The sequence below is a fragment of the Salvelinus namaycush genome, chromosome 31 (assembly GCF_016432855.1).
Source record: "Salvelinus namaycush isolate Seneca chromosome 31, SaNama_1.0, whole genome shotgun sequence".
NCBI classification, from domain to species: domain Eukaryota; kingdom Metazoa; phylum Chordata; class Actinopteri; order Salmoniformes; family Salmonidae; genus Salvelinus; species Salvelinus namaycush.
Window position 1 is genome coordinate 45,693,525 of NC_052337.1, and position 72,089 is coordinate 45,765,613.

A 72,089-nucleotide genomic window follows, 5' to 3' on the forward strand; every position below is an offset into this window, starting at 1 on the left:
CGCTAACTAGCTAGCCATTTCACATCCGTTACACCTGTTTGATGGTTCGTCGGAGGGCATAGTGGGATTTCTTATAAGATTCCGTGTTAGAGTCCTGCTCCTTGAAAGCGGAAGCTCTACCCTTTAGCTCTGTGCGGATGTTGCCTGTAATCCATGGCTTCTGGTTGGGTATATACGTATAGTCACTGTGGGGACGACGTCATTGATCCACGTATTGATGAAGCCAGTGATTGATGTGGTGTACTCCTCAATGCCATCGGAACAATCCCAGGAACATATTCCAGTCTGTGCAAGCAAAACAGTTCTGTAGTTTAGCATCTGCTTCATCTGACCACTTTTTTATAGACTGAGTCACTGATGCTTCCTGCTTAAATTTTTTCTTGTAAGCAGGAATCAGGAGGATAGAATTATGGTCAGATTTGCCAAATGGAGGGCGAGGGAGAGCTTTGTACGCATCTCTGTGTGTGGAGTGAAGGTGGTCTAGAGTTCGTTTTTTTCCCGCTCTGGTTGCACATTTAACATGCTGGTTGAAATTAGGTCAAACTGATTTAAGTTTCCCTCCATTAATGTCCCCGGCCACTAGGAGCGCCGCCTCTGGATGAGTGTTTTCCTGTTTGCTTATGGCGGTATACAGCTCATTGAGTACGGTCTTAGTGCCAGCAACGGTCTGTGGTGGTGTGTAGACAGCTATGAAAAATATAGATGAAAACTTTCTAGGTAGATAGTGTGGTCTGCAGCTTATCATGAGATACTCTAGCTCAGGCGAGCAAAACCTTGAGACTTCCTTGGATATCGTGCACCAGCTGATGTTCTATCCTGCCAATAGTGTATAACCCGTATGTTATTAATGACGTCGTTCAGCCACGACTCTGTGAAGCATAAGATATTACAATTTAAGGTCCTGTTGGTAGGATATATGTGCTTTTAGTTCGTCCCATTTATTTTCCAGCTATTGTATGTTGGCTAACAGTACGGATGGCAAAGGCAGATTAGCCACTCGTCGCCTGATCCTCACAAGGCACCCCGATCTCCTTCTGCGAAATCTACATATTTTTTTCCTACGAATGACAAGGATGAGGGCCTGTTCAGGTGTCTGGAGTAAATCCCTCTCGTCTGACTCATTACAGAAAAATTCTTTGTCCAATTCAAGGTGGGTAATCGCTGTTCTGATGTCCAGAAGCTCTTTTCGGTCATAAGAGACGGTAGCAGCAACATTATGTACAGAATAAGTTTCAAACAATGTGAAAAAACTAACAAAATAGCATGGTTGGTTAAGAGCCAATAAAACGTCAGCCATCCTCTCTGGCGCCAGTACAACTTTATAAGTCCATGTTACGGGGAACAAAGGGAATTTGTTTTTCTGAAGGGTTTGGTCACAGATCTGCCAGTTCAGATCAAATCCCACGTTTTGTTGCCTGACTCAGGACTCAAACCAGTGACCTTTCAGTTACTGGACTAATTCTCTATCTTCCACCTTCTAACACAATTTAATATTTTTATTTCACCTTTATTTAACCAGGTAGACAACAAGTTCTCATTTACAACTGCGACCTGGCATGGGCGTCCTAGGCGAAGTTCCCTTTACACTATCCCATGTGCGTGTCTCATGATCTGGTAATGAGGTAGTCCTGCCTGTAAGTTTAAAATCAGTGTCACCCGCAGCTCAAGAGGGCATTACATCTTGGTCTAATGGTCAAGACACTGGTTTTTCCCATGGGAGGCCCGGGTACAGATCCTGCCCATGAAATATGCACACCTCTCCCAAAGCACAATTCCACTACCACCAATGTAGTGTTTTTTTTGCAAACAGCAATGGTGTAATGTCCCTTTTGTCTCAAACCCGGGTCTCCCTGCCCGTAGGCAAACAAATATATTTTAGTGAATTTAGTGAACACTGTGCACAATCCAGGTGTGGAAAGCTCTTAGAGACTTAACCAGAAAGACTCACAGCTGTAATCGCTGCCAAAGGTGCTTGTACAAAGTATTGGCTCAAGGGTGTGAATACTTATGTAAATGAGATATTTCTGTATTAAATGTCCAATACATTTGCAAACATTTCTTAATATGTTTTCACTTTTTCATTATGGTGTACTGTGTGTAGCTGGGTGAGAGAAAAACATATATTTAATCCATTTTGAATTCAGGCTGGAACACAACGAAATGTGGAATTAGTCAAGGTGTATGAATACTTTCTGAAGGCACTGTAGACAAGGATTGGGGCTTGGGGTTTTGATGGGAAAGGTCTAGACTTTACAGGGCAGGACTATGGTTAGCAGGGTTGGCCTTCATTCCATTTCAACTCAATTAACTCTGAAAATGAAGTTCAAATGCAGTTCACTCAGTTCAGGAAACAACAATATCAATGAATTGGATTTTTCAAATGACCAATTACTACATTTGCTGAGCTGAGCCAGACTGGAAAGGAATCAGAGTTTTGCAGGCAGATCACCCGTGATACAAGTCAGTATTTGACATCCATCCATGGCTGAGGATGTCAGGATATGACGTGGAAACCGGCCACTAGGGGCAACAGTGAGCGCTGTTACCTTTAAGTAAGTTTTGGTTTTTCTAGGACATTGTGGATGTGGATAAGCATCTGCCTCTGATTCCAAAGGTTTCATGGTTGAATCCAGCGATAGAAGGTCATTTTTGATAGTTTGGTATTAAGCCTATCCCAAACCTTAACCATTTGGAGTTAATGCCTAAACTTAACCCTAACCTTAAAATCTGGAGTTAATCCCTAAATGTAACCTTAAACACTTTGAGATTTTACATTTGGAACAACTTTGAAATTTGAGAAACATGGACGAACGTCTAATTCTGATGTGAGACTGTGAGACCTTGCAGGAAATTTGACTCTCGCTGATAGATTTGTGGATCCAGGACCACATTTTGGGATGTGGCTCCCTCTAGTGGTGCTTTTCCATATAGACTTACCTACACTCCAGGGTTTCGCTAGTGTTTTATGTTAATGTCAGCTCGAAAGACTTATGGCGAGGGCATCAACAATCTCCGCATCATTCAAGTCTGTTGCTTTGTGAGAAGGTGTTAAAGTTCAGTTAGCCATTATGTAAAAGACAGCTGAAAAGAAAACGAGCATTGCCTTGGCCCCACTTGAATGAGAGCAGGTCTACCAGATCCATGGGTAAAATACTGGGGTAAATCCTGTATGTAAATGCACCATTAGAAGCTGTATGTAGAAACCAATGGTTTAAACTCTGGGTGGTCGAGTTTGTGAGGCACCATCTCTTACTTGAGCATTATTTAGGTCACTGTAAACAAGGGCAACAAAGCCAGTGATAATCAAACAGAACAGAAAATACAACCACTGTTGTAATGTGTGATGGAAAGAAGCAAAGATTATTTTTGTCCCCACCAGTGACTACGCTTCTCCACTTGTGCTCTAACTAGCTATCATCCTTTCCTTTTCTTTACATTTTCTCATGAATTATTGGTTAGTCCCATCTCTGCAAATGGTATGTCCGGCATCTAGTGGTGTTTTGCAGTATGACATGACTGGAGTCCTGTCTATCTCTGTAACATGCTGACCAGACCAGATGGGTCGCGTGCGCGAGCGTTGCAAAATAAATGTACACGTTATTCAATCATTGCACCCACACTGAGCATCTGCTTAGCCAGGTGCTAATATAGAACTTGGTTCTATTTGTGACACTGGACACGCTGCAAGTCCTGCATCTTCCATCTCCTCATTGGTTTTAAGGAGCATATATCAAATCAAATTTCAAATCAAATTTATTTATATAGCCCTTCTTACATCAGCTGATATCTCAAAGTGCTGTACAGAAACCCAGCCTAAAACCCCAAACAGCAAGCAATGCAGGTGTAGAAGCACGGTGGCTCGGAAAAACTCCCTAGAAAGGCCAAAACCTAGGAAGAAACCTAGAGAGGAACCAGGCTATGAGGGGTGGCCAGTCCTCTTCTGGCTGTGCCGGGTGGAGATTATAATAGAACATGGCCAAGATGTTCAAATGTTCATAAATGACCAGCATGGTCAAGTAATAATAATCACAGTAGTTGTCGAGGGTGCAGCAAGTCAGCCCCTCAGGAGTAAATGTCAGTTGGCTTTTCATAGCCGATCATTAAGAGTATCTCTACCGCTCCTGCTGTCTCTAGAGAGTTGAAAACAGCAGGTCTGGGACAGGGAGCACGTCCGGTGAACAGGTCAGGGTTCCATAGCCGCAGGCAGAACAGTTGAAACTGGAGCAGGAGCACGGCCAGGTGGACTGGGGACAGCAAGGAGTCATCATGCCAGGTAGTCCTGAGGCATGGTCCTAGGGCTCAGGTCCTCCGAGAGAGAAAGAGCGAATTAGAGAGAGCATACTTAAATTCACACAGGACACCGGATAAGACAGGAGAAGTACTCCAGATATAACAAACTGACCCTAGCCCCCCGACACATAAACTACTGCAGCATAAATACTCGAGGCTGAGACAGGAGGGGTCAGGAGACACTGTGGCCCCATCCGATGATACCCCCGGACAGGGCCAAACAGGCAGGATATAACCCCACCCACTTTGCCAAAGCACAGCCCCCACACCACTAGAGGGATATCTTCAACCACCAACTTACCATCCTGAGACAAGGCCGAGTATAGCCCACAAAGATCTCCGCCACGGCACAACCCAAGGGGGGGTGCCAACCCATACAGGAAGACCACGTCAGTGACTCAACCCACTCAAGTGACGCATCCCTCCTAGGGACGGCATGAAAGAGCACCAGTAAGCCAGTGACTCAGCCCCTGTAATAGGGTTAGAGGCAGAGAATCCCAGTGGAGAGAGGGGAACCGGCCAGGCAGAGACGGCAAGGGCGGTTCGTTGCTCCAGAGCCTGTCCGTTCACCTTCACACTCCTGGGCCAGACTACACTCAATCATATGATCCACTGAAGAGATGAGTCTTCAGTAAAGACTTAAAAGTTGAGACCGAGTCTGCGTCTCTCACATGGGTAGGCAGACCATTCCATAAAAATGGAGCTCTATAGGAGAAAGCCCTGCCTCCAGCTGTTTGCTTAGAAATTCTAGGGACAATTAGGAGGCCTGCGTCTTGTGACCGTAGCGTATGTGTAGGTATGTACGGCAGGACCAAATCAGAAAGATAGGTAGGAGCAAGCCCATGTAATGCTTTGTAGGTTAGCAGTAAAACCTTGAAATCAGCCCTTGCCTTAACAGGAAGACAGTGTAGGGAGGATAGCACTGGAGTAATATGATCACATTTTTGGGTTCTAGTCAGGATTCTAGCAGCCGTATTTAGCACTAACTGAAGTTTATTTAGTGCTTTATCCAGGTAGCCGGAAAGTAGAGCATTGCAGTAGTCTAACCTGAAGTAACAAAAGCATGGCTAAATTTTTCTGCATCATTTTTGGACAGAAAGTTTCTGATTTTTGCAATGTTACGTAGATGGAAAAAAAGCTGTCCTTGAAACAGTCTTGATATGTTCGTCAAAAGAGAGATCAGGGTCCAGAGTAACGCCGAGGTCCTTCACAGTTTTATTTGAGACGACTTTACAACCATCAAGATTAATTGTGAGATTCAATAGAAGATCTCTTTGTTTCTTGGGACCTAGAACAAGCATCTCTGTTTTGTCCAAGTTTAAAAGTAGAAAGTTTGCAGCCATCCACTTCCTTATGTCTGAAACACAGGCTTCTAGCGAGGGCAATTTTGGGGCTTCACCATGTTTCATTGAAATGTACAGCTGTGTGTCATCCGCATAGCAGTGAAAGTTAACATTATGTTTTCGAATGACATCCCCAAGAGGTAAAATATATAGTGAAAACAATAGTGGTCCTAAAACGGAACCTTGAGGAACACCGAAATGTACAGTTGATTTGTCAGAGGACAAACCATTCACAGAGACAAACTGATATCTTTCCGACAGATAAGATCTAAACCAGGCCAGAACTTGTCCGTGTAGACCAATTTGGGTTTCCAATCTCTCCAAAAGAATGTGGTGATCGATGGTATCAAAGGCAGCACTAGGGTCTAGTAGTACGAGGACAGATGCAGAGCCTCGGTCTGACGCCATTAAAAGGTAATTTACCACCTTCACAAGTGCAGTCTCAGAGCTATGATGGGGTCTAAAACCAGACTGAAGCATTTCGTATACATTGTTTGTCTTCAGGAAGGCAGTGAGTTGCTGCGCAACAGCTTTTTCCAAAAATGTTGAGAGGAATGGAAGATTCGATATAGGCCGATAGTTTTTTATATTTTCTGGGTCAAGGTTTGGCTTTTTCAAGAGAGGCTTTATTACTGCCACTTTTAGTGAGTTTGGTACACATCCGGTGGATAGAGAGCCGTTTATTATGTTCAACATAGGAGGGCCAAGCACAGGAAACAGCTCTTTCAGTAGTTTAGTTGGAATAGGGTCCAGTATGCAGCTTGAAGGTTTAGAAGCCATGATTATTTTCATCATTGTGTCAAGAGATATAGTACTAAAACACTTGAGTGTCTCTCTTGATCCTAGGTCCTGGCAGAGTTGTGCAGACTCAGGACAGCTGAGCTTTGGAGGAATACGCAGATTTAAAGAGGAGTCCGTAATTTGCTTTCTAATGATCATGATCTTTTCCTCAAAGAATGTCATGAATTTACTACTGCTGAAGTGAAAGCCATTATCACTTGGGGAATGCTGCTTTTTAGTTAGCTTTGCGACAGTATCAAAAATACATTTCGGATTGTTCTTATTTTCCTCAATTAAGTTGGAAAAATAGGATGATCGAGCAGCAGTGAGGGCTCTTCGATACTGCACAGTACTGTCTTTCCAAGCTAGTCGGAAGACTTCCAGTTTGGTGTGTCGCCATTTCCGTTCCAATTTTCTGGAAGCTTGCTTCAGAGCGTAGGTATTTTCTGTATACCAGGGAGCTAGTTTCTTATGACAAATGTTTTTAGTTTTTAGGGGTGCAACTGCATCTAGGGTATTGCGCAAGGTTAAATTGAGTTTCTCAGTTAGGTGGTTAACCTATTTTTGTCCTCTGACGTCCTTGGGTAGGCAGAAGGAGTCTGGAAGGGCATCAAGGAATCTTTGTGTTGTCTGAGAATTTATAGCACGACTTTTGATGCTCCTTGGTTGGGGTCTGAGCAGATTATTTGTTGCGATTGCAAACGTAATAAAATGGTGGTCCGATAGTCCAGGATTATGAGGAAAAACATTAAGATCTACAACATTTATTCCATGGGACAAAACTAGGTCCAGAATATGACTGTGACAGTGAGTAGGTCCAGAGACATGTTGGACAAAACCCACTGAGTCGATGATGGCTCCGAAAGCCTTTTGGAGTGGGTCTGTGGACTTTTCCATGTCAATATTAAAATCACCAAAAATTAGAATATTATCTGCTATGACTACAAGGTCCGATAGGAATTCAGGGAACTCAGTGAGGAACGCTGTATATGGCCCAGGAGGCCTGTAAACAGTAGCTATAAAAAGTGATTGAGTAGGCTGCATAGATTTCATGACCAGAAGCTCAAAAGACGAAAAAGTCATTTTTTGGGGGGTAAATTGAAATTTGCTATCGTAAATGTTAGCAACACCTCCGCCTTTGCGGGATGCACGGGGTATATGGTCACTAGTGTAATCAGGAGGTGAGGCCTCATTTAACACAGTAAATTCATCAGGCTTAAGCCATGTTTCAGTCAGGCCAATCACATCAAGATTATGATCAGTGATTAGTTCATTGACTATAACTGCCTTTGAAGTGAGGGATCTAACATTAAGTAGCTCTATTTTGAGATGTGAGGTATCACGATCTCTTTCAATAATGGCAGGAATGGAGGAGGTCTTTGAGATTGCTAAGGCGAACACCGCCATGTTTAGTTTTGCCCAACCTAGGTCGAGGCACAGACACGGTCTCAATGGGGATAGCTGAGCTGACTACACTGACTGTGCTAGTGGCAGACTCCACTAAGCTGGCAGGCTGGCTAACAGCCTGCTGCCTGGCCTGCACCCTATTTCATTGTGGAGCTAGAGGAGTTAGAGCCCTGTCTATGTTGGTAGATAAGATGAGAGCACCCCTCCAGCTAGGATGGAGTCCGTCACTCCTCAGCAGGCCAGGCTTGGTCCTGTTTGTGGGCGAGTCCCAGAAAGAGGGCCAATTATCTACAAATTCTATCTTTTGGGAGGGGCAGAAAACAGTTTTCAACCAGCGATTGAGTTGTGAGACTCTGCTGTAGAGCTCATCACTCCCCCTAACTGGGAGGGGGCCAGAGAGAATTAAGCGATGCCGACATCTTTCTAGCTGATTTACACGCTGAAGCTATGTTACGCTTGGTGACCTCTGACTGTTTCATCCTAACATCGTTGGTGCCGACGTGGATAACAATATCTCTATACTCTCTACACTCGCCAGTTTTAGCTTTAGCCAGCACCATCTTCAGATTAGCCTTAACGTCGGTAGCCCTGCCCCCTGGTAAACAGTGTATGATCGCTGGATGATTCGTTTCAAGTCTAATACTGCGGGTAATGGAGTCGCCAATGACTAGGGTTTTCAATTTGTCAGAGCTAATGGTGGGAAGCTTCGGCGTCTCAGACCCCGTAACGGGAGGAGTAGAGACAAGAGAAGGCTGGGCCTCAGACTCCGACTCGCTGCTTAATGGGGAAAACCGGTTGAAAGTTTCTGTCCGCTGAATGAGCGACACCGGTTGAGCATTCCTACAGCATTTCCCTCCAGAAGCCATGAGAAAGTTGTCCGGCTGCGGGGACTGTGCGAGGGGATTTATACTACTATCTGTACTTACTGGTGGCACAGACACTGTTTTATGCTTTCCTACACTGAAATTACCCTTGCCTAACGATTGCGCCTGAAGCTGGGCTTGCAGCACAGCTATCCTCGCCGTAAGGCGATCATTCTCCTGTATATTATGAGTACAGCGACTGCAATTAGAAGGCATCATGTTAATGTTACTACTTAGCTTCGGCTGTTGGAGGTCCTGACGAACCATGTCCAGATAAAGCGTCCGGAGTGAAAAAGTTGAATGAAAAAAAAGTTGAGGGAAAAACTAAAAATATTAACGGTAATTAAAAAGTAAAAACCGTAGTTATCTGGTAGCAAAGTAAGGTTGGCAACAAAACGCACAGCAACACGTAAACAAGTCTGCAAGTTGAGACAGGAGAAATACTCCAGATATAACAGACTGACCCTAGCCCCCCGACTGTCATGGCCGTCGTCGGAAGGAGACCAAGGTGCAGCGTGGTGAGTGTACATTTTCTATTATTATTGTAAATGTCGCCAACAAAACAAGAAACGAAGAAACAACCGTGAAGCTTAACAGGGCAATAGTGCCACTAACAAAGATAACTACCTACAAATGCGAAAGGAAAAAAGGCTGCCTAAGTATGATTCCCAATCAGAGACAACGATAGACAGCTGCCTCTGATTGAGAACCACACCCGGCCAAACACAAAGAAATAGAAAACATAGAAATAAAGAAACTAGAATGCCCACCCAAATCACACCCTGACCAAACCAAATAGAGACATAAATATCTCTAAGGTCAGGGCGTGACACCGACACATAAACTACTGCAACATAAATACTGGAGGCTGAGACACTGTGGCCCCATCCGACGATACGCCCGGACAGGGCCAAACAGGCAGGATATAACCCTACCCACTTTGCCAAAGCACAGCCCCCACACCACTAGAGGGATATCTTCAACCACCAACTTACCATCCTGAGACAAGGCCGAGTATAGCCCACAAAGATCTCCGCCACGGCACAACCCAAGGGGGGGTGCCAACCCATACAGGAAGACCACGTCAGTGACTCAACCCACTCAAGTGACGCACCCCTCCTAGGGACGGCATGGAAGAGCACCAGTAAGAAAATGTATATAAAACATCCCCACTACATTTTTTTAAATGCTCACAAATTTCTACAAAATGAGCACAAATTTATATTAAACATGGCTACAAATTATGAAACGAGCTCACGAATTGTAAAATGTCCACGTACTGTAATATACATCCACTATACTTTTAGTTTTGGATGTTATGATGATATTCCCTGGAGGTCGGGGCCCACAGGGCAGGTGCCCTGCGTGACCATTCGGTAATCTGGCCCTGATCATCAAGTTAAACCACAGGTATTGTTGTTACACATCCTCACACTGTCTTGTAAGATAAAACTGAGACTGGAGCCAGCTTCCATTTTACCAAATTTTATTGTCCAAAGTCATTGTCATAGTCCAGAAGTATTGGATGAAAATCCACAATGTTGGTGCCATACAGGAGCACTGACCAATCTGCCTCCAAAAGAGGACTGCTGGTTTTGAGGATGGTGTGGAGGTCAGTGGTTGATGATCTGAGCACCCCCTGAGATGGTGAGTATGGTTTCAGTAGACCACTATTGAGCTCGTAGATCAGATAGGAGCTTTGAGGAAAGGTAATTTAGTGCTTTGAATGTGGTTCATATAGCCTTATAGTGGATTCAGGACTTGGACAAGGATTCAATGCAGTTTAAAGATGTATTTACATGGGGGTTTGGATGATAGTGTCAAATTTCTTAAAATGAGCGAAAATATTGGAGTTTGGGGACTGGAGGGGAAAATAGTCAGGTTGGGAAATGTGCAAATATTTAGATACAAATATATAGTCAAATTGGGGATTATTCAGATATTCCTGTTGAAAAAGAGAAAAGACAGAAAGATATAATCTTACAGTATATTAAATTCATCCCATTGGGCCAAAACTGGTTGAATAAACGTTGTTTCCACCTCATTTCAACAACAATAAAATCTATGTGATGACGGTAAATCAACGTGGGAAACACAATTGGATTTTTTTCACCCAACCTTTAACCAACATTTTTGGTTGATTTCACATTTTGGTTGATTTCCCAAATTTAAATCAAAACTAGACATTGAACTGATGTCTGTGCCCAGTGGGATTGGATTTCTGTAATCATATCAGCTCATTTGTCACACTTCTTCAAATCATCCAGAGAGAATGTACCTTTCTTTGAGGTTAACCTTTGAGATGACCTCCCTCAAGGATTCTCGCTCTTTCCTCGGAGCGAATTTGTCCCACATTTTAGCAAAGTCGCCATTGGTGGCCACGTTTCTCAAGATATTGCGACCATGATGCCTGTGGACAAATATATTAATATCATCTTAAACTTGCAACATATCAAAAAAATTCTGCTGTCTGTGATTAAAAACAGTACTCAATTGATGGCAACCTGAGAACAAATATCCCATCAAAATAAGACATACATTAGGTAGAATTTGCAAGAGGGTCGATTTGAGTAATGCACCGCATTACCTGATCTACAAATCATCTCAACTATCTAACAACTGGGTATTAACCGTTCGTTATTATGAAAATCTTAGCGAATCTGCACAGCGCTTGGCTCAGGCCGACCATTGTGATCAACTAGGGTTGTCTTCATTAGGCACCAAACCAAACAGAAGGAAGGAAACTGAATCAGGTACTGACTATTTGGACTCATTTACATTTGACATTTTTACCCCAATTTCGTGGTATCCAACTGGTAGTTACAATCTTGTCCCATCGCTGCAACTCCCGTAAGGACTCTGGAGAGGCGAAGGTCGAGAGTCGTGCGTCCTCCGAAACACAACCCACACAATGCCCGCTTAACCTGGAAGCCAGCTGCACCAATGTGTCGGAGGAAACCCCATACACCTGGCGACCATGTCAGCGTGCACTGCACCCCGCCCACCACAGGAGGTCGCTCGTTGGCGATGGGAGAAGAACATCCCTGCCGGCCTTTGGCTTTGGCTTCGGCTAAGCTTTTGGCTTTTTAACTTTCAAACCCACATGAGTGCCTGGACTTGGATTTTTCTATGCCACGTAGCACTTATTTGTGTTTATAATTTTTCCTTTTTGTTTTCAATTACTATTCCCCTCCAAGAGAACCTGTGGTTGTTTTGGAATACCTCAAATCTGCAATTCAATCCATGACACCCTTTAGCATAGATGCTGTAGACAATGTGGCTTTTAAAGGCAATTTCAATTTGTATTCGTGGTAAACGCTGCAGATGTTGACTCAAGAGTAAATTACCTTTAAAAGCTGCATTGTCGGCGATCTAGTGCTATAGCGAGCCATGGATTGAATCCCGGCCTTAACTGTTATGTTGAAGCAAGCTACTTTACAGGAGGAACTTCCCACCTGGCTTCCTGTGCAGGGTCCACAGCCAGTTTACTGACGGCAATCAAGAAGCGGTCAGTAAGGTCTTTCTTCCCCGACAGGAGACGAGCCATCCCCATGACCTCAGCCAGTCTCTCCAGGTGCTGAGCAGTGCAGCTCCTCACCGCAGCGTTACGGTGGCTGAGGAAGGAAAAACAGAGCACATCAGTTACATGTCATAGAGATACATGAGTTAGGAGACAAATGATAATGGATTGTATTGATGAAGTCTCATCGATGGATCAAAATGTTCGGTAAGACTTTATATTAAGGTCCCTTAATATACCATTTATAAACTGTTTGTAAAGAGTTTACTTACCATTCATTATTCCTACATTTGTAAATGTCAATTAGAAATCTATAAATAGTTATTTACACATTTATAAACGCTATTTTAAATGATTTGTTCATGATTTATCAGATAATTAATAAGGTGTTTGATCATAGTATGTTCACAATTTGTAAATGATTAATAATGTACTACTAATGTACTATAAACCAGTTATAAAGGAGGTGTTGTCAAGGCATTTGTTAATGGTTGATTAATGGTTTGACTCACCATTTATATACATTTTTAAATGTATTTATAAATGTCACGAATGGTGTATTTATTAATGAGTGCATTTATGAATGTGAGTACATGCACTTACTAATACCTCAGTGCCTCACTAATAGCCCCTAATCTAAAGTGTTCACTATATATACTTTATAAATGTTTATAAATGACTTGTTACTCCCCAAAGGCTAGCACACATCAGTAGACAGTACCTCTCCACCAATGGCTAAAAATAATCTAAATAACGCATTGGTAAAATAAGAAGTACACAACACAAGGAGGTATAAGACATAACAAAAAAATGTGATTCCATTAAAATGTGACATCTAACGTTGGGGTGAGTTGCTGCCGGAAGTGTTGTGGAATAACCTAGCATGCTGATGAAAAAGGCAGTTAATTAAAAACTAGCAGTATTTCAATCTTCTCGATTTCGAGGCTTGGATAATGGGATAATTTGTGGAAGTCCGGATCTACCCCTTAGTGAGTGTTAATTGACCCCTCTCCCTCTTTACTTCAGCCCACCGACCAGCAGGGCATTCATGACACGGGTAGGGGTGCAGCTCTGCACCATGTGACCCAGGGCAAAGTTGGCGCCCTGCCGGATGAAGGTGTTGGCCTCGCTGGCTTTGTGCAGCAGCACGCGTGCCGTCCCCTCCACCTCACTGTCCATGGCCCTCTGGAGGTGAACGTACATGTCACCCAGTGTGGCCATGGCAGCACAGGACACTGCAGAGCGCAGGTTCTTCACCTGAATCATAATAACACGCACAGGACCAGCTATTAATGTTGAGCAGTACAACCTGTTACGTTCCCCAGTTTCTGTGTTCTGTTTTGTATTTGAGTGTGTGTTTCAGGAGATGGCTTCCTGAAGTACTCCCCAACCAGCTGATTGGTCAACCCCAGGCTAATTGGTGATTGGAGCTGACCCCGCCCCCTCGTCAAGAAGCAGCTGACTCTAATTAACATTGCCACCTGAAGATATAAAAACCAGTGTTCTGTTCAGTAGAGAGGAGATTGGAGAGAGAGGAGAGATGAGAGTAGAGATTTGGAGATAAAAGATAGAATTGAATATTTTGGAGAGATCAAGAGAAATTAGAGATTGAGGGAGGGGAGAGGGGAGAGATGAGAGTAGAGATTTGGAGATAAAAGATAGAATTGAATATTTTGGAGAGATCAAGAGAAATTAGAGATTGAGGGAGGGGAGAGGAGAGAGATGAGATAAGGAGTAGAGATTTGGAGATTGAGAGAGAGAAAATTTAGATTGTGATATAGTGTGGGTTGTGTATCAGAAAGTGTGGCATGTACTGTTGTTGTTGGTAGCAGTTTTTCTATGTCCTGTGTTTGTGAGTGTTTGTGAAATCAGTAATATTTACTCTGTTTCATTTGTTCCCAGGGGGGAAGGAGAAGGCACCTAGGGAGTGCTTAGGCAAGAGGCCCGAGGGCATACATATACCCGTAGTATATTTACTGTCTAGGCACACTAGGTAAGACCTGGGCGGACCACCCCCTGTATTTTGGTTAGGGCACCAGACGGTGCTAAGTTAGGTAAGTTAAGTGGGTAGGCAGGTTAGATAGGAGAGGGGGAACTTTGATATTTACTTTCTTTGCTTTGGTTCCGTCCAGCCCCTTTTCCCCATATTACCGTGTAAGAAAATAAATCCAAGTAAACGGTAAAATCTGCTTTTGTGTCATCCTTGCTCGCACCTACAGTCCATACCTCTTGCACTTCAGAGAGTTGAGTTATAGCAGGGAGTTGCGTTCCCTCTTCGCAGAGGCGTGCGTAACATAATGGGGGCTCATCCGGGATTCCATTAAACCCACCGGACCCTGCTGCACTGAGCTCTCTGTGGTTAGTGATTGAGGTGTGATGGTAGGTTGTGAGTTTGGATGACTTGTTTAGTTTGTGTTTTCAGTAGATTGTTGTGTACAAGATGGCTGCCTCAGCCATCTCCAAGTTCATTGAAGCGCCCTCTATTGATTGTTTGGTGAGGTTTCGAAAAGTAGACCTTATAACTATAGCTGACCATTATGGATTTGTTATCCCTGAGAAAGCCCTAAAGGCTGAGCTTTTGGTGCTAGTCAGGGAGGGTTTAGTGAGAGAAAGAATTCTCTCATTGCAAGGAGAGGAGACGTGTAGACCTTCCGATGTCAAGTCGGAGGACAGGGCGGAGGAAGGGGTTGCTCGTACCCCCTTTACATTGCCTCGATTCGATCCTTTATCTTCTGCTTCAGGTCGTTCAGACGGGACCGCTAGGCTAAAGGTGAGGCTGGCCCGGTTAGAAATGGAGCAAAAAAGATAAAGAGAGACAAATGCATTTTGATCTTGAAATTAGGAAAATAGAAGCCGACAAGGAGGTGAGGATCCGACAACTGGAGCTGGATGCTGGCTCCGGTACGACTCCAAAAGCTGCTCAGCATCAAGCCCACTTTGATGTAAGTAAAAATATAGCTTTAGTCCCTCCATTCCGAGAGTCGGAAGTTGATTCCTATTTCTCTGCGTTTGAGCGTGTGGCCGCTGCGCTACATTGGCCACTCGAGGTTTGGCCTCTCCTGTTACAATGTAAATTGTCTGGGAAAGCCCAGGAAGTAGTAGCTGCTCTCTCCCTGGAAGACAGTTTACACTATGATACAGTTAAAACTACTGTGTTGCGGGCTTATGAGTTGGTGCCTGAAGCTTATAGACAGCGCTTCAGGAACCACAAGAAACCCTCTCAGCGTACTTTTGTTGAGTTTGCTAGGGACAAAGAGTCTCTGTTTCATCGATGGTGTTCAGCCAGCAAAGCTAACACCTTTGCTGATATTCGGGAGTTGATGCTGTTGGAGGATTTTAAAAGCAACCTCCCTGATAGAATTGTAGTTCATTTAAATGAACAGAAAGTGGTGACATTGGCCCAGGCAGCAGTGTTGGCAGATGAGTATGCTTTGACACACAAGACTGTCTTTGGTGCACCTCGTTTTGAAGGTAGACTGATTACGTCATCAGTGCCTCGTTCAGGTCGCTTTTCCTCTGACAAGCCTTTTCATGAGATCCGTGAATGTTTTTACTGTCACCAAAAGGGTCACGTGATTGCGGACTGCCCAGTTTTGAAAAATAAACCGAAACAGTCCCAGTCACCGTCCCCAAAAAGGAAAAGTTTGGGTTTAGTCAAGTCTTTGGCTCGTCCGTTGGTCCGAGGTATTGATTCAGCATTTGAGAAACCGGATCCTGTTTATGCTCCGTTTATCTCTACCGGTTGTGTTTCCTTAACTGGAGAACAAGCTGATCAAAAGCCAATTAAAATCTTACGAGACACCGGGGCGGCGCAGTCAGTTATCATTACTGATGCTTTACCCTGGTCTCCTGAAACGTATTGTGGCTCACATGTTATATTACAGGGGATAGAGACAAAAACAGTACCTGTACCATTACACTGGGTCCACTTAGTGTCAGACTTGGTATCAGGACGTTTCCGTGTTGGTGTAGTGTCTACACTGCCAGTAAAAGGAGTCACATTGCTATTAGGGAATGATATTGCTGGTGGTAACGTTACTCCTGTGTTAGAGGTAGTAGACAACCCAGAAATCAAAATTGCAGATGAGAAATTGGTTCAAGCATTTCCACATGTTTTTCCTGCTTGTGTCTTACCGAGGGCATACATATACCCGTAGTATATTTACTGTCTAGGCACACTAGGTAAGACCTGGGCGGACCACCCCCTGTATTTTGGTTAGGGCACCAGACGGTGCTAAGTTAGGTAAGTTAAGTGGGTAGGCAGGTTAGATAGGAGAGGGGGAACTTTGATATTTACTTTCTTTGCTTTGGTTCCGTCCAGCCCCTTTTCCCCATATTACCGTGTAAGAAAATAAATTCTAGTAAACGGTAAATTCTGCTTTTGTGTCATCCTTACTCGCACCTACAGTCCATACCTCTTGCACTTCAGAGAGTTGAGTTGTAGCAGGGAGTTGCGTTCCCTCTTCTCAGAGGCGTGCGTAACATAATGGGGGCTCATCCGAATCCACCACATCTCCAAGCTTGCGAGATTGTGTCTTAACGAGGGCACAATCTCGCAAGCTTGGAGATGTGGTGGATTTGGCTAGTTCCATTTTTGAGAATGTTGAAGTAGAAGACAATGCACCGAGTATTCCTTCTGCAAGTCCGACAGTTTTTACTCCTGTAAAAACTAAGGAAGGGGACTGCGAAATCGCACCCCAATTACATGACATTCTTTTGTCTGTCACCCCTGAGAAGGTGATTGAATGTCAAAAAGGAGACACCAGTCTTCGTAAGTGTTTTGCTTCGGTAATTTCCATTGAGGAAGCTAAAACTAGAGAGACTGCCTACTTTATGGAAGCAGGAGTTTTGATGCGTAAATGGGCAGCTCATGACACTGTTAATGACTGGAGTGAAGTGTGTCAAGTGGTTGTTCCTACACCGTTCCGACAGCAGGTGCTGTCACTCGCCCATGACCAGGCGTGGTCTGGACATTTGGGGATCACAAAGACTTATAACCGGGTCCTTCGTCATTTTTTTTGGCCAGGTTTGAAGTCTGACGTGGTCCAATTTTGTAAAACATGTCACGTATGTCAACTCACTGGGAAAGCGAATCAAACAGTTCCTAGAGCACCGCTCTACCCGATTCCTGTGGTGGGGGAACCGTTTGAAAGAGTGATAGTTGATTGTGTAGGTCCGTTGCCGAAAACCAGGTCAGGTAACCAGTTCTTACTAACAATAATGTGCAGTGCTACTCGATACCCAGAGGCTATTCCTCTCCGTACTATTACGGCTAAGACTGTGGTGAAGGCACTGGTGAAGTTCTTCTCTACGTTTGGACTCCCTAAAGTAATCCAAACAGATCAGGGATCCAACTTTATGTCCAAAATGTTTTCAAATGTGTTAAAGACATTGTGTATTTCCCATCAGGTCTCAAGTCCGTATCATCCAGAGAGTCAAGGGGCTCTCGAACGCTGGCATCAGACGCTGAAGGCAATGCTACGCAAGTATTGTATGGATACCAGTACCGATTGGGATGAGGGGGTGCCCTTTGTCCTATTTGCTATTAGGGAAACGATACAAGAGTCCTTAGGGTTTAGCCCTGCTGACCTTGTGTTTGGACATACCCCAAGGGGTCCGCTGAAAGTGTTGAAGGAGCATATCTTATCTCCTACACCCAGTAGCGCCCCTAAAAATGTGTTGGATTATGTCAGTAAGATGCGGGAGAGACTGCACGCCGCATGTGCGTTGGCCCAAAAGTCTCTTTCCTCTTCGCAAAAACGCATGAAGGTGCATTATGACAAAAAGGCTGTTGGCCGTTCTTTTGCACCAGGGGATCAAGTTTTAGTTTTGTTGCCAATTCCTGGCTCATCTCTGTCAGCACGTTTTTCTGGACCATATCTGGTGGAAAAGAAACTCAGTGACACAAACTATGTGATAAAGACCCCAGATCGAAGGCGTTCTTCCCGTGTGTGTCATGTTAACATGCTAAAAGAATATTATGTACGTGACTCTCCAGACAGCTCCTCAAGTAAGCCGGTCCAGCCCGCCGTCTCCAGTGTGGCTGCGGTGGTGCTGAAGCCTGGCTGGGACCTAGAGGAGGATAAGGAGGATGGGTTGGAGTTACGCCATACGTTACAGCAGTGTGAACGCCTATGTAATTCAGAGATGCTGAAGAAGTTACCCTCTCAAATGGAACATTTGGATAGCGATCAAACTAAGGACCTTATCTTATTGATAAACAGTTTTCTCAGTGTGTTTCAGGACGTTCCAAGTCGCACGTCCATCTTGGAACATGACGTGGATGTGGGCAATGCTGCTCCTATACGTCAGCATCCGTACCGGGTTAATGCAAAGAAAAGGGAGGTAATGAAAAGTGAGGTAGCTTATTTATTACAGAATGACATGGCAAAACCCAGTAACAGCTCCTGGAGTTCCCCATGTATTCTTGTTCCTAAGCCTGACGGTACGTCCCGCTTATGCACGGACTATCGTCGTGTAAATGCAGTTACAAAGTCTGATTCTTTTCCTCTACCTCGATTAGATGACTGCATTGATAGAATTGGCTCTGCTGCTTACGTTAGTAAGTTAGATTTGTTAAAAGGTTATTGGCAGGTGCCTCTGACCTCTAGAGCTTCTGACATATCGGCTTTTGTTACGCCTGATAACTTTGTACAATACACTGTGATGCCCTTTGGCATGTGTAATGCACCTGCTACATTTCAGCGTCTAGTTAACATTGTGTTTGCAGATGTGCCAAATTGTACTGCATACCTTGATGATGTGGTGATGCATTCGTCTACTTGGTCTGATCATCTCTCCACTTTGAAAAGTGTGTTTCAGCGGTTGGAGAATGCTTCTTTAACCCTCAATTTGGCCAAGTGTGAGTTTGGGAAGGCTACGGTGACTTACTTAGGGAAACAAGTGGGACGAGGTCAAGTGCGCCCAGTATCTGGCAAGGTGGAGGCAATTGTTGCTTTTCCTGCTCCCACGACTCGACGCCAGTTGCGCAGATTCCTAGGGATGGTAGGGTACTATCGTACATTCTGTAAGAATTTCTCGACGGTAGTAGCTCCCCTTTCATCTCTGCTTAGTCCCAAGGTACCATTTAGGTGGTCCAAGGACTGTAACCATGCTTTTGAGTCCGCTAAAGCGCTACTTTGTAGTGCCCCAGTGCTTGCCGCCCCCAACTTTGACAAACCTTTTAAGCTGGAGGTTGACGCTAGTATAGTGGGGGTGGGTGCGGTTCTCTTACAGGAAGATGAAGACGGAGTGGATCGGCCCGTCAGTTTCTTCTCCCGTAAGTTCAACTCGTGTCAGTCAAGGTACTCCACAATTGAACAAGAGACGCTAGCTTTATTGCTAGCCTTACAGTTCTTTGAGGTATATGTGGGATCCAGTGCCTTGCCTGTAATGGTCTTCACGGACCATAATCCTTTAGTGTTCTTAAAGCAAATGTACAATCAGAACCGCCGCCTTATGCGGTGGGCTCTGATTGTACAAGGATATAATGTACAGATAGCCTATGTGAAGGGCTCAGCGAATGTGGTTGCTGACGCTCTATCACGGGTTTACTAACTGGGGAAGCGTTGGGTTTTGTTATTACAAACTGTATGTTTGCAATTTTTGTGGTGGGCGTGTTACGTTCCCCAGTTTCTGTGTTCTGTTTTGTATTTGAGTGTGTGTGTTTCAGGAGATGGCTTCCTGAAGTACTCCCCAACCAGCTGATTGGTCAACCCCAGGCTAATTGGTGATTGGAGCTGACCCCGCCCCCTCGTCAAGAAGCAGCTGACTCTAATTAACATTGCCACCTGAAGATATAAAAACCAGTGTTCTGTTCAGTAGAGAGGAGATTGGAGAGAGAGGAGAGATGAGAGTAGAGATTTGGAGATAAAAGATAGAATTGAATATTTTGGAGAGATCAAGAGAAATTAGAGATTGAGGGAGGGGAGAGGGGAGAGATGAGAGTAGAGATTTGGAGATAAAAGATAGAATTGAATATTTTGGAGAGATCAAGAGAAATTAGAGATTGAGGGAGGGGAGAGGAGAGAGATGAGATAAGGAGTAGAGATTTGGAGATTGAGAGAGAGAAAATTTAGATTGTGATATAGTGTGGGTTGTGTATCAGAAAGTGTGGCATGTACTGTTGTTGTTGGTAGCAGTTTTTCTATGTCCTGTGTTTGTGAGTGTTTGTGAAATCAGTAATATTTACTCTGTTTCATTTGTTCCCAGGGGGGAAGGAGAAGGCACCTAGGGAGTGCTTAGGCAAGAGGCCCGAGGGCATACATATACCCGTAGTATATTTACTGTCTAGGCACACTAGGTAAGACCTGGGCGGACCACCCCCTGTATTTTGGTTAGGGCACCAGACGGTGCTAAGTTAGGTAAGTTAAGTGGGTAGGCAGGTTAGATAGGAGAGGGGGAACTTTGATATTTACTTTCTTTGCTTTGGTTCCGTCCAGCCCCTTTTCCCCATATTACCGTGTAAGAAAATAAATCCAAGTAAACGGTAAAATCTGCTTTTGTGTCATCCTTGCTCGCACCTACAGTCCATACCTCTTGCACTTCAGAGAGTTGAGTTATAGCAGGGAGTTGCGTTCCCTCTTCGCAGAGGCGTGCGTAACAAACCCACGAACATCAGAAACGTGACACAATCATTTGACTTGTTCTCCAAATGTAGCAGATTTGTGCAGATGAATGAATAGGTCAGTGAATGAATACAGCTACCTCATTTATAATGGCAAGGCAGATATCATGGAGTTTAGGCATCAGTATGTCCATGTGGTTCTGAGCCATCACACGGAGAGAGGTCAAGCCCTCGATCTTCTTCTCCCTGCAATTCAGTGAAAGAAACGTAAGCAATTTCTACAACATTTTCCAAAACCATTATAATGATGTTCATCAATTAGGACTCTGGTCTCTTAATTTCAGAAGTTTCTACGCTCTGTAGCTCAAATCTACATTTCCAAGGACACTACACTGTGCTTCCTTTAGCCTAGCTCCATTGGTCTTGTCTACAGTGAATGCTCACCAGTCATCAGAGGCAGAGTGGAGCAGCTTGAAGGTCTTAGTCAGGGCCTGCTCTGGGTTGGACAGGGGCTGCAATCTGGCCTGGTCCTGACTATTCTTCATTTGGCCCTTTGGCTCACTGGCTGCCTTCTTGTCTATGGGTTGACAGCAGACATCTATCTCTCTGTGAACTGTATGCATTTACTAATTTTCATATCTGTTTGTAGCTTTTAACACTAGAACATCTTAATTCATTATGATATCATTTTAAATTTAGCACACATTTTTTTGATGCTCACCCTGCTCAGAAGCAGGGTCCAATTAGCCTTGAGTAAAGGTTATCTCACTGTGAAACAGGCAAAGCAAGTGTGGAAAAATGTCTTAGCCCTGGGCTAAAGCCATTTGTGTCCCTTCGCTTCCTACTGTCTTTCTATCAATCTACCTAGCTTCGTCTCCCTGTCTAATTTACATTAGTGTGAGTACATGAGAGGGACTGACCTGAGCCGGTGGCAGCCTTTGGCAGGCTAAGGAACCTTATAGGCCGAGGCAGTTTGCTCCTGGGCTTGGTAGGAGGGGGAGCAGGCCTGGTTGGGCTGTCACGCGACTTAACCGGGGTCCCGACATCCAGGTAGTCACGGACCTCCGCAGGGGTGTTCATATCCCCTGAGCTCAGGCTTCCCAGAGAGCTGGTGGCTATTTCCCCCATGGACATGGCCGAGCCCAAACTTCTCCTGCCCATGGCCTTCACCTCATGTACCACCTTTGGCGTAGACCAGAAAAGAATGCTCCCATCATAGAGATACATATAGAACTTGTATATACATAAACTAATACACAGAGATCCTGTATTCTAGGATCTATTCTATCATGCTGTCAAAGAGAGTATCCTTTCTAACCTGTACCCCCGCACACTGACTCGGTACCGATACCCCCTGTATATATCCTCGTTATTGTTATGTCATTGTGTTACTTTAAATATTATTATTTTTTACTTTAGTATTTGGTCAATATTTTCTTAACTCTTCTTGAACTGCACTGTTGGTTTCACGGTAAGGTCTACACTTGTTGTGTTCGGCGCACGTGACAAAGTTTGATTTGATTTTAAGACATGGAACCACTATCTGTTTTGGCAATTTATCAGTCCAAGTATAATTCTGAACTGCAAATTTTCACATTTACTATAAATTCGAAGTCCATCCTACCTTCCAGGCCTCCTCCTTCAGGGGAGTCTCGATGTCCGTCACCTCCTCAATCAGGTCAATGGGTCCGTTGTTGTCAGCACAGCCCTGGTCCGACTGGACTTTCAGGGCTTTGACTCCCCGCCTGCCCTTCTTCTTCTTGCCCCTCTTGGAGGGAGCTCCAGTGGGAGGGACGGGAACAGGCCACACGCTACTGCTGCTGAATGACTTATTTACCTGGAGGGACTCCAGAGAGTGAGATCCGGGTCGAACTTGGGCTCCGTCCACCCCCACCATGTTCTTCAGTGGGGCCAGAGCTATGTGTTCAAGCCTTCGTGGCAAAGGCCTCGGTGGAGCTGTCGGGCACGGAATGCACTGAATAGAGGGGACGAAGTGGTGCGCGAAGGTGCTGCCAACCCCGATGAGAGCAGTCCGGACATAATTCTCATGGATAGCACTTATCTTTCTTTGCTTTACTTCCATGGCCTCTCTCTCAGCTCTCTGCATCTGCAGAAGTCTGGCATCACTGATGAAGCCACGATGGCCCTCTGGGATTGGGTAGCTCTCCTGATAGCCCTGGATCACAATGGGACAGTATGAAATGAATAGCAGAAGTGAAGTAGGCAAAATAGTTTCTACAGTGTGTCATAAAAAGCTTTTATGCTAAAGATTTTATGGATGTAGGCCTACTGTATGTCTATGAAACCACAAAATTAACAGTGATATTTTTGAAAAACGTTTGAAAAACTGATGAGCCTTACAAAACTTGAAAACATGTCCTGGTCATCCTGTTGGTTTAAAGCCATGTTTTGCTTCCTCAAGTTTTCGATGACACTCTTCATCTGAGAATTCTCCTTCTGGAGTTTGTCAAACTCACTTGATTTTCTTCCTCGATAAGCCATTGATGATAAATATTAACACTCTCAAAATAAGAACTTAACCTATTTCTGTGAGAGATCTATCATGAAATGAGTGGAAATGAAATGTTGCTTGTCAGATGGAACCAGCAATGATATGATGGCAAGGCTTCCGTTACATTGTGATGTCATAATGGGGTCTGTTGACAGTGCTGAGCACATCAGCACATGGTGAACATTCATGAAAGCTTTTTGATTCCCATATAAAATCATAAATACTATATATATATATATATATATATATATATATATAAACTCAGCAAAAAAAGAAACGTCCCTTTTTAGGGACCCGGTCTTTCAAAGAGAATTCAAGTAACTTCACAGATCTTCATTGTAAAGGGTTTAAACACTGTTTCCCATGTTTCCCACGCACAATCCCTCCATCAGTGCTCAGACTGTCCGCAATAGGCTGAGAGAGGCTGGACTGAGGGCTTGTAGGCCTGTTGTAAGGCAGGTCCTCACCAGACATCACCGGCAACAGCGTCGCCTATGGGCACAAACCCACCGTCGCTGGACTAGACAGGACTGCCAAAAAGTGCTCTTCACTGACAAGTCGCGGTTTTGTCTCACCAGGGGTGATGGTCGGATTTACGTTTATCGTCGAAGGAATGAGCGTTACACCGAGACCTGTACTCTGGAGCGGGATCGATTTGGAGGTGGAGGGTCCGCCATGGTCTGGGGCGGTGTGTCACAGCATCATCGGACTGAGCTTGTTGTCATTGCAGGCAGTCTCAACGCTGTGTATTACAGGGAAGACATCCTCCTCCCTCATATGGTACACTTCCTGCAGGCTCATCCTGACAGGACCCTCCAGCATGACAATGCCGCCAGCCATAATGCTCGTTCTGTGCATGATTTCCTGCAAGACAGGAATATCAGTGTTCTGCCATGGTCAGCAAAGAGCCCGGATCTCAATCCCATTGAGCACATCTGGGACCTGTTGGATCGGAGGGTGAGAGCTAGGGCCATTCCCCCCCAGAAATGTCCGGGAACTTGCAGGTGCCTTGGTGGAAGAGTGGGGTAACATCTCACAGCAAGAACTGGCAAATCTGGTGCAGTCCATGAGGAGATGCACTGCAGTACTTAATGCAGTTGGTGGCCACACCAGATAGTGACTGTTACTTTTGATTTTAACCCCCCCTTTGTTCAGGGACACATTATTCCATTTATGTGGAACTGGTTCAATTTATGTCTCAGTTGTTTAATCTTGCTATGTTCATACAAATATTTACACATGTTAAGTTTGTTGAAAATGAACGCAGTTGACAATGAGGACGTTTCTTTTTTTGCTGAATTTATATATATATACACCGTATACAGTTGAAGTCGGAAGTTTACATACACCATAGCCAAATACATTTAAACTCAGTTTTTCACAATTCCTGAAATTTAATCCTAGTAAAAATCCCCTGTCTTAGGTCAGTTAGGATCACCACTTTATTTTAAGAATAACCTCATGCTAATCACATTGGCCTACGTTAGCTCAACCATCCCGCGGGGGGGACACTGATTTCGTAGATGTTATCTTCTCTGGTACCGTCCCACCTGGCCAACATCCAGTGAAAATGCAGAGCACCAAATTCAAATAAATTACTATAAAAACAAAACTTTTATGAAATCACATATGCAATACACCAAATTAAACCTACACTTGTTGGGAAATCCAGCCAACGTGTCAGATTTCAAAAAGGCTTTACGGCGAAAGCAAACGATGCTATTATCTGAGGACAGCACCCCAGCAAACAAACACAGACAATCATATTTCAATAAAGAAAAGAAATAAAGATATAATTCATGCCTTACCTTTGACGAGCTTCTTCTGTTGGCACTCCAATATGTCCCATAAACATCACAAATGGTCCTTTTGTTCGATTAATTCCGTCGATATATATCCAAAATGTCCATTTATTTGGCGCGTTTGATCCAGAAAAACACCGGTTCCAACTCGCGCAACATGACTACAAAATATCTCATAAGTTACCTGTAATCTTTGTCCAAACATTTCAAACAACTTTCCTAATACAACTTTAGGTATTTTTTTACGTAAATAATCGATAAAATTTAAGACGGGATAAACTGTGTTCAATACCGGAGGAAAACAAAGTGTAGCGAGCTTTCAGGTCATGCGCCTCTAACAAAGAGTACACTTCCCTCGAGCCTCATTCTGAACAGTGCTACTTCTTCATTTCTCAAAGGAAAAACCTCAACCAATTTCTAAAGACTGTTGACATCCAGTGGAAGTGATAGGAACTGCAAGCAAGTCCCTTAGAAATCTGGATTCCCAATGAAATCCCATTGAAAAGAGAGTGACCTCAAAAAAAAAAAAAATTTGAATGGTTTTTTCCTCGGGGTTTCGCCTGCCTAATAAGTTCTGTTATACTCACAGACATGATTCAAACAGTTTTTGAAATGTCAGAGTGTTTTCTATCCAAATCTACTAATAGTATGCATATCTTAGCTTCTGGGCCTGAGTAGCAGGCAGTTTACTTTGGACATGCTTTTCATCCGGACGTGAAAATACTGCCTCCTATCCCAAAGAAGATAAACGTCTTCATTTTAATTAGGGATGTGTTGGAGCCTATTTCTTCCTATTTAAGAAATAAGAGGTAGGCCTACCCATTAGACAGATGAAAAGAGGCTTTAGGTTGCTATATCCATAGATATGTTAGTCAATTCCTCCACCCGCCATTCACTCTTTAAATAGCCAACCTCTGTGTAAATACACAATAATTAATGAGGGAAATGAAAACCAGGTGTGTAGGAAAACTAGACAAAACAAATGGAAAATGAAAAGTGGATCGACGATGGCTAGAAGACCGGTGATGCCGACCACCGAACGCCACCCGAACAAGGAGAGGAATCGACTTTGGCGAGCGGTTCCAGCAGCGCGCCGACACCGGCCTCGGGGACGACCCGGAGGGCGAGGTGCAGGGCGATCCGAACGGAGACCTTGGAACTCCTGCAGCAGTGACAGGTCCAAAACGTCCTCCACCGGAACCCAGCATCTCTCCTCCGGACCGTACCCCTCCCACTCCACGAGGTACTGAAGGCCCCTCGCCCGACGCCTCGAATCCAGTATGGAGTGAATGGAATACGCCGGGGCCCCCTCGATGTCCAGAGGGGCGGAGGAACCTCCCGCACCTCAGTCTCCTGGAGCGGGCCAGCCACCACCGGACTGAGGAGAGACACATGGAACGAGGGGTTAACTTCACTAGGGTAGGGGGCAGCATTCGGAATTTTGGATGAAAAGCGTGCCCAAATTAAACTGCCTGCTACTAAGGCCCAGAAGATAGAATATACATATAATTAGTAGATTTGGATAGAAAACACTCTAAAGTTTCCAAAACTGTTAAAATAATGTCTGTGAGTATAACAGAACTGATATGGCAGGCGAAAACACAAGGAAAATCCAACCAGGAAGTACTATTATTTTGAAAGGCTGTTTTTCCATTGTAAGCCTATCCACCATACAAAGACTTAGGACCCAGTTCATGAGCTCTGTGTCTTCCTCTACACGTGGCCAGTCTTTAGGCATTGTTTCAGGCTTTTACTCTGAAAAATGAGGGAGATACAGCACTTTCAATCAGTGGCCAGTGGAAATGTCCATTCATCAGCCATGCGCCCTGATCGGGAATGCGCCTTTCTTGTTTCTCCTTTCCTATTGACGAAGCTTTTGTCCGGTTGAAATATTATTGATTATTTATGACTGGATTACTGGACAAAACGCGTGAACAAAAAGGAGGAATTTGGTCATAAAGAGGGACATTATCGAACAAAACTAACATTTATTGTCTAACATGGAGAACTGGGAGTGCCACCAGATGAAGATCATCAAAGGTAAGTGATTAATTTTAATGCTATTTCTGACTTTTGTGACACTCTCCTTGGCTGGAAAATGGCTGTATGTGTTTCTGTGGCTAGGTGCAGACCTAACATAATCGCAAAGTGTGCTTTCGCCGTAAAGCATTTTTAAAATCTGACACAGCGGTTGCATTAAGGAGAAGATTATCTTTATTTCCATGACTAACACTTGTATCGTTTATCAATGTTTATGATGAGTATTTCTGTAATTTGACGTGGCTCTGCACTTTCACCGGATGTTTGTTTGAGACAATGCATTTCTGACCATAATGCGCCAATGTAGACTGAGATTTTTGGATATAAATATGAACTTTATCGAACAAAACATACATGTATTGTGTAACATGATGTCCTATGAGTGCCATCTGATGAAGATCATCAAAGGTTAGTGATACATTTTATCTCTATTTCTGCTTTTTGTGACTCCTCTCTTTGGCTGGAAAAATGACTGTATGGTTCTGTGACTAGGTGCTGACCTAACATAATCGCATGGTGTGCTTTCGCACCATTTAATTATGGGATTTCTGTTGTTTTGAATTTGGCGCCCTGCAATTTCACTGGCTGTTGTCGAGGTGGGACGCTACCGTCCAACTTGTACCAGAGAGGTTAATACGGTAATCGGGGGGAAGCTGTAACCTGTAACTCAACTCGTTCAGTCTCCTGAGGACTTTAAATGGCCCCACAAACCGCGGCCCCAGGTTCCGGCGGGGCAGGCGGAGGGGCAGGTTTCGGGTCGAGAGCCAGACCTGGTCCCCCTGTGCGAACACCGGGGCCTCACTGCGGTGACGGTCTGCGCTGGAGTTCTGGCGCAGCACAGCCCGGTGAAGGTGAACATGGGCGGCGTCCCATGTCTCCTCCGCGTGCTTGAACCAGTCGTCCACCGCAGGAGCCTCGATCTGACTTTGATGCCAAGGCGCCAGAACCGGCTGGTACCCCAATATTCACTGGAAGGGGGAGAGTTTAGTGGAGGAGTGGCGAAGCGAGTTCTGAGCCATCTCGGCCCAGGGCACGAACGCCGCCCACTCCCCCGGCCGGTCCTGGCAATAAGACCGCAGAAACCTACCCACATCCTGGTTCACTCTCTCCACCTGCCCATTACTCTCGGGGTGAAAATCCATATCAAACCCCCAGACGTTCCATGAACGCCCTCCAGACCCTCGACGTGAACTGGGGACCCCGATCAGACACTATATCCTCAGGCACCCCGTAGTGCCGGAAGACGTGTGTAAACAAGGCCTCCGCAGTCTGTAGGGCCATAGGGAGACCGGGCAGAGGAAGGAGACGGCAGGACAATTGACCGACAGGTGCGACCATGGCCACTGTGGAACGGGTAAGGGGTGTAACTTACCTCTGGGCAGGTGCCTAGGTGCCTTACACTGGGCGCACACCGAGCAGGAGGAAACATAAACCCTCACGTCCTTAGCCAAGGTGGGCCACCAGTACTTCCCACTCAGACAGCGCACCGTCCGACCGATGCCTGGATGACCAGAGGAGGGTGACGTGTGGGCCCAATAGATCAGCTGGTCACGGACAGCAGACGTAACGTACAGACACCCAGCGGGACACTGGAGGGGAGCGGGCTCTGCATGTAACGCCTGCTCAATGTCCGCGTCCAGCTCCCATACTACCGGCGCCACCAGGCAGGAGGCTGGGAGTATGGAGGTAGTATCCGTGGGCTGCTCCTCTGTGTCATACAGCCGGGACAGTGCGTCTGCCTTCACATTCTGGGAACCTGGTCTGTAAGAAAGGGTGAAAACAAAACGTGTGAAAAACATGGCCCACCTTGCCTGACGAGGATTCAGTCTCCTCGCTGCCCGGATGTACTCCAGGTTGCGGTGGTCAGTCCAGATGAGAAAAGGGTGTTTAGCCCCCTCAAGCCAATGTCTCCAAGCCTTCAACACCCTGACAACAGCCAACAACTCCCGGTCCCCCACATCATAGTTTTGCTCCGCCGGGCTGAGCTTCCTCGAGAAGAAGACGCAGGGGCGGAGCTTTGGTGGCATGCCCGAGCGCTGAGAGAGCACGGCTCCTATCCCAGCCTCGTACGCGTCCACCTCCACTGTGAACGCCAAAGAGGGATCCGGGTGGACCAGCACGGGAGCCGAGGTAAACAGAGCCCTTAGGTGACCAAAAGCACTGTCCGCCTCAGCTGACCACTGCAAACGTACCGGGCCCCCCTTCAGCAGTGAGGTAATGGGAGCCGCTACCTGACCAAAACCCCGGATAACCTTCGGTAGTAATTGGCAAACCCTAGAAACCACTGCACCTCCTTTACCATGATGGGAGTCGGCCAATTACGCACGGCTGAAATGCGGTCACTCTCCATCTCCACCCGAGGTGGAAATGCGGTACCCTAGGAAGGAGACTGCTGGAAGAACAGGCATTTCTCAGCCTTTACGTACAGGTCATGCTCCAACAGTCGACCAAGCACCCTGCGCACCAGGGACACATGCTCGGCGCGTGCAGCGGAGTATATCAGAATGTCATCAATATACACCACTACACCCTGCCTGTGCAGGTCCCTGAATACTGATGGAGCATTCATCAACCCGTACGGCATGATGAGGTACTCATAATGCCCTGAGGTAGTACTGAACGCCGTCTTCCACTCGTCTCCCTCCCGGATACACACCAGGTTGTAAGCGCTCCTGAGATCTAGTTTGGTGAAGAAGCGCGCCCCGTGCATTGACTCAATCGCTGTGGCTATGAGAGGTAGCGGGTAACTGTACTACACAGTGATCTGGTTTAGGGCTCGATAGTCAATACACGGGCACAGACCTCCCTCCTTCTTCTTCACAAAAAATAAACTCGAGGAGGCGGGTGAAGTGGAGGACCGAATGTACCCCTGACGCAGGGTTTCGGAGCTATGTTCCCATAGCCGCCGTCTCCGCCTGTGACAGGGGATACACGTGACTCCTGGGAAGTGCGGCGTCTACCTGGAGGTTTATCGGACAATCCCCCCCGACGATGAGGTGGTAATTGAGTTGCCCGCTTCTTAGAGAAGGCGAGAGCTAAATCGGAATATTCGGGAGGAATGTGCATGGTGGAGACGTGGTCTGGACTTTCCACCGTAGAAGCACCAACGGAAACCCCTAAACACCTCCCCGAGCACTCTCGCGACCACCTCGTGAGAGCCCTCTGTTGCCATGAAATAGTGGGGTCATGACAAGCTAACCAGGGAAGGCCCAGCACCACGGGAAACGCAGGAGAGTCAATGAGGAAGAGACTGATTCTCTCCTCGTGATCCCCCTGCATCACCATGCCCAGATGAGTAGTGGCCTCCCTAATCAACCCGGACCCTAATGGTCAACTGTCCAGAGCGTGAACTGGGAAGAGCCTAACCACTGGAACAATAGGGATCCCTAAACTATGGGCGAATGCTCTGTCAATAAAGATCTCTGCCTCGCCTGAATCGACGAGTGCCTTATGCTGGGAATGTGGGGAAAACTCAGGAATGTTAACATGCAAGAACATGTGTGCAACAGAAGGCTCTGGATGAGAATGGTGCAGGCTCACCTGGCGTGACGCCAGAGTGCCCTGCCTGCTGCCTCGACCCATAGAGGAACCAACCCGACACCGACCGGCAGTGTGACCTCTGCGGCCACAGATGGTGCACGTGAAGGCCCCTCTGGCCCCCCTGAGCGCAGCACCTCCCAGCTCCATAGGTGGTGCTGGAAGAGGGAACCGACAGAGCCCTCTCTGAATGTCTGCGGGTGGCCAGCAGGTTAAAGGATGCGGCTGTATCGACAATCTTGGAACTGAAAAGTCAAAGGACTAAGCCTAAACCAACAGAATGTCAACAAGAGTCATACAAAGTCAAACAGTTACTGCAAGAGTGGAACAGGCTCCATGTCTCACCAGATGGATTATTACAAAGGAAAACAGCAAAAAGGACACAAGTTGTGGTACCAAGTACTTACACACTGAAATGGCCCATCTCGGAACAGAAAGAGTGTTGAACTTAGCACGAGAACACTTTTATTGGCCGCGCATGCAACATGACATTGAACACTTTATCACCAAAGTGTGTAAGTGTATCAAACAAAAGAAACCCAGTGTAATAACTAGGGCCCCAATGCAACATGTACGAGCTACAGCTCCATTCCAGATGATTTCAATTGACTATGTACATTTGGAGAAAAGCAGAGGGGGCTACGAGTACATTTGAGTTATTTCAGATAACTTTACAAAACTTGCACAAGTCTACCCCACCAGAAATAAGTCAGGGAAAACTGCAGCAAAAAAGCTTTTTGATGATTTTTTCCCAAAGTTTGGCTTTGTGTCAAAAATCCATCATGATCAGGGAAGAGAGTTTGAAAATCAGTTATTCAGAGCCTTGCAGAACTGTACGGGAATAGCCTATTCCAGAACCTCTCCATATCATCCACAGGGGAATCCGAGATTTAACCATACACTGTTGTCAATGTTGCGCACACTAGATGAAGAGAAAAAGGCCAACTGGGGTGATTATCTGAACAAGGTCATTCATGCATATAATTGTACCATCAGTGATGCTATTGGGTTCTCACTGTATTTCCTGCTATTTGGAAGGGCTCCACTGCTACCTGTTGACCTTGTCTTTGGGTTACAGATAAAGGAACAGGAGAAATCATACCAGGATTATGCTAAGAAGTGGCAGCAACAGATGGCTGAAGCCTATGACATCGCCAGTAGAAACATGGAGAAATCAACAGCAAAAGGAAAAGCCTACTACGATCTGAAGAAAATGAGTTCGGTTCTGGTCTCAGGGGATCGTGTACTGGTGAGGAACATGTCAGAATGTGGGGGGACGGGAAAGATAAGATCACACTGGGAGGACCAAATACATGTGGTGGTAACCAGGAAAGGTGATGACAGCCTTGTCTATGAGGTCAAACCCGAGAGGGGTACAGGCAGGGCCCGGGTTCTGCATCGCAATATGCTCATGTCATGTAATTCCCTACCATTTGAGGAACCTGTTGAAACACCCAGTAGAGGTCTGTGGAGAAGGGAACCACCCCAGCAAAAACAGCAAAATGGGGAGAGAGCTGAGTCAGAGCTCAGTTGACGATTCTTATCCAGTATTCATCAATAGGCCATGTAGGGATGAAGAGAGCAGACAGAGTAGCACACAACTAGTATCAGATAATAGTGAGGAACGGGGTCAGACTGATAGAAACTTCACTGTGAAGGACTGCCAGCCAGTCCTCAGAGAGAGCCCGGAGAGGACAGGGGTAAATATGGAAAAGGCTGAGGGCTCAGAGACTCAATCATCTCATGATGAAGTGGACACTGATTCATTGGGGTCACCCATGACCTTGCCCTGCCATTCAGCCCAGCAGAGGAGGCCCAGAGACATTCTAACCTATAACACTTTAGGGCTGCCAAGCTCTTATCAGGATACCAACTAGAGATGTTCTGATGTGTATATATTTTCTCGTTTACCTTTACTAATCACAGTGTGATAATGTTTAGTGGGGGTTGCGTCTTTGCCCATAAAGGCAGACTGGACATGTCTAGATAGTTATATGGCTGTTAGGCCAGTTTTTTCCATTGTTCTCATGACCAGTGCTTACATCTTCTGTTTGTTGAGGCCAGTGAAATGTTTGGGGGTGTTGTAAGGGGCTTAATACACGTGTATTCCAGCCACTAGGGGGTACTCTGGTGAAGCCCATGGGAAATAAAGAAATATAGTTTAAGTGAATTGGGAAGAGTAAGAATGAAAAACTAAAGAAAGACTGTAAATGGCTGTTACCTGTGCTGGCATGATTAAAAGTGAAGTAAACCGTACTTTTCACGTTGTAGTTTATATGATAAGCTCATTGGAAGGGTCGAAAACTATAAACTTTGTGAGAAAACCCCAAAATTGTTCCTCAGCTAGAAATGTTACACCCTCTCATGTCGCCATCTTAACCATGTCACTGATTTCACGGAACTCTCCTGCGCATCATTTACTTCACAAAATCGCGCAAACGTGAAAGCGCCAGAAATAAAAATCGCGAGATTGTAAATATGTGTGAGAGTCAGAGATTTGAAAGCAAACGCTTTCATGCAAAACGATGTACAGTAATGTGTACATACATTTTAGTGTGGCCCAGGGAAATTAGACAATTTCGAAGCAATTATTTTAAATCTCTGTCTTTGTAATACTGTATGTATTCAATGATTTCGAATTGATCACTTCCCAATGGGTACATACATCAATTCAACTTTTATTCCACGTTGGTTCAACGTATTTTCATTGAAATGAAATGGAAACAACATTGATGCCCAGTGCGTTTATTGTGTCACAGTGAATTTTATATTCTGCAGTCAATTTTATTATGTTTTCATGTGCCATGATTCTGACATTTCACATATGATCCTCATAGGATTAGGCTACATAATTACAGTGGTGCAGTAAATGTAATCTCAATTCAATACGATGTGCATATACTGTACATATAGCCAATATAGCTATTAAACCCATGTTCAGTGACTGTAATCTGTGACGCAAGTGGCCGAATATGTTTGTGACGTTCCATGGAACCCACGGTATTGTTTAAAACTAGATTCTGATTGGCTTGCAGGTCATTCTACAGTGTAAATTATAAATGAAAACGTGCTTTTATATCAGTGTTACAGATTCACATTACCGAGCGTGTCTCAACCCGTACCGCCCTTTTATCTGCCTAAAGGTATCTTCACGCACGACTGGATAGGCCTTTTGGATACGCTTGTCCAAGGTAAGGACATGCGTCAAGCTATAGCCTACTTTTAATGTTTTAGGTCCGAACTCAAGTTACTCCAGTCAAGTAATTAATCGTAAAAGTTAGTTGTTTTGACTGAGCAGTCCAATGGCCAATGCTGTTTTTGGACTATGAAACCCTCTGCTATATACTATGATGAGCCAATAACATGCATAGGCATTGCACAAGTCAGTGTCTAGGTCAGAATATAAAGCTGCTATTTCCGTCAACTCAAGTTACTCAAGTCAAGTGATTAATCGTAAGAGTTAGTTGTTTTGACTGTCAAAACAAATAACTTTGATGGAATATTCCAAATTACAATGGCAATTATGCATCACAAATTCACAATATTACTTGTATTTCAATGATTCATCCAGGCCCAAGACATAAAGTTGCCTGAAAGCTGTGTAGCAATCATTCCATTGCTGACCCATAGGATGGTAATCACATACATGATTGGCATAATCTAGAATCATGGATACCTTTCATGTAAGTACTCCCACACCAGATTTTTTTTACATACCTCAGAAGGAAGATACCTCAATACCTGGAAGCACTGTCTCATGTACAATTGTTAATGCTATCTTTGAAATGTCTAACAAAATGTTGACCTGATGATTTCATCAAGACCTTCTCATCACAAGTCGGAACTAGTGGTCAACATTGGGACAATGCAGCCCAAAAAAAACAGGGGCCAATATTTTCATGGAGGTAAGCACTACACTTCTGATGGGTTTAAAGATTGTATTAATTTATATAAAAGTGAGAAAGTAAACCCCAGCTGTTGTTATTCTTTTCACAGGGAAGGACAATCCCCATTATGCCATGAATGTTTCATTGCTGAACAACCATAGATATTTTTCCTCTAATTTGGCTCCCGTTCCTCCAACAGTGAGCAAGACCTGCCAGCAGAGCTCACTGGAGCAGGGAGACATCCCGTCATAATTTTGGCGCCTGACAAAGTACATTTTTTTTCTTCTAAATAACACTATAGTAACATCTTCTGCACAAAGTTACATTCCTAATACGATTGGTGATAAGTGAGAAAGAATCCTAAAGATGGTCCAATGGGCATGGTCTGAAGCCTCTCGTCATCTCAGTATGTTGAACCACCTGATTTCTTGCAGGCTTGAGATTCAGATCCTGCTGAACGATGTTAAGCAGTCGATTAACCACATGCAGGGGACACTGAACACCATGCAGGGGCAGTGTATTGAGTTGCAGACTGCCATATCTAAGGTAGTGTCAGATGAGTCTCAGATACAGAAGAATAAGTCTATGATGGTATGGTGATAATGATTGAGATGGTGATTATAATGATGATGACTAGCAGTACCCCACCCTACGGGCGGTAAATCATTGGATCTGATTAATTCAGTTCAATGCAATTCAATCTTTGAGGACTGCAACCATAGAAATACAATGTATTTACACTAATAATAAGCTATAGTCAACTTCCCGTCTATGCTTATCTTGCTCATTGCTCACTGTCAATTGCTCACTGTTACCCTATGTGTGCAATTCTGTGATTTCTCACAGAAAAATAATTTGGTTGCAAATGTAACTGGGGCCATGTAAATAATTGTTAGGCTACTCATTTTGAATCCACCGGTGGCAACTTGTGTGACCATAAAAGTCTATGTGCGACTGGGCACAGTAAAATTATTTGGTTACTGACCTGCCCTACATCATAGAAGGCCCTTCAAGACGGAACTAGGAAATTCTGACATTTCTGACTCGCTAACTCGTTATGGAATTATGATTTCAAGTTTCCCACTTGTGAAGTATCAGAATCAACCAGAAGGATACTCTACACTAATAACTTACATTCATTTTAACTCTGAGGTTCCAAGTTTCCGATGGCATGTGAATGCGTCAATAATTGCCATGGTAATTTTGAATGTTCAGTCAGTGAGCGTTATGGGTAATTGTCCTACATACTTACATCAAATGCTGTAGTAACAGTGCCATTCCAAACACAATAAATGTGAAATTTAACAAAGATACAAAATATTGCTAAAGTGAAGAAAATCAGCTCAAAATTGTAGGAGGAAATGTCCCTGCAGCAGGGAGGCTTACGGTATTATAATATATTGTAGATAACATAAATATAATTTGTATTTACAGTATCAGTACACATACAAATGAAAGTATATGCTAGGGATTGATCTACACTGAGTGAATAAAACATTAAGAACACCTTCCTATTGAGTTGCCCCCCTTGGTGGTGAACCATTGTTGATACTCAGGGAAAACTGTTGAGCGTGAAAAACCCAACAGCATGGCAGTTCTTGACACAAACTGGTGCGCCTAGCACCTACTACCATACTCTGTTCAAAGGGACTTAAATCTTTGGTCTTGCTCATTCACCCTCTGAATGACACACATACACAATCCATGTCTCAATTGTCTAAAAATCTATCTTTAACCTGTCTCCTCCCCTTCATCTACACTGAGAAGAAGATTTAACAATTAACATCAATAAGGGATTATAGCTTTCACCTGATTAGTCTATGTCACGGAAAGAGAAGGTGTTCTTAATGTTTAACACACTCAGTGTATGTGTCAATGATGTTACAGATTCCAAGTGGTTGATTTTTTAGGGAATGACTATATGCTCTATATTATACCTGCAGATCATCACAGCAGCCGAAGTTGCTTTGCAGAGGGAGGAGATCGTCCGAGCATCAGGCCTCATCCCGTCACAGAGGGAGGGTATCCTCCAAACATCCAGTGTCCCTGCACAGAGGGAGGGAATCCTCCAAACAGCCAGTGTCGCTGTACAGAGGGAGGGGGTTCTCCCAGCATCTAGCATCACTGCACAGAGGAAGGAGATCCTCTGAGCATCAGGCCTCATCCCTGCACAGAGGGAGGGGATCCTCCAAACAGCCAGTGTCCCTGCACAGAGGGAGGGGATTCTCCCAGCAGCAAGCATCACTGCACAGATGAAGGAGATCCTCCGAGCATCAGGCCTCATCCCTGCACAGAGGGAGGGGGTCCTCCGAGCATCAGGCCTCATCCCGTCACAGAGGGAGGGGATTCTCTCAGCAGCTAGCATCACTGCGCAGAGGGAGGAGATCCTCCGAGCATCAGGCCTCATCCCGTCACAGAGGGAGGGGATTCTTCCAGCATCTTCTATCACTGCGCAGAAGAAGAAGATCCTCAGAGCATCAGGCCTCATCCCTGCACAAAAGGAGTTGATCCTCCTGATGGCCAGTGTCCCTGCACAGAGGGAGGGGATCCTCCCAACAGCCAGTGTCCCTGCACAGAGGGAGGGGGTTCTCCCAGCGGCTAGAATCATTGCGCAGAAGGAGATCCTCCGAGCATCAGGCCTCATCCCTGCACAGGAGGGGATCCGCCGAGCATCAAGGCCTCATCCCGTCGCAGAGGGAGGGGATTCTTCCAGCATCTCCTATCACTGCGCAGAAGAATAAGATCCTCCGACCATTAGGCCTCATCCCTGCACAGAGGGAGGGGGTCCTCCAAGCATCAGGCCTCATCCCGTCACAGAGGGAGGGGATTCTTCCAGCATCTTCTATCACTGCGCAGAAGAATAAGATCCTCCGACCATTAGGCCTCATCCCTGCACAGAGGGAGGGGGTCCTCCGAGCATCAGGCCTCATCCTGTCACAGAGGGAGGGGATTCTCTCAGCAGCTAGCATCACTGCGCAGAGGAAGGAGATCCTCCGAGCATCAGGCCTCATCCCGTCACAGAGGGAGGGGATTCTCTCAGCAGCTAGCATCACTGCGCAGAGGAAGGAGATCCTCCGAGCATCAGGCCTCATCCCTGCACAGAGGGAGGGGATCCTCCAAACAGCCAGTGTCCCTGCACAGAGGGAGGGGATTCTCCCAGCAGCAAGCATCAATGCGCAGACGGAGGAGATCCTCCGAGCATCAGGCCTCATCCTTGAAGAGAGGGAGGACATCCTCCTCACAGCCAGTGTCCATGCACAGAGTGAGGGGATTCTGCCAGCAGCTACTGTCACTGTTCGAAAGGAGATCCTCCGAGGATCAGGCCTCATCCCTGCACAGAGGGAGTTGATCCTCCTGATGGACGAGGCCAACCCTCAGTGCCAGACTGGCAGCCGGCCGGTGGCTGAGCCCGAGACCCCTGCTGTTCACAATAACAGTGGAGGCTGGCTCAGCTGGGTCTTTGGGAGTGGAAGAGTTAATAAGAAGGAGGTTCATCTACCTGAGGACAAAGACAGATCTGTAAGGAATTGGTTATTAACACTATATTCTATGTAGAGACAATTGAGTGGATTAAAAATAATAATAATTGTGGCTTGCTTCACATTGCTAATATCGTCTTCCTCAGATTGTCTGGGATCCAACTCCGCACAGATCAGTTAACAAAACTGAGCCCAAGGCTGAGGTACACACTTAAATTCAATGAAATTAAAAACAGTGAACAACCATTATATTTCAACTGTGATAATATTACTAACAATTTGGGAAATGTGTTGATGTGTTTTACAGAACAAGTGTGTACCACCGCCTCCACCGATGGGGACATATGGATATCAGGGGAACACTGGCAGTGTCCCCAAAGGAGTGAATCCATACTTTTTGAAAGCAGGTGGATATTTATTTAGAATACATGTGGCTGAACCAAGACTGTGTCAGCCGATCATAGATGTCCCTGGTGGTCTCCTGCTAACACCTGTCCCACTACCAGCAGGTCTATGGGGCAGCAGATACCCTACAATGCATTACAATGATGGGACCAACTCAAAGCCTCCAAGCCATGGGCATGGACTGCTTCCTAGACAGCTCTCTGGCTTGCTCCCTCCTTCACACTTTGACCTCATGGCACCAATGGTTGTGCCACCTGACACTCTACCCTGCTGAGGTATGACTCTGGAAAATCCTTCCAAATTGTATTCATTCATCATTAACTGAGATTTTACTTTAACATAGCAAATGGCTGAAGTAGCAAGGATGTTAACTATTTTTGTCCAACAGGCCATTTGCCCAGAGTGGATTTGCCATACATAGATTTTTTTCAGCATTAAAAATGTATTAAAAGGTAATTAATTATATCTCTCCTTTGTGTCCTCATATTCACATTAATTTGATGTGTTCTATCATCATTTACAATGCTTTTTGCTTCTGCATTGCTTTAAGTTACAGAGAAGTATATATTATACACATATATTTTAGACATTACAAAAACATATTTTTGTGCATTTTGGATTTCCTACATTTACTTACTGTACAGACAAGTATATTTTATACATATCTTTAAAAAAGTATTTTTTATGTATTCCATAGACAGAACTAAATATATTTAGATGCATTTTGAATTCCTAAATGTCAAAATATTTTTTTTATGTGTCACGTGTTTATGCCCATTTATGTACATCCTGTATATGTTACCCTTCCAATGAGCTTATCATATAAACTAGAACTTGAAAAGTACGGTTTACTTCACTTTTAATCATGTTAGCACAGGTAACAGCTGTTTACAGTCTTTCTTTAGTTTTTCATTCTTACTCTTCCCAATTCACTTAAACTATATTTCTTTATTCCCCATGGGCTTCACCAGAGTACCCCCTAGTGGCTGGAACACAACTGTATTAAGCCCCTTACAACACCCCCCTGCAAAAACGAAATGTTTGTGAGTTTGGAGGGAGTTATCCTGTTCCGGCTCCCTCTAAGGGTGTGCACCGTAATCTCTTTCGGTGTGTTGAGGGGTTCAGTGGTTTTGGAGGGAGTCTGAAGTTCTATCTGGGCTGTGGGGGCTGTCCCTTGGTGGTGTCCCCCTCCCTCCTAAGGAGGAGCCACTGAGACATGTGATGAGGCCAAGGAAGATCACTCTGCAAGGACGGGATAGGACACATCACAACACTGCTGCTCATTCATATTCAAACACACCCTCAGAGTACGGACACAAACATGGACACCCCCCCCCCCACACACACACACAATGAACTTACCTGTACATATCAGAATCATACATTCGACAGCCACCTCTTCCCCCACATGTATTGATCCCCCACCTCAAACATGTTGAGTCAATTCCAGATGCTGGAATGCAGGTGCAGTAGGGCCTAGTATGTAATGATGTGATACCATGTGTACCCCATATCCTGTGTTTGTGTTGATGTTTTTTTAAATTATATTTAACTTTTATTTAAACAGGGAGTCACACTGAGATTAAACATAATTTTACAAGAGTGCCCTATAAAAGTTGAAGTCATATTGAACAACTACCAGAGAGAACCTTCTCTACATAGGAATTGCATACCATATTTTTTCCATACATCAAAATAATACTTTATTGTCAATCAGCAATTACTTACTTAGATAAGGCCTCAACAAGGCCCCAGTTAATGGTTGAAAATAACTTATTCAGTGTCAATGAGTTACACTACGTGTATAAAATATTAAGAACACCTGCTCTTTCCATGACATATGCTGACCAGGTGTATCCAGGTTAACACTATAATCCCTTATGGATGTCACTACTTATATCCACTTAAATCAGTGTAGATAAAGAGGAGGAGACAGGTTTTTTTAAATATTGTAAGGCTTGAGACAAGGACTGAGTATGTGTGCCATTCAGAGGGTGAATAGGCAAGACAAAATATTTACGTGCCTTTGAACGGGGCATGGTAGTAGGTGCCAGGGGTACCAGTTTGTGTCAAGAACTGCAACGCTGCTGGGTTGTTTACGCTCAACAGTTTCCTGTGTGTATCAAGAATGGTCCACGACTCAAAAGACATACAGCCAACTTGACACAACTGTGGGAAGCATTGGAGTCAACATGGGCCAGAATCCCTGTGAATGTTTTGTACACTCAGTACATTAATAGTATTGGTACCGTGTTCTTGCCGTAACCTGTAAAGCTGGAGCAGCCTACGAGGAAGGGGGAGGTGTAGGTGATGCCGTTGTCTGAACACACAGGGTCCCACTCCCCAGCCAAGCAGGAGCAGTCTGTTACACTCCGACAACAGGCTGCCATCGTACACCAGGGGACCTGGGGGACAGAGAAAATGGCTGGTAATAATGATGTTTAAATAATTGTTGCTGAACTATCATTGACATAGGCACAGTGACAAAACAGCCAGGAATCCTGGCTCAGTAACAACCATACTGTATAATCCCACAAGAGGGAGCCCCGGCACAAGCCCATGTGTGTTTTGGTCTAACTCTCCCTCATATTCCACTGATCAAAACTTTTGTTTTTATCAACCCACCCACCAACCAACCAACCAATCAGATGTCATATTTACCTGTTGTAGGACACGGTCAGACCAGCCACCTGAACGTTGTCACACTTAGTGCCAGACTGCAGAGGGAGGAGGAGCTAGGCCATGAAGGAGGTGACGAAAGACAGCTGGGCTCCAGACACAACGCCAAGCTTATACCTCTTCATCAGTAGACCTCCCAGGAATATCCCCACCGCACCCACCGGCAGGTTCAACTCACCTGGAAAAGTTATACTCACACATCTATAGTGCTACCAGTGTGCCGGAGTTTCATTTCCACTCATGTTCAACAAACCTACAGGGGATGGGAGAGAACAAAAAATGTGTATTTAATGCCATTCAACATCAATACTGACAGGATGGAAAATTTCAGTTGGAGCATGTCCAGGATTCTATGGCTTCGTTGAGACAGGCAGACCAACTCAGTCATTTTTTGAGTAATTTGTATTTTGAACAATCAGATATGCTCTGAAAAACAGCTGATGCAAAAATATCTAATGTGATTGGTCAAAAGACCTATTAGCGGAAAAAATATCATAATTGGGCTGCCAGTCTAAACGCATCCCTTGTCTCTCTGTCTCTGATCCAAACTTCAGTCCTTGCATCGATTACAGAAGGCTGAAAAGGATTACAATCAAGAATTGTTACCCCCTACCCGATCTCCGCCGCCCTAGGAGCCCAATTCTTCACCAAACTGGACCTCCGCAACGCTTAAAATCTGGTGAGAATCAGGGAGGGAGATGAATGGAAAACTGCCTTTAGCACCCCTAGTGGTCACTGAGTATTTAGTCATGACCTTCGGAATATCGAACTCACCGGCAATCAATGACACTCTTAGGGATATGTTGAATCGGTTCGTCTTTGTTTACCTCGACAACATGCTGATCTTCTCCAAAAACCCTTCCGGAACACATACAGCCCTGTCCCACCTCACTCAAGCAGGTTTTTGCAGGAATCCCGAGGCTGACAGGGCATTCATAGAGCTCAAGGGACGTTTCACCTTCAGACCCATCCTTGTTCATCCTGATCCTACTCGCCCCTTTGTGGTAGAGGTGGACGCCTCGGACACCGGAGCTGGGGCGGTCCTTTCACAGCGGAACGAGGAGGACAAGAAACTGCACCCATGCGCCTTTCTCTCCAAGCGGTTCTCGCCAGCGGAAGGCAACTACGATGTAGGCAACCGGGAGCTCTTGGCAGTTAAGTGGGCCCTTGAGGGGTGGAGACACTGGTTGGAACCACTGCTTCATCTTCTGGTCTCTTCTCTGCACCTGGGTCCAACCTTATCACGTCAGTTATAGCATCTCTTAATCCCTTCTCTTAACATTTATGGCCCCAAAACATAATCAAGCAGCTGACCAATTACTCAAGACTTTAGTTCTAAATTAACTGAGATTAATCAACAACTGGATACATTTCTTTATTTCTAAAGTGAAACTATCCTCCGCATTGGAGTATCTCTACAAGTACAAGTTTAACCAGTATTTCAGTTGTTTTACCGTCCCATGAAGAAGTGTGGCAGGCCTGTGAGGAAGGATCCTACAGCCATGTGGAAACAGCCCATAGCAATGAGCCTGGGCTGGTGCAGCTTCGCCCCAAAATGGCTGACCACAGCCAGGAACAGCAGGTTACCTGCAAGAAACCACAACACTACAGTAGTCACTGTTTTTTTTTTTTTATAACTAAAAATGGCATATCAGTTTGGATACTAGGCTGCAACAACATAGCAGCACATAAAACAATGTTAGAGGTTTGACTGTAGAGTCATGGACAAACGCCAGTCAATCAATGAATAGAAACAACTAGAAAACGGGACAGTATTGAGAGCAGACTCTGATTGAACCACAAAAAAAAAATGGAACATGTAGTCTGTATCTGGTTTTTACTACATGAACTCTCAAGCAACTCATACCCATCTCAAAGCTGCCGTCTATGAGTCCGATGAGAGAGCTGGACAGGTCAAAGTGTCTCTCTGAGTGATGGCACTCTTCATGTAGGTCCCTGACAGAGCTTTTGGTGAAGGAGATGAATGACAGGGCCACGATGAACTGCTGACAAACACAAGAGAGAGCACATTAGTGTGTGTTTGTCCGTGTGTATGTGCATGCGTGGATGCGTGTGCAGACAGTGTGCATGTGTAGCTGAGGTGGCCTGCAATAGTAAAAAGGACGGACACAAGTTTACATCTGCAAAGTTCTGGCGCTTTCTTTATTCTGAAGAATGTTTTTTTTCTCTTGTTCAATTGTCTATTTTCTTGTTAGTACTTTGAAAATATTCACATCAAACAAGTGCACACTTTAAAAAACACAACATAAATGCACTTTACCTAAAGCAGAATTCAAAAATGTTCCACAAATAACCCTGTCTTAGTGTATGGTTTCACATGAAAACCATAATGTATTTCACATTCATACAATAGAAACACCTATATATGAAAACATAAATAACTGAATGTTTTTCTATATACCGCTACCTCTATAGAAAACTGACAACAATACATTCAGCTTTAAGATAGTGGCACCTCCAGAAAATCGTCTCTCTCACTGTATGCACTAAAAGTCCACCAGACTGAGCGTGCTCGGCCAGTTTACCAGCTAGTGAGCACAATTTTACACAAAACCAATAACATGGAAAACCAACTCAGAAATCCCTAACAAATGGATTCTTTATAAAAAAAATCCTAGACAAAATCCAGAACAAGTAAGCTACTCAGTAAACATAGTCTCTGTGACTCGTAAATCGTTTTTTACCTCAGCTAGCATCAAGCTAACATATACTCTCACTCAATGTAAATCACGTTTCTTCGCTCACTCAGTTCGACACAAAGCCAAAACAAAACCTTTCCTAACGTGATAATATCTTGACAAAGTTGTTAAATAGCATGTTATTACATATTGTGTATATATTTGAACGTTTGGAAGTTCTGTTACATACCTGTAATAGTAAAAAAAACAGACACAGTTTACCTCTGTAAAGTTCTGATCCTTATTCTGCAGAATGGTGAGCGCTTGGCCAGAACTTGCTGTTTCTCCTGCTACAACAGTGCAACACCGCCATCTATTGGCCTGATGGACTGCTAACACTAAAGTATGTAGAAATTACAATTTAGATTAATTAAAGACAAATTGGGGGGGAATAAATAATAAATGGGTGTTTGTTTTTAGTGACTTTGTTTTCAACCCATTACGCATGCACAATCGTACATGTGCATTTTAAAGCATTATTAAGAACCTTGAGTGTGGAACTGCAGGGCGTTTACGCAAAAACCACAAATTTCACATGTGAACAACACGGGAAGTGTTCCAAAAACATGTTTTCATGTAATCTTATGTGAAGATAATCTGATAACATGTAAAGCAACATGTGATTACATTAAACTACACATGTGAAAATGTGATCACGTTGTGTTCCAAAACATGTTTTCACATGATTTCAAATCAAATGTAAGTTGAAATCATGTGGTTTTTCTGTAAGGGCAGGAATATAAGATGCATTTTGATGTTATGTTTGATGTTACATAACATTTGATTTGATTTATGATCTTGAAAATGCAATGTTCTTTGAGGATCTTCCATGTTCCTTTCCATGTATTATCCATTTTGCTTTCCCTCAGTCCTTTTCACTTTCCTTGGCAAAACAAGCTCTGTCTCCGTCAAGACTTATTCAGAGCCACCATGAATTGAAAGCAGCTTCTGACGGATTTTAGACCATTCAACAAATAGTTTTATAATGACGCGTAGACCCAACTAAACACCCTGGATTCTTTACACACACATTGAAAGCCAAAAATCTCAAATTTGGACTCATCAGACCAAAGGACACATTTCCACCAGTCTAACGGTCCATTGCACGTGTTTCTTGGCCCAAGCAAGTCTCTTCTTACTATTGGTGTCCGTCCTTTAGTAGTGGCTTCAATGGAGCAATTCGACCACGAAGGCCTGATTCACGCAGTCTCCTCTGAACAGTGCATGTTGAGATGTGTATTTCTTGAACTCTGTGAAGCATTTATTTGGGCTCCAATCTGAGGTGCAGTTAACTCTACTGAACTTATCCTCTGCAGCAGAGGTAACTCTGGGTCTTCCTCATGAGAGCCAGTTTCATCATAGCGCTTCATGGTTTTTGCGACTGCACTAGAAGAAACTTTCAAAGTTCTTGACATTTTCTGTATTGACTGACCTTCATGTCTTAAGTAACGATGGACTGTTGTTTCTCTTTGCTTATTTGAGCTGTTCTTGGCATAATATGGACTTGGTCTTTTACCAAATAGGGATATCTTATGTAAACCATCCCTACCTTGTCACAACACAACCTATTGGCTCAAACGCTTTAAGAAGGAAAGAAAGTCCACAAATTAACTTTTATGAAGGTACACCTGTTAATTATAAAAGCATTCCAGGTGACTACCTCATGAAAAGGTTTGAGAGAATGCAAAGCGGTCATCAAGGAAAAGGATGGCTACTTCGAAGAATCTCAAATATAAAATATTCTATATTAATATATATATATATATATATATATAACACTTTTCTGCTTACTACATGATTCCAATTGTGCTATTTTGTAGTTTTGATGTGTTCACTATTATTCTAAAATGTAAAACGTTGTAAAAAAAAAAAAAAAGAAAGAAAAACTCTTAAATGAGTAGGTGTGTCCAGACTTTTGACTGGTACTGTATATATTGTGATATTGCAAATATGGTACAATCCAGGGGTGCAAAGCTCTTGGAGACTTACCCAGAAAGTCTCACAGCTTTAATCACTGCCAAAGGTGATTCAACATGTATTGTGAATACTTATGTAAATGAGATATTTCTGTATTTCATTTAAGACATTTGAAAAAATAAAATAAAACATGTTTTCACTTTGTCATTATGGGGTATTGTCTGTAGCTGGGTGAGATGATAAAAAAAAACAATAATTTAATCCATTTGGAATTCAGGCTGTAAGAAAACAAAATGAGAAATAAGTTAAGGGGTATGAACACTTTCTGAAGGCACTGTATATCTGCAAGAAAGTGATAAATGAGCGACTCTTTGAAAGGGGGTCATATATACATTGCCTTATTTTTAAAAAAAAGCTATCATGCAATAATCGGCATAGTTTCTCAGACCAAATCTTCATTCTGGTTTAAACAAAGCAATCTGATCATACTCCAGTAAAATACAAGCTACAGGGAATGCAAAAAAATGGCTTCTGCAAAGCACATATACATTGTCCAATCAACATCCACACATTGACTTCATTCTTCGGGTCTTTATTCAAACACAAACACACTTGGAATAAAATGCTCTTTCAGTGTCTTGTTGTAGGTTGTGCAATGTTCAAAGTGTGTGAGAGATTAGCATTAATGTTTGTGTATGTGTGTGGGGTCAAGTTTGGACGGTCGTACATATGCAAATAGCCGAGATTGTATATTTCAGGACCATGGACAGCAGCGATATCTGTCATCCAGCCCCACATGACAGTAGACAGCGGCCATCTCATGTGAAGTTGGCACTGGGGAAATCCCATGTAATGAGAAACGAGGCCTAGGAGGCAAAAAGACTGAAGGAGAAGACTCCCACAGGAACTCAATGCTAAACTATTCTGCCACATTCATTTCAAATGTTACATCTTTCGATTTGTAAATAATAGGGAATACATCTGCAAATAATTGAAACTGACTATTCAAACTACACTGTACAGCTTTAGTGTGTCTGTGCATCATAGGTACAACTGTAAGCAATTACGTTTTCAAATGTCTGTTTAATGTGAGAAACAAAATGAAAAACACCTGTTAGACCATTACAATGCGGACTGTCATGCATTTTTACTATTACCAACAAGACAACGAAGTGATACGTGCCATGGAGTCTTATAATGGATACTTTCCAAAAGTTCCCACACTGAGCGATATTGTTTACTACACTATTATGCATACAATCCAAGTCATACGTTTGTCATTCATACTCTTATTTTTAACCGAATATCTTTGCAAAAGTGTTCATTGTGTCAATTCAGAGCTCGGAAATATTGGAATAATGTGCTTAAGGGGACTGACACTCAAGGCGCACAACAGGATAACACAACAACCACATTGTTAATTGACAATCATTGCTTTAAATGGAAGTGGTCGATTGTTTATACATGCCTATACAAATCTATGTATTTAACTTGTAAACCAAGGTTGGTCTAAGCAACATGCACCTGGATAATGGCGCCATGAATCGGGACGGGCTCCTACGTCCTCATATACACATTATGACAAAATAAAGAGTTTAATCTTTCACGAATAAAGACATAGAAGCATACCCATTTATACAGGTTCTACACATTCAATTTCTCCATGGCAATAGAATGTAAACATTCTATTTTGCGCCAAACATCGCCTACAACTCAATTCTAAGTGCAGCATATTGGACGACTCCACAGTCATTGATCATTCGCGACTTTAAGTAATTCCTGTTATCTCTAGAGCATCCCGTATATCTATAGCGCTGCATTTCTTCCCCATCTCACCATGGATAGGGTTTGGTGCATTCCGGAGTTCACTTATGGTCCCACAAAGGTAATCTTAGGAGAAATTCATTTTAGCATACTGTAAATGCCTGTGCATAATGTGCATAACAAAGCATCATTATTTTCATTATCTTCAAAGGAATTCTGTAGAAGCAGCCTTTATTTTCAGACTCTGCAGGGAGGAAACATTACAATAAACAGGTAAGATTCATCCCACAAAAACATAAACAGAAAGAGAGTTGTATTTCAAGACAGTTTAGAGAAGTTGGTCATAAGAGTTCTTAATATCACTTGCAAATTGTCAGGCATGAGCAGTTGTGAAATGTTGCGAGAGGCCCTTCTGAAAGGACATGATGTGGCATGGTCTCACACCTTACCTCATCTTGCAGAAGAAGCTCATGGTCCACTATCTGCTGCTCCAGAATCAAGGCCAGGTCCCTCCCCATGTCAACACAGAGCACATGAGCAACTGGCTGGTGTCTCAGGCCAAAAAATCCCTTAGGGAGAGGTGAGTACCACGTCACTCACCTTCACTGCAATTCCTTGCCACCAGCAGCACTCCAGGAGGTGTGGGTAATATAAACAGAAAAATCAGAAGCCAGGAAAGTTGAATTGCTCTGTGTTTTATTTGAAGGGTGTGGTCCTTCCACACAACCCTGGAGGAGGGAAACGACCTCGCTCGGCTGGTAAGAGAATGAGAGTTAGAGACATACTACAAGTCAGTGAGCTCTTTTACTGGCCTTTCAACAACGAGATAGCACAGCAGAATAGATCTGTTGTGGAATTACACTAATGGGACTTCCTGTTTCATACTGCAGGCCTGGGAAGTAAACACTTGCCTAAAAATGATGGACATAGAGCACAAGGCTTTCTGCAAGCTCCGCCTCTCCATGCACTCCACCTCGCCAGCTGACATGTGAGTTCCATGTACTGCCCTGCATATGACTTGATCCATTTATCTGGAACTACGCAGAAACAGACTAAGACAGTGTTCTCTGTGAGCACATTGCACATCGTTTAGCTTTGTCTTCTCCTTTTTGTTGATTTCAGCGATCCTAAAGTCCACAGCATCGTGGAGAGAGCTGTGAGGAGCATTCTGGGCGAGCAGTCCAATGAGCCCCTTAGCAACCTGCTCAGCCCATCTCAGGTGGTGGAGGTGGTGCCCAGGCTCCTCCTGGCCCTGTGGCTTCAGCCAGAGGAAGGCCATTCAGAGCACCCAATCCTAATAAGCGGGATGGCCGTGGGCATGGTGACGGCCGTAGTGGAGAAGCTCTCCTGCATGTTAAAGGACCCTTCCCCTCACATACCTTTCTCCCGGGCTGCTGCTTTTGACTCTGTGCGGTCGATCCTCGGGAGAATCAGTCAGTCCTTCTCCACGGATGACCTCCAGAGCCCTTTTTATATGAGCTCTGTCTGTGCCTTTGTGCCGGACGAGGTGCAGAGCTGCTTCCAGGCCCCTGCAGCCACCCTACCAGTCCCCCCTGTCCTCGCAGTGGCCGTTTCCACCACACTACCAGCTGACATCCAAGCAGGTGAATAGCAATGATAGAGAGCACTCTGACAGATTCCTGTTGTGATGACATCTTGGTGCCTTGTAGTAGAGCTCATCAGGATTGTTGTTGTCACCTATAACACAGACCAGGCTTCTTCCCACCTGGAGGTCGTGAACATCACCCCTAACACAGAGGCAGATCCGGCTTCTTCCCACCTGAATGTGGTGGACATCACCCCTAATACAGAGGCAGACCCGGCTTCTTTCCACCGGAATGTGGTGGACATCACCCCTAATACAGAGGCAGAGCCCATCTCTTCCCTCTTGGAGGTTGTGGACGTCACACCTGAAGAAAGGACTCTGACGATGGCCGTCTTCGCCACTCTGCCACCTGACATCCAAGCAGGTGAGTAACACTTAGAGAGCACTCTGACAGGTGCCGTTTGTCATGACATCTTAGCAGAACCTTTCAACTGGCCAGTGTTTAGAAGCTACGGTTTGCATGTTTACATTCTGTTCCTCTTTTTTCCCTTTCCAGAGGATGTTGCTGTGGTCATCCCGGATGTCACCCCACACGTCACCAAGGACGTGACACTGGATGTTCCATGCAGAGCTAGGAAAGGGGCAGTCCGGCGATTATTTTGCAGGCTTTGGAGGGCAGTGTGCTGCTGCGCCTGCCACAAGGAAGAGGAACAATATTAATTATTCATCAGACCTTCAAAAATGGGATTGAACCATAGACCAATAAATTATTTGCATTATAATTGGACTCAATTCTGCAATTCTGCTGAAATCAAATCTGAACACAGTTTATGAAGTGAATTAATGCTTGAATACGTCATACGTCACAGCTTAATGACTGCGCATAATACATTAAGAGAAAAAGGCTTGTTTGGAGCCTAACTGGTGGTATTGTCTTCCCACTGGTTGTAGCTAGCTGAATAATGAAAGTGATGTGCATATTTCCTACTGACTTGTATCGATGGTTGGTTGGACGTTTTACATATAGGCCAACAGGATATCAGTAGAAATAAACCATTCCTTGCCCAAATTCTTTTTTGCATTTTGCACTTTGAGTAACAAGCATTAAGGGACGACAATGGAATTCGTTGACTTTATTGTGTTGTCCCTGACATGTTTTATTTTATTAAACTGTTTTATTATTTTACTAAACTCTGAAATATATATATCTCGCTTTCTATCTAACTCAAATGGGCTGTTGAGAACTCTGATCATCACATTTCAGGCACAAGCCAGCTGGTGGCAGTGTCTTTAAATGCAGCACTGCCTTAGTGCACTTCATGATCTGCGCATCAAATAACTTTGGTTGTGAACGTGATTAATAAAAATAAATAAAAAGAACGTGATTAATCCAAATGCGGAATTACATTTGCTTTGGTTTAGCAATCTACCTCCTCCCGGTCTTAACTAAAGTGTTGTGCAATATTGGAGGACAGGTGTCGTAACTGACATTTTTGTATTGTGCTTGATTATCCACTGGTATTAGTTTGACATATGTACGGAGCATCAGAAATCAGTTTTGAAAGATGTTGTGGTGGAAGAATTTGGGGTAAGCTGTTGTAACTTCTTAAGGGATATGTTCTGTGTTGGACTGTGGATGTTATGCGTTTCATAGACTACTGGTATGTCTGCATCCTAACACAAGGCCATTGTGTCCCGTAACTATTGATTTATAGAAAGAACTGTTGTGTAAACAATATGATTGTATTATCACCTCCCACTATATAAGGGACATGCAACCATTTATTCCTTGCTGTGAAATTATTGGTGGCTGCTTGTATTAAATATGTTTATATTGTTAAATATAGGATTATCACCACAGCAAGCAAGGTACTTGGAGTCAAACAGACAGGCCTGGATGAGATCTTTAAGGTCACGGCCCTCCGCAAGTCTCACAAAATCATTTTAGACCCAAGCCACCCCCTGTACCCGGACTTTGAACTACTCCCCTCTGGGCACAGGTATAGGGCACCCCTCAGCAAGAAAAACAGAACTAGACAATCATTTGTGCCAGGTGTGATATCCCTCCTAAATAGCTCGGGCTGATGTTCCTATTGAATCAGTAAGGCCAGCGGGCTAATCCTTTTTTATTAATGTTTAATTGGTATGTTAACTGTTATGAAAGTTGTATTGTAAATTTAGTTTTTTATTTAAACGTGTACATGACACTGCAACAACATTTCCCCATGGGGACAATAAAGTCAGTAAGTAAATAGTCTCTGCCTTAATCTTTGAATCGAATTTTCCACAACTGGTTCAGAGGTTTAAGAGTTTTACTCCTGAGTTGAGGCTAACGAGTGACTGTTGTAACGTTATCTGGCTTGCTACAACTTGTAGCTAATGTTAATGACGTAACAGATGGTGCCAGTAGGCTACAGCAGCAAGCTAGAGCACAACACATCAATGCCGCTGATGTCTGTCAACCCGTTAATTTGAGAAAAATGTGGCCACTGTTTTGTTCCTCATGTTTCAGCTGCTCCCGATCAGCACAGGGGTGTTGTACCAGCCCCAGGATTGTGTACATCTGCCCAGAACCAAGTGATGGGGTTAGTTCCTGTATCCCTCTCCCTTATGGGTATGGCCACAGTGTACTTACTTATGGTTAAGAGCTTCCTTTTTGGGGTCAGCGTACCCATGTTAGCCCTGCCCTGGCTGTTTCTGCTCATCATAACATTTTTGGTCCCACACACACTGTCTTACTCTGCAACGTCATCATCACAGGGCAGGATCTGTATCCTTACTCCAAATAACTGATGCACTGTGCGGTCGCCAGTTTCCTCCAACACATTGGTGCGGCTGGCTTCTGTGTGAAGAAGCAGTGTGGCTTGGCAGGGTTGTGTTTCGGAGGACGCATGGCTCTCGACCTTTGCCTTTTCCAAGTCCGTAGGGGAGTTGCAGCGATGGGAAAAGACTAACTACCAATTGGATATCACGAAAAATGTATAAAAGTATCAAACCATTTTTATAATAATTGGTTGTTGTGCACAGTAAAGAGACGCCATTAATTACTACCTAGACTAAGTATAGCAAATCAATGATTATTATTTCTTTACTAATGCATGTTTTCAAGTTACACTGTGTATATACACATAGCTATTTTGCATAAACAACTGGATCAAGTGGTAAAAGTCATGATGGAACACGTTATTCGATATCAGTAATGTAAGAGAAAAAGTTCAAAGGCACACAAATGAAAACATGAACCCTGCCATATCACTACAATAGTTTAGGGGTTTCTCTATTAAAAGAAACACCAAAAGGACTGCTGAACATCACCCTTATATCATCCACTTCATTCCATTTCATACAGTTAATGTTCAGCAGAACCTCAAGTTGAAGTAAATATTTTGTATTGGACCTCCAACCATCAGCATAGAAAGTAGTAGGTGCCAGGTGCATCGGGTTCATTGTGTCAAGAACTGCAACGCTACTGGGTTAACGCTCAACAGTTTCCCGTGTGTATCAAGAATGGTCCACCACCCAAAGGACATCCAGACAACTTGACTACTGTGGGAAGCATTGGAGACAACATGGGCCAGCATCTCTGTGGAACGCTTTCAACACCTTGTAGAGTCCATACCTGACGAATTGAGGCTGTTCTTAATATTGGGGAGGTGTTCCTAATGTTTTGTATACTACACACCAAAGGTAGTGATTATCAGAACACACATAAATGACAGTTCGACATATTCATGTTGGTCTGAAAGTGGACATACAACCAACACATATCGCATTGCCTATATGCTGTGGTAGTGTCCATTTAAACGTAACTAGTTGGCACTAAGCCTTAAAGTCAGAGAGCGTGAGAGAAAAAACACCGGGACACTTTTACAGTTGACCACCTGTAACGAACGTCGTCGGGAGAAGGAGAAGAGGACCAAGGTGCAGCGTGGTAAGTATTCATAATACGTTTAATAAATACGAACACTTGAACAAAAACAACAAAGCGACAAACGAACAGTTCTGCAAGGTGCAATACACAAAACAGAAAACAACTACCCACCAAGCACAGGTGGGAATGAGGCTACCTAAGTATGGTTCTCAATCAGAGACAACGATAGACAGCTGCCTCTGAGAACCACACCAGGCCAAACACCTAAAAAAACAAAACATAGAATGCTCACCCCAACTCACGCCCTGACCAAACCAAAATAGAGACCTAAAAAAGGAACTAAGGTCAGGGCGTGACACCACCACTTAATCTAAGACCTATTCTTTAATGAACCAATGAACAACAAGGCTCAATTACTAAATAGTTACTGCAATTTAAACGTACGAATTTAACAATACATGGTACAATATGAATGTGCTACAAGTATGTATATGTTACTCTAATCTTACTATTCTCTGTATTTACACAACCTTTCTAGGGCATCTGAATAGGCAGCCATGTTGAATTTTGTAAATACAGTCGTGGCCAAAAGTTTTGTGAATGACACAAATATTAATTTTCACAAAGTCTGCTGCCTCAGTTTGTATGATGGCAATTTGCATATACTCCAGAATGTTATGAAGAGTGATCAGATGAAATAAAGTCCCTCTTTGCCATGCAAATGAACTGAATCCCCCAAAAACACGTGCCGTCATCATTGCTTTGCACAAAAAGGGCTTCACAGGCAAGGATATTGCTGCCAGTAAGATTGCACCTAAACCAAACATTTATCGGATCATCAAGAACTTCAAGGAGAGCGGTTCAATTGTCGTGAAGAAGGCTTCAGGGCGCCCAAGAAAGTCCAGCAAGCAGCAGGACCGTCTCCTAAAGTTGATTCAGCTGCGGGATCGGGGCACCACCAATCTAGAGCTTGCTCGGGAATGGCAGCAGGCAGGTGTGAGTGCATCTGCACGCACAGTGAGGAGAAGACTTTTGGAGGATGGCCTGGTGTCAAGAAGGGCAGCAAAGAAGGCACTTCTCTCCAGGAAAAACATCAGGGACAGACTGATATTCTGCAAAAGGTACAGGCATTGGACTGCTGAGGACGGGGGTAAAGTCATTTTCTCTGATGAATCCCCTTTCCGATTGTTTGGGGCATCCGGAAAAAAGCTTGTCTGGAGAAGACAAGGTGAGCGCTACCATCAGTCCTGTGTAATGTCAACAGTAAAGCATCCTGAGACTATTCATGTGTGGGGTTGCTTCTCAGCCAAGCTAGTGGGCTCACTCACAATTTTGCCCAAGAACACAGCCATGAATAAAGAATGGTACCAACACATCCTCCGAGAGCAACTTCTCCCAACCACCCAGGAACAGTTTGGTGACGAACAATGCCTTTTCCAGCATGATGGAGCACCTTGTCATAAGGCAAAAGTGATAACTAAGTGGCTCGGGGGAACAAAACATCGATATTTTGGGTCCATGGCCAGGAAACTCCCCAGACCTTAATCCCATTGAGAACTTGTGGTCAATCCTCAAGAGGTGGGTGGGCAAACAAAAACCCACAATTTCTGACAAACTCCAAGTATTGATTATGCAAGAATGGGCTGCCATCAGTCAGGATGTGGCCCAGAAGTTAATTGACAGCATGCCAGGGCGGATTGCAGAGGTCTTGAAAAAGAAGGGTCAACACTGCAAATATTGACTCTGCAACTTCATGTAATTGTCAATAAAAGCCTTTGACACTTATGAAATGCTTGTTAAGTGCTTGAATTATACTTCAGTATTCCATAGTAACATCTGACAAAAATATCTAAAGACACTGAAGCAGCAAACTTTGTGGAAATGAATATTTGTGTCATTCTCAAAACCTTTGGCCCCGACTGTACATTTACAGACTTCCAATATAGAATGCTTTCAATGCCTTACATTTTAAATGAGTTAATATACAAGATAAAACGTCTTCTGGGGATCTTCACAGCATCATACATGTCCTGACGAAATATTTAATTTCATAATCACCTCTGTTTTTGCCTAGTTTCACTTACAATAGTACTTTCGAGTTTGCGAATGTACAATTAGCCCCATAATTCAATTTGCGATGGTGATCCGCTAAGCAAAGTCAGACAAAATTTAAAACCAACATTAATATGGAGACATCAACATAAGTTTAAGTAGAAACAAATGTAAATTTAAAAAACTCCTAATACCCAAAATGGGAGAATTAAACTATTTATCTTTTTGAGAATGTGGGAATGGTCCGTGGACACTTAAGGGACAGTCATGTCGAGTGTGTTTCATTTGGTGATCTCATGAAGGACAGGAAACACACAACTGTATCTCTTAGTGTACATTTCCCAGCTGTCAGTTTTACATCTGACTGTTGTATAAGATGAATGAATAAGTATATGAATACTTTTGAAAAGCTAACAATGAGATTTAGTCTTCTAAATCAGAATTGGTTGTTTTATGGTAACTTATGCACAGTCAGTAGCCACGTCCAGTTGAGCACAAACATGATGAGACAGCCCCTTTTCTACCAAAGTATAAAATCCCCCGTGACACAATTCACACCAGACCACGGTGTAAGCTAAGGTTGCAAATGGTTGAATTTCTAAGACCATACAGCGTGTAGCGTTGGCTACACGGTTAGAAATGGTTCAACTAAAACTGCCACAGAAGGAGCAGATCTTATTCGAGGCCTTTTCAGTCTGCAGCTGGAAATGTATGTAGCCTAGGACAAAGAACACCGACAACCGCCGAAACATCTATTCTACGTGACGACATGGGTATGCCTGACGTATCCACTAGGGATGCAACCAGAGACTTTTCTGTCGACTCCCTCCAGCATATAAACCGGCGACAACAGAGAGAGACAACAACATGTTAAGTAACCCATGTATGAACTAATTGTGAGTGTGTTTTATGTAATTCTGTGATTGATTAAGTTAGTTAGTAAGTAAATAATTAAGCCAATTTATATTTGGCTGATTCATGATTCTATGCTAGGGTTGGTGCAGATATCCAAGGGTTTGCAACATTCAGTAATGACACTGAAGAGGTAATACAATTCAATAATAAGAGACTGTTTTGATAAGATATGAAAATATCTGGCGAGTTATATTTGGGAAATTGACACTCTATAAACAAAAATTTTCCGTGGTGCCCCAACTTCCTCGTTAAAGTTACAGGATTAGTTTAATTGCGTAATTAAATTACACATGGAGAATTGATTTGATAATATACAGTCTTCACATTTTATGATAGTCAACAACACGAAAGCATATAACTTTCCCTGACATCACACGTATACATTGTAATTTTCGATTTACCTGATATAGTAGGATGGCTAACATTCGATGTCTGCGAAGGTGTTGTCTTCTAGCCAAGATATGAAATGCAATCATAATTGACTGTAGTGCATATAAGGCACACACAACAGTTCCATTGTAGCGGTATTTTTTAGAGAGGGGTAAAGAAAGATTTTGTTCGGGCACCAGGCAGGTATTAACCATGCCGAAAGGAAAAGAGTAGAACAGAGAGAGTACCACTACCAGACCCACACACATCAGCAGAAGAGACTGCCTAGAGTGTAGCCTGTTTACCAGATAGCCAGTGGAGAGAAAAGAGAATACACACCCTATAAAACCCACATTACAGCACAGGGTTCACCCCAACAAGAATACCTCATACAATAATAAATGGCAGAGCAATTAAACAGCAACTTCATACAATAAAGAACCCAGTCATCAACAGCGGATTTGCAATAATTTGTATTCTCTTCCCGTGGAGGAGTGCAGAGGGTATAAATGTGTGTGTGTGTGGGGGGGGTGTCTGTGTTCATAGACACACCAAAGGCCTTACAAATGTCCACAATCTTCTCGGCCACATGTCCTTAGTACACCCCACCTCAATACAGTTCAAATAACAATACACAACTTTAAAGCCATCTCCCTTTTAACTAAAATGTCCACCCAAATACTTCTGGCAGGGCAATAATAGTCCAGCTCCAATGAACTTCGCTGGGAAATGCATTAGGAAAATAGAGAGTCTGTTTCAGGGTAAAGCACTCGAATGATGAAGGGAAGAGAAAGAGAGAAAGGGAACAAGAGAGATCTTAGCTGTGGTCTTCAGGATCGAAAACAACCAAGCAGTAGAGCGATCACACCGATGATTGAGTTAAATACGTTATAAACTACATACGCTGAAAACAAACAAAACTTCTGCAGCATAGCACACACAATCAAACTGTCGCGCCACCCAAGAGCTTCTCCCCAAAGAGCTGAACGAGCTCTCTTTTATTTCCTCCTTCCTTACTGCTCATGCGCTCTTAAAGTGGCAGCGCATGGTGAAGGCTCCGTGCAGGATTTCGCCACACCATGATGACTGAAAACACAACCGTGGGCTGAACAAGTGACACATTTCTGGGCGGTCCATTTAAAATTAAATAATTTTTCCCTCGCCCCTTGCCCTATAAGTGTCAACTCATCAGACGTCATGATACGTCATCACTTTTCTGCTCTTTTGCACACCAGTATCTCTACTTGCACATCACAATCTGCTCATCTATCACTCCAGTGTTAATTTGCTAATGTAACGGATGTGAAATGGCTAGCTAGTTAGCGGGTACGCGCTAATAGCGTTTCAATCAGTTACGTCACTTGCTCTGAAACCTAGAAGTAGTGTTTCCCCTTGCTCTGCAAGGGCCGCGGCTTTTGTGGAGCGATGGGTAACGATGCTTCCTGGGTGACTGTTGTTGATGTGTGCAGAGGGTCCCTGGTTCGCGCCCGAGGTCAGGGCGAGGGGTCGTACTGAAGTTATACTGTTACACTAAATTGTAATTACTTCGCTACTATGGCCTATTTATTGCCTTACCTCCTCACGCCATTTGCAAACACTGTATATAGACTTTCATTTTTTTCTATTGTGTTATTGACTGTACGCCTGTTTATTCAAAGTTAAATCTAGAATTGGCTTCCTATTTCGCAAAAAAGCATCCTTCACTCATGCTGCCAAACATACCCTTGTAAAATTGACCATCCTACCGATCCTCGACTTCGGCGATGTCATTGACAAAATAGCCTCCAATACCCTACTCAATAAATTGGATGCAGTCTATCACAGTGCCATCCGTTTTGTCACCAAAGCCCCATATACTACCCACCACTGCGACCTGTACGCTCTCGTTGACTGGCCCTCGCTTCATACTCGTCGCCAAACCCACTGGCTCCAGGTCATCTACAAGACCCTGCTAGGTAAAGTCCCCCCTTATCTCAGCTCGCTGGTCACCATAGCAGCACCCACCTGTAGCACGCGCTCCAGCAGGTATATCTCTCTGGTCACCCCGAAAACCAATTCTTCCTTTGGCCGCCTCTCCTTCCAGTTCTCTGCTGCCGATGACTGGAACGAACTACAAAAATCTCTGAAACTGGAAACACTTATCACCCTCACTAGCTTTAAGCACCAGCTGTCAGAGCAGCTCACAGATTACTGCACCTGTACATAGCCCATCTATAATTTAGCCCAAACAACTACCTCTCCCCCTACTGTATTTATTTTTCTCCTTTGCACCCCATTATTTCTATCTCTACTTTGCACATTCATCCACTGCAAATCTACCATTCCAGTGTTTTACTTGCTATATTGTATTTACTTCGCCACCATGGCCTTTTTTTTTGCCTTTACCTCCCTTATCTCACCTCATTTGCTCACATTGTATATAGACTTGTTTTTCTACTGTATTATTGACTGTATGTTTGTTTTACTCCATGTGTAACTCTGTGTTGTTGTATGTGTCGAACTGCTTTGCTTTATCTTGGCCATGTCGCAATTGTAAATGAGAACTTGTTTTCAACTTGCCTACCTGGTTAAATAAAGGTGAAATATATATATTTTTTAAATCCATGTGTAACTCTGTGTTGTTGTTTGTGTCGCACTGCTTTGCTTTATCTTTGCCAGGTCACAGTTTTAAATGAGAACTTGTTCTCAACTAGCTTACCTGGTTAAATTAAGGTGAAAAACTGTTGTTGTTTTTTTAAATCAGAAGTGTCCACTTTATTTGAGGGCTGAGGGGAGAAGGTGTGTATTTTAAGTGTTTGGAATGCAGCCCTAGTGTGTTGTATTGGGGTTGTGCCACAGAGCATTATGGGGGTTCTATGTGGTGAGAAATTTAGTGACGTTGGATATAGATTAAAAGTGAAGAATGATAGTTGAGCATTTTTTTATATTATTCAATTCAAATTCGTTTTTTCAAATTACAGGAGCGCGAGGAGGTATATTACAAATAGTTTTCTTGGTTTTAGAACTTTATTTTTGTTTGCAGTTAGCAAGGCAAATTTAAATAAATTACACGAACTCCAGTAGCTAGCGTTACCAGCGCGAGTGTGCATTTATCTCCTCCAGAATGGTAGAATGGCCAACGCTGTCGAAAATGTTGTGGATTTTTTTGGTTGAAGAACCATTTTCATTCTCTGGGGTACACGGAAAACGTGCGAATTAAAAGCGAGGGTCGACCTCTGCTTGAGATCAGTTTCATGAAGAAGGTGAGGGCGTTCAATACTAACTGGTATCAAAAGTATAACTGGTTAAGCACATCACGTTCGTTATTGAGCTACAATCAGTGAGAAGATGATTCCACCAGTCCGGCTCCAAACAGGCCTTTTTCTTGTGACGTATTATGCGCAGTCATAAAGCTGTGACCTAAAATGACGTAACCATGCATTCATTCACTACATAAACTGTGTTCAGATTTGATTTAATCTTTACAATAGTTTTCTTCACTCAGGTTGTTGCAGGTAATCTTTGGCCTTTTGGGGCACCTCCTTCCCAACATAAATATACATATATAGGGAATAGGTTGCCATTTGGGATGCCATCTTTGTGTGTGTGTCTGTGTGTGAGTCAGGATGTGTTTTGTGTCAATTAATTGATGGAAATGTTTCCCTCAGAAAGAAAGATGGATCGTAATGATGAGAGAATAAAAAGAGCTTTAAGACGCCGCCCTTATGTGGTAAATATCAAATATTTGTTTGTTTTGTCCTGTTTTTGTTATATTATCACCTTTTAAATTGAGTGTTGTGTTGACAGTTGAAACAAGTGAGGGTGAACAGCCCTGATTCTGTGTTGTGGCCAACCGGCAAGGTGCACAGAAGGCCAAAGCCTGTAAGTCATATCTGACCTGAAACAAAAACACATAACATTAGTTATGCATTCTGCATGTACAAACTGCAGTTATCAGAATTAAAGCAAATGCAGATATCCCTATCTGACCTCATTGAATGCTGTCTTGACAGTCTACTTCAGTGCAGACCCCTCAGATCCACAAAAGGCCTGTAAGTCATATTCAAATTCAACCACATAACAGTACTTATATTATTTATTGATACACAATTCAAGGCCAAAATGAGCAAAGCAGTGTTGAATTAATTATTTACTGTTAACAGCCAATCATTGTGAGCTATGGGCAGGACCAAACATCTGGGGATGGATGGAGCGTCAATCCAGAGCCTCTCAGCCAGGTCAGACATCTCTGCTGTTCCCATAGAGACACAACAGATAGATCAATCTGTTGATTCATATGGCCATTATGGTTGAATTGACAATCATCCATTTGAGATGCTAAAGAATCCTATACTATGGAAGGTCTTTAGCCCCACCTCTAATGTTATGGGAGTTGCATTTATTGCATTTTCAGTTACCCATGTATTGCTGACTACTTGTACAACCATGTTGGATTGCCTACGTATTCTACATTTCCTTGAGGGTCAATGCCAGTGTATTCTATGGCTGCCATGAGTACATGCCTTTCTCTGTCTCCTCAGTCTGGAAGGGTGACTCGGCTGATAGAGAGAAAAAATGATTACGTGATCTCATCCTCCAGTTCGGATGACTTTTCGATCTACTCCTTCACTGACTGTGAATCAGAGGTAAAAGAGTTGTACCCTACCGTCCATGTCTTTGTTGAGTGACATCAGTGTGAGGAGGATGGTCTCTGACTAGTTGACTCTGATACACAGTGTGATGATGAGGATCATGAAAGGAGGACACCACCTCTGAAAGTTGAGAATGGAAAGGTGACAAAGCTTGACGTGAGGGATATGGACGAGGATGATGATCTGTCTCTCCACTCCTTCGATGAGTCAGACTTCCTGGTAAGTTCTGCATGTTATTATTTTTTTACATATAAACATGGGGGATTGGAAATGATGCAGATAATTACTTATTGAGTGTAGTCATGTATCTGCAATGTGTATAGAGTAGTTAGAAAGTATTTCTACAGATTGTGTTGAAGATAGCACTTTCCTATATGTTACTTTACTTTCTGGTCCTACAGAGCCCAGGGAAGGTCTCAGGTCCTGTATCTGTCAAGAATGGCCTCTCTCCTCTTGTGACCTCAGCACACCGGACCCTGGCTGAAGCCCTACGGGCCCTGCCCTCTGCTGTAGGCTCTCCCTACCCAGTAAATGTCCCAAGGCCTCTGACTCCTCTCAGCCCTGTCATTATCGCTCTGCCCCGAACAGAGAACTTCCCATACCGCCACAGCCCTCGCCTGGCTCCCATCACCAACCTGAGCGAGACCGGCAGGAAGTTGCTCCAGGAAATGGCTGGAGTGGCCCCACAGGTGAGAGGAAATACAAGAAGGGAATATTGGCCGTAAGTCCTTCTATAGTATAGCATAAGTCCTTCTATAGTATAGTATAGCTCAAGAGAAGAGAAAACCCACAAGCTTACATTACTTTATCTCCTTGTCCAAAATATTCAGGAAGGGAAGGTCAATAATAAAAAGAAGGGCAAGGCCAAAAAAGTAGTAAAACAAGAGAAGGCCAGTAAGATACAACAGATGGGAAATGTTGGAGAACGTAAGGAGGAGGACAAGAAAGAGGAAAAGAAGAGTCTGAGGAAGAGGTGAGGAAATAGAGGAGGGAGAAGTGGAACATAACCAGGGAATACTAGACTAGAGAATTAGAGAAATAGAATGAGGTAAAAGAGAAAGAGCAGCTATCTGATGTGTAAGTGCAGACTTAAGCAATAAGGCACGAGGAGGTGTGGTATATGGCCAATATATCACGGCTAAGGGCTGTTCTTTAGCACGACGCAACACGGAGTGCCTGGATACAGCCCTTAGCCGTGGTATATTGGCCATATACCACAAAACCCCAGAGGTGCCTTATTGCTATTATTAACTGGTTACCAACGTAATTAGAGCAGTAAAAATAAATGTTTTGTCATACTCGTGGTATACAGTCTGTTATAAACTGGGTGGTTCGAGCCCTGAATGCTGATTGGCTGACAGCCGTGGTATATTAGACCGTGTACCACAGGTATGACAAAGCATTTCATTTTACTGCTCTAATTACGTTGTTAACCAGTTCATAATAGCAATAAGGCACCTTGGGGGTTTGTGGTATATGGCCAATATACCACGGCTAAGGGCTGTATCCAGGCCCTCCGTGTTGTGTTGTGCTTAAGAACAGCCCTTAGCTGTGGTATATTGGCCATATACCACACCCCCTCATGCCTTATTGCTTGAATACAACAGGACTTTCAGCCAATCAACATTCAGGGTTTGAACAACCCAGTTTATAATACTATTTATTCTCCTGTGGTTTTTGATTGATAGGTTTCTTCAGTGGCTGCTGCCCAAACTGAGATGTTCAAAGAAATAATGGCCAACTATTACTTCTACCACACACACACACACACACACACACAGAGATTTTGAGTATTGGTTACTCCTACAACACACACAAATGTAATTTCAGAGACAGGAACTATGATTAGCAAAAAAAAGATAAGGATCCCCATACAGCCTATGATAATGAGTTGGATTTACATGTTTAGGCTTGGAAATATAGCCAGGAGAAGCAGGGTCAACACCTCTACTCATGCCATAAGTGCCATGACATCTTTAGTAACCACAGAGAGATAAGACCTCTGTCTCCACAGTCTCCTCCAAAGGACAGCACCAACCTTAGGGCAGTGTCACTGGTATTGGGGTCTTAGGTCTCCTTTGGCCAAAGTGAAGAGGTGAGGGCCCCTTACTGGTCTCCTTGCAATATCTGGTCTCCCACACAGAGATGGAAATCTACACCTGTTTAGACCCTGGAGGATATGGCTTCAGATGAGAGATGCAGAACGTAAAAGCTTCAAACACATTGATATGCAAATTCAGAACCATTGTACACTGAAGTGGAGCATGCATCTGGTCTGAAGCATGTCAAAAGAGTGCAAATGAACTGGGACTGGAGGACTGTATCACATTTTAACTAAATTAGCATGTATCTGATGTAGCTACACTTATCTGTACTTGAATTGTGCTGTTTGAAACGTGCATTTCCAATAAAGCTTTTTAAATTGCAATTATTTGTGTCAGACAGATTTTTGTCTTAATTAATTACATCAGGGGTTCTTAAACTTTTTACAGCAAGGGAATATTATTGTACTGATATTATCTTACCTGTTATCAGTGGGGGGGTTATTCTGCTGCTCTGGAATGTATCCCACGGTAGGTGGCGGTAGTGAACCAATAAATAGTTGGATTGCTCGCCAGAAACCCAACTAGGCAGGCAGACTGTTGTTACCATGCAACGAGCAGACGCTTGTGAAAAGTACTAGCTACAAAAATTGGCTAAATGCCTGCTGCTGTATACATAGCGCGCGTGTGTGTATGTTGCTAGCCTAGCTAGTTAGCTAGCCATCAATAAAGTTCCTAACGTTACAACATGGCAGACGGCTGGAGCCCCCGACACCGGAAGGGCTGCCTATCGTTCCCGGGATGCTGTCAAAAACCTTACAATTAAGTAAGTTGCAGTTGGCCTTTGTGTGGCTTTTATTCCTTGCATTGCCATACAAGCAAGACACTGTCTTTAGCTAATGTTAGCTCTCAAAGCAGATGAGGATAAACACCCTGTATATTGCTTGACCTGATCCCTGAGTTTGCCATGAAAACATGGCACTTGTTTATATTTATAATAGTGTTTACAGGATCCGTATTCAGAGAGTCAACTTCACAGCAGCCCTCTCTCAACACCTTCAGCAGCAGGTTTTGACTCAACAGGAGGCATTGAGCTGGACACCCTCAACTCACAGGCTCAATCAGGTATTAACACTGTTTTGAAACAGCAAGATGATGTTAGATGTTTTGAAACAGAAAGGTGTTAGATGCTTCTTGGTTGAGTTGATGTTATTTTCGTGGTGGCTAGATATGGACCAGAACATCTTGGTTTTGTTTTCAGCCGGAGATGGTGAGGAGGAGTTAGTGGTAGGCAGGAGAAGCTGTTCAGTCAGGTAGGTCCTCTACCAGTGTCCTTATAACAAATAAGACTTCACTGTTTAGGATAGTTTGATGTTGCATAGTAAGTTGTGTGTGTGTGTGCGCGCGCGCAATATGAAGTGGTTTTGTTCCAGAGTGAGTCAGTATGCCAGACTCCACTGGAGAGACAATACCACACAGAGATCATGGCTCTGGAGTGGGCAGAAGGAACCGCAGGATTTTCACCTACACTGATTCTGACTGCTATATCAATTGAGAAGGGGTGGGTTTCTACTGAGTCCATTTCTGTAATGGTTCTGTAACCACAGATGCTGGGAGAGGGGCAGCAAGTACAGGGTGAGGATTTACTAATAAATAGACATGAAACTAAAAAAGAACAGAGTCTGGACAAGAGAAACAAAACATTATCAATGCAGACACAGGAATGAAACTGAGGAAGTGACAGATATAAGGGAGGCAATCAATGACGTGATGGAGTCCGATGAAGCGCTGGTTCGTGTAACGATGGTGACAGATGTGTGTAATGATGAGCAGCCTGGCGACCTTGTGCTCCAGAGAGGGGGAGCGGGAGCAGACGTGACAATTTCATTATTCAAAACAAAGCATTTACCTAATTTCTGTCCCAAAGAAACGTGAGTGTTTTAAAGCTGTTTTTGATATACTCATTACAGGATTCCCAGAGTATGGTGACGCAGGTCAAGTCCAACCCTACCTTCCTGGCACATAGGATGGCCAATGTCAGACACAGACGACATGACAGACACCCAGTGTAGGTCCCTGTTACTCACCAAAGTGAATTATTATTATAGTGAATGTAATTGAAGCAACATTGATGTGTGATGTGCTGCTTTGAAGACAAACAGTGTACCGGTATGTTCACATTACACCATACCCTTGTATGCAAAATGTGTTTGTGGTATTCTGTTGGTCTGCAGTGACAGCACCGTCCCCAAGTCCAGGCTGATTACCTGGGAGCCCTCGGAGGACTTTATGAAGACCAGCCACGTGGTCAACACACCTGTACAGACCATGCACATCATGGGGGACCTGGGACCACCAGGCAAGTGAGTAGCACAAGGGGGAAAACCACTATGTAGCCTATGCACTTATTACACTGCTTTGTATGTAATAACTTTAAAGTACATTCCAATTCAGGAATTGAAAAGTGGCATTGTATTCTTGTATTCCTCAGACTTGGCCAAAACGAGAAGGAATGCTTGTTGTGCACGATAAGAGCAGATGGAAATGGAGTGATTACCATCAAACCAGACTTCAACAAAGTTGTTTCATCAGCAAAGGTCATCTCAAATCTGATTTTATTTGTCACATGCCGAATACAACAGGTGTAGTAGACCTTACAGTGAAATGCTTATTTACAAGCCCTTAACCAACAATGCAGTTTAAGAAAAATAAGTGTCAAGTAAAAAAGTATTATTTTGGACCTAGACTAGGTGCTCCGGTACCGCTTGCCGTGCGGTAGCAGAGAGAACATTCTATGACTAGGGTGGCTTGAGTCTTTGACAATTTTTAGGGCCTTATTCTGACACCACCTGGTATAGTGGTCCTGGATGGCAGGAAGCTTGGCCCCGGTGATGTACTGGGACATACTCACTACCCTCTGTAGTGCCTTGCAGTCAAAGTCCGAGCAGTTGCCATACCAGGCAGTGATTCAACCAGTCAGGATGCTCTCGATGGTGAAGCTGTAGAATTTTTTGAGGATCCGAGGACCCATGCTAAATCTTTTCAGTCTCTTGTGGGGGAATAGGCTTTGTCGTGCCCTCTTCACGACTGTCTTGGTGTGTTTGGACCATTATAGTTTGGTGATGTGGACACCAAGGAACTTGAAGCTCTCAACCTGCTCCACTACAGCCCGGTCAATAAGAATGGGGGCGTGCTCAGTCCTCCTTTTCCTGTAGTCCACAATCTTCTCCTTTGTCTTGATCACATTGAGAAAGAGGTTGTTGTCCTTGCACCACATTGTCAGGACTCTGACCTCCTTATAGGCTTTCTCGTCGTTGTCGGTGATCAGGCCTACCATTGTTGTCATCGGCAAACTTAATGATGGTGTTGGAGTCGTGCCTGGCCGTGCAGTCATGAGTGAACAGGGAGTACAGGAGGGGACTGAGCATGCACCCTAGAGGTGCCCCCGTGTTGAGGATCAGCGTGGCGGATGTGTTGTTACCTACCCTTACCACCTGGGGGCGGCCCATCAGGAGGTCCAGGATCCAGTTGCAGAGGGAGGTGTTTAGTCCCAGGGTCCTTAGCTTAGTGATGAGCTTTGAGGGCACTATGGTGTTAAACACTGAGATGTAGTCAATGAATAGCATTCTCACATAGGTGCTTCTTTTGTCCATGTGTGAAAGGGCAGTGTGGAGTGCAATAGAGATTGCATCATCTGTGGATCTGTTGGGGCGGTATGCAAATTGAAGTGGGTCTAGGGTTTCTGGGATAATAGTGTTGATGTGAGCCATGGCCAGCCTTTCAAAGCACTTCATGGCTACAGATGTGAGTGGTACGGGTCGGTAGTCATTTAGGCAGGTTACCTTAGTGTTCTTGGGCACAGGGACTATGGTGGTCTGCTTGAACCATGTTGGTATTACAGACTCCGACAGGGAGAGGTTGAAAATGTCAGTGAAGACGATTGCCAGTTGGTCAGAGCATGCTCGGAGTACACGGCCTGGTAATCTATCTGGCCCCGCGGCCTTATGAATGTTGACCTGTTTAAAGGTCTTACATCGGCTGCGGAGAGCATGATCACACAGTCATCCGGAACAGCTGATGCTCTCATGCATGTTTCAGTGTTACTTGCCTTGAAGCGAGCATAGAAGTTATTTAGCTCGTCTGGTAGGCTCGTGTCACTGGGCAGCTCTCGGCTGTGCTTCCCTTTGTAGTCTATAATAGTTTGCAAGCCCTGCCACATCCGACGAGCGTCGGAGCCGGTGTAGTATGATTCGATCTTAGTCCTGTATTGACACTTTGCCTGTTTGATGGTTTGTCGGAGGGCATAGCGGGATTTCTTATAAGCTTCCGTGTTAGAGTCCCGCTCCTTGAAAGCGGAAGCTCTACCCTTTAGCTCTGTGCGGATGTTGCCTGTAATCCATGGCTTCTGGTTGGGGTATATACGTATAGTCACTGTGGGGACGACGTCATTGATCCACGTATTGATGAAGCCAGTGATTGATGTGGTGTACTCCTCAATGCCATCGGAAGAATCCCAGGAACATATTCCAGTCTGTGCAAGCAAAACAGTTCTGTAGTTTAGCATCTGCTTCATCTGACCACTTTTTTATAGACTGAGTCACTGATGCTTCCTGCTTTCATTTTTTCTTGTAAGCAGGAATCAGGAGGATAGAATTATGGTCAGATTTGCCAAATGGAGGGCGAGGGAGAGCTTTGTACACATCTCTGTGTGTGGAGTAAAGGTGGTCTAGAGTTAGTTTTTTCCCCCCTCTGGTTGCACATTTAACATGCTGGTTGAAATTAGGTCAAACTGATTGAAGTTTCCCTCCATTAATGTCCCCGGCCACTAGGAGCGCCGCCTCTGGATGAGTGTTTTCCTGTTTGCTTATGGCGGTTTACAGCTCATTGAGTGCGGTCTTAGTGCCAGCATCGGTCTGTGGTGGTGTGTAGACAGCTATGAAAAATATAGATGAAAACTTTCTAGGTAGATAGTGTGGTCTGCAGCTTATCATGAGATACTCTAGCTCAGGCGAGCAAAACCTTGAGACTTCCTTGGATATCGTGCACCAGATGCTGTTCTATCCTGCCGATAGTGTATAACCCGCCAGCTGTATGTTGCTAAGGACGTCGTTCAGCCACGACTCTGTGAAGCATAAGATATTACAGTTTAAGGTCCCGTTGGTAGGATATATGTGCTTTTAGTTCGTCCCATTTATTTTCCAGCTATTGTACGTTGGCTAACAGTACGGATGGCAAAGGCAGATTAGCCACTCGTCGCCTGATCCTCACAAGGCACCCCGATCTCCTTCTGCGAAATCTACATATTTTTTTCCTACGAATGACAAGGATGAGGGCCTGTTCAGGTGTCTGGAGTAAATCCCTCTCGTCTGACTCATTACAGAAAAATTCTTTGTCCAATTCAAGGTGGGTAATCGCTGTTCTGATGTCCAGAAGCTCTTTTCGGTCTGGAGGTCATTTTGCAGGGCTCTGGCAGTGCACCTCCTTGCACAAAGGCGGAGGTAGCGGTCCTGCTGCTGGGTTGTTGCCCTCCTACGGCCTCCTCCACGTCTCCTGATGTACTGGCCTGTCTCCTGGTAGCGCCTCCATGCTCTGGACACTACGCTGACAGACACAGCAAACCTTTTTGCCACAGCTCACATTGATGTGCCATCCTGGATGAACTGCACTACCTGAGCCACTTGTGTGGGTTGTAGACTCCGTCTCATGCTACCACTAGAGTGAAAGCACCGCCAGCATTCAAAAGTGACCAAAACATCAGCCAGGAAGCATAGGAACTGAGAAGTGGTCTGTGGTCACCACCTGCAGAACCATTCCTTTATTGGGGGGTGTCTTGCTAATTGCCTATAATTTCCACCTTTTGTCTATTCCATTTGCACAACAGCATGTGAAATGTCTTGTCAATCAGTGTTGCTTCCTAAGTGGACAGTTTGATTTCACAGAAGTGTGATTGACTTGGAGTTACATTGTGTTGTTTAAGTGTTCCCTTTATTTTTTGGAGCAGTATATATATATATATATATATATATATATATATATAGTATTTACAAATTCACCACATTTATGATTTTATATGGGAATCAAAAAGCTTTCATGAATGTTCACCATGTGCTCAGCACTGTCAACAGACCCCATTATGACATCACAATGTAACGGAAGCCTTGCCATCATATCATTGCTGGTTCCATCTGACAAGCAACATTTCATTTCCACTCATTTCATGATAGATCTCTCACAGAGATAGGTTAAGTTCTTATTTTGAGAGTGTTCATTTTTATCATCAATGGCTTATCGAGGAAGAAAATCAAGTGAGTTTGACAAACTCCAGAAGGAGAATTCTCAGATGAAGAGTGTCATCGAACACTTGAGGAAGCAAAACATGGCTTTAAACCAACAGGATGACCAGGACAAGTTTTCAAGTTTTGTAAGGCTCATCAGTTTTTCAAATGTTTTTCAAAAATATCACTGTGTTTATTTTGTGGTTTCATAGACATACAGTAGGCCTACATCCATAAAATCTTTAGCATAAAAGCTTTTTTTGACACATTGTAAAAACTATTTTGCCTACTTCACTTCTGCTATTAATTTCATACTGTCCCATTGTGATCCAGGGCTATCAGGAGAGCTACCCAATACCAGAGGGCCATCGTGGCTTCATCAGTGATGCCAGACTTCTGCAGATGCAGAGAGCTGAGAGAGAGGCTATGGAAGTAAAGCAAAGAAAGATAAGTGCTATCCATGAGAATTATGTCCGGACTGCTCTCATCGGGGTTGGCAGCACCTTCGCGCACCACTTTGTCCCCTCTATTCAGTGCATTCCGCGGCCGAAAGCTCCACCGAGGCCTTTGCCACGAAGGCTTGAACACATAGCTCTGGCCCCACTTAAGAACGTGGTGGAGGTGGACGGAGCCCAAGTTCGACCCGGATCTCACTCTCTGGAGTCCATCCAGGTAAATAAGTCATTCAGCAGCAGTAGCGTGTGGCCTGTTCCCGTCCCTCCCACTGGAGCTCCCTCCAAGAGGGGCAAGAAGAAGAAGGGCAGGCGGGGAGTCAAAGCCCTGAAAGTCCAGTCGGACCAGGGCTGTGCTGACAACAACGGACCCATTGACCTGATGGAGGAGGTGAGGGACATCGAGGCTCACCTGAAGGAGTAGGCCTGGAAGGTAGGATGGACTTCGAATTTATTGTAAATGTGAAATTTGCTGTTCAGAATTATACTTGGACTGATAAATTGCCAAAACAGATAGTGGTTCCATGTCTTAAAATCAAATCAAACTTTATTTGTCACATGCACCGAACACAATAAGTGTAGACCTTACAGTGAAACCAACAGTGCATTTCAAGAAGAGTTAAGAAAATATTGACCAAATAAACAATAATAATTAAAGTAACACAATGACATAACAATAACGAGGCTATATACAGGGGGTATCGGTACCGAGTCAGTGTGCGGGGGTACAGGTTAGAAAGGATACTCTCTTTGACAGCATGATAGAATAGATCCTAGAATACAGGATATCTGTGTATTAGTTTATGTATATACTAGTTCTATATGTATTTCTATGATGGGAGCATTCTTTTCTGGTCTACGCCAAAGGTGGTACATGAGGTGAAGGCCATGTCCATGGGGGAAATAGCCACCAGCTCTCTGGGAAGCCTGAGCTCAGTGGATATGAACATCCCTGCGGAGCTCCGTGACTACCTGGATGTCGGGACCCCGGTCAAGTCGCGTGACAGCCCACCCAGGCCTGCTCCCCCTCCTACCAAGCCCAGGAGCAAACTGCCTCGGCCTATAAGGTTCCTTAGCCTGCCAAAGGCTGCCACCGGCTCAGGTCAGTCCCTCTCATGTACTCACACTAATGTAAATTAGACAGGGAGATGAAGCTAGGTAGAGTGATATAAAGACGGTAAGAAGGGAAGGGACACAAATGGCTTTAGCCCAGGGCTAAGACATTTTTCCACACTTGCTTTGCCTGTTTCACAGTGAGATAACCTTTACTCAAGGCTAATTGGACCCTGCTTCTGAGCAGGGAGAGCACCAAAAAAATGTGTGCTAAATTTAAAATGATATGATATCATAATGAACTAAGATGTTCTAGTGTTAAAAGCTACAAACAGATATGGAAATTAGTAAATGCGTAAATAAATACATACAGTTCACAGAGAGATAGATGTCTGCTGTCAACCCATAGACAAGAAGGCAGCCAGTGAGCCAAAGGGCCAAATGAAGAATAGTCAGGACCAGGCCAGATTGCAGCCCCTGTCCAACCCAGAGCAGGCCCTGACTAAGACCTTCAAGCTGCTCCACTCTGCCTCTGATGACTGGTGAGCATTCACTGTAGACCAGACCAATGGAGCTAGGCTAAAGGAAGCACAGTGTAGTGTCCTTGGAAATGTAGATTTGAGCTACAGAGCGTAGAAACTTCTGAAATTAAGAGACCAGAGTCCTAATTGATGAACATCATTATAATGTTTTTGGAAAATGTTGTAGAAATTGCTTACGTTTCTTTGACTGAATTGCAGGGAGAAGAAGATCGAGGGCTTGACCTCTCTCCGTGTGATGGCTCAGAACCACATGGACATACTGATGCCTAAACTCCATGATATCTGCCATGCCATTATAAATGAGGTAGCTGTATTCATTCATTGCCCTATTCATTCATCTGCACAAATCTGCTACATTTGGAGAACAAGTCAAATTATTGTGTCATGTTTCTGATGTTCGTGGGTTGTACTGCTCAACATTAATAGCTGGTCCTGTGCGTGTTATTATGATTCAGGTGAAGAACCTGCGCTCTGCAGTGTCCTGTGCTGCCATGGCCACACTGGGTGACATGTACGTTCACCTCCAGAGGGCCATGGACAGTGAGGTGGAGGGGACGGCACGCGTGCTGCTGCACAAAGCCAGCGAGGCCAACACCTTCATCCGGCAGGACGCCAACTTTGCCCTGGGTCACATGGTGCAGAGCTGAACCCCTACCCGTGTCATGAATGCCCTGCTGGTCGGTGGGCTGAGGTAAAGAGGGAGAGGGGTCAATTAACACTCACTAAGGGGTAGATCCGGACTTCCACAAATTATCCCATTATCCAAGCCTCGAAATCGAGAAGATTGAAATACTGCTAGTTTTTAATTAACTGCCTTTTTCATCAGCATGCTAGGTTATTCCACAACACTT

The 72,089-nt window shown here is 44.0% G+C and overlaps 3 protein-coding genes and 1 long non-coding RNA gene across 5 annotated transcripts in view; 2 read left to right on the plus strand and 2 right to left on the minus strand.

Moving 5' to 3' along the window:
- Positions 1 to 10,182: 10,182 nt before the first annotated feature.
- On the minus strand, positions 10,183 to 36,594 carry LOC120025642 (TOG array regulator of axonemal microtubules protein 2-like). The gene is made up of 10 exons (XM_038970188.1): positions 36,485 to 36,594; positions 22,394 to 22,945; positions 21,690 to 21,951; positions 21,214 to 21,346; positions 18,190 to 18,275; positions 17,810 to 17,871; positions 13,225 to 13,460; positions 12,139 to 12,297; positions 10,962 to 11,093; positions 10,183 to 10,628 (listed from the first exon to the last, which is right to left on the minus strand). Exons 2-10 carry the CDS (start codon positions 22,874 to 22,876, stop codon positions 10,619 to 10,621), a joined length of 1,563 nt encoding a protein of 520 aa, XP_038826116.1. The 5' UTR covers positions 22,877 to 22,945; positions 36,485 to 36,594; the 3' UTR covers positions 10,183 to 10,618.
- A 4,016-nt stretch (positions 36,595 to 40,610) lies between these two features.
- Positions 40,611 to 43,108, minus strand: LOC120026316. Of its 2 annotated transcripts, none has more exons than XR_005473078.1 (4): positions 42,978 to 43,108; positions 42,565 to 42,697; positions 41,093 to 42,336; positions 40,611 to 40,836 (listed from the first exon to the last, which is right to left on the minus strand). It is a non-coding gene; the product is annotated as an uncharacterized LOC120026316 (long non-coding RNA). The 2 variants fall into 2 exon arrangements; XR_005473077.1 differs by having other exon boundaries at positions 41,093 to 42,347.
- A 27,410-nt stretch (positions 43,109 to 70,518) lies between these two features.
- On the plus strand, positions 70,519 to 71,885 carry LOC120025643 (TOG array regulator of axonemal microtubules protein 1-like). The gene is made up of 4 exons (XM_038970189.1): positions 70,519 to 70,745; positions 71,106 to 71,238; positions 71,437 to 71,542; positions 71,694 to 71,885. Exons 1-4 carry the CDS (start codon positions 70,532 to 70,534, stop codon positions 71,883 to 71,885), a joined length of 645 nt encoding a protein of 214 aa, XP_038826117.1. The 5' UTR covers positions 70,519 to 70,531.
- A 9-nt stretch (positions 71,886 to 71,894) lies between these two features.
- LOC120025459 (TOG array regulator of axonemal microtubules protein 1-like) overlaps positions 71,895 to 72,089 on the plus strand; it is a 2,742-nt gene continuing 2,547 nt past the window's right edge. Inside the window, exon 1 of the mRNA XM_038970006.1 lies at positions 71,895 to 71,929. Coding sequence (XP_038825934.1) covers positions 71,901 to 71,929 — 29 coding nt within the window. The 5' untranslated portion in view covers positions 71,895 to 71,900. The remainder of the gene's footprint in view (positions 71,930 to 72,089) is intronic.

What these genes read in the sequence shown, in the direction of transcription:
- LOC120025642 (XM_038970188.1), bottom strand. Translation starts at nt 22,876, where the DNA reads ATGCAGAGAGCTGAGAGAGAGGCCATGGAAGTAAAGCAAAGAAAGATA. An exon ending in AAAGGCTGCCACCGGCTCAG is followed by an intron (nt 21,347 to 21,689) that starts GTCAGTCCCTCT and finishes GTCAACCCATAG; the next exon opens with ACAAGAAGGCAGCCAGTGAG. An exon ending in GACCCTGCACAGGAAGCCAG is followed by an intron (nt 11,094 to 12,138) that starts GTGGGAAGTTCC and finishes ATTTGTCCACAG; the next exon opens with GCATCATGGTCGCAATATCT.
- LOC120025643 (XM_038970189.1), top strand. Translation starts at nt 70,532, where the DNA reads ATGTCCATGGGGGAAATAGCCACCAGCTCTCTGGGAAGCCTGAGCTCA. An exon ending in CACTCTGCCTCTGATGACTG is followed by an intron (nt 71,239 to 71,436) that starts GTGAGCATTCAC and finishes ACTGAATTGCAG; the next exon opens with GGAGAAGAAGATCGAGGGCT. An exon ending in GCCATGCCATTATAAATGAG is followed by an intron (nt 71,543 to 71,693) that starts GTAGCTGTATTC and finishes ATTATGATTCAG; the next exon opens with GTGAAGAACCTGCGCTCTGC.